This window comes from Crocodylus siamensis, chromosome 1 (genome assembly GCF_052110815.1).
Source record: "Crocodylus siamensis isolate JL-2025a chromosome 1, ASM5211081v1, whole genome shotgun sequence".
Classification (NCBI taxonomy): Eukaryota; Metazoa; Chordata; order Crocodylia; family Crocodylidae; genus Crocodylus; species Crocodylus siamensis.
Window position 1 is genome coordinate 157,886,368 of NC_143395.1, and position 72,089 is coordinate 157,958,456.

At 45.5% G+C, this 72,089-nt stretch overlaps 1 long non-coding RNA gene and 1 pseudogene across 1 annotated transcript; one reads left to right on the top strand and one right to left on the bottom strand.

The window, feature by feature from the left end:
* Nucleotides 1-27,378: 27,378 nt before the first annotated feature.
* On the bottom strand, nucleotides 27,379-41,817 carry LOC149873546 (uncharacterized). Its single transcript, XR_016442292.1, has 4 exons — nucleotides 41,710-41,817; nucleotides 39,358-39,653; nucleotides 30,395-30,527; nucleotides 27,379-30,140 (listed from the first exon to the last, which is right to left on the bottom strand). It is a non-coding gene; the product is annotated as an uncharacterized LOC149873546 (long non-coding RNA).
* Nucleotides 41,818-59,993: 18,176 nt separating this feature from the next.
* On the top strand, nucleotides 59,994-61,105 carry LOC149873547 (uncharacterized; annotated as a pseudogene).
* The last annotated feature ends 10,984 nt before the right edge of the window (nucleotides 61,106-72,089 follow it).

Sequence of the window (72,089 nt, forward strand, 5' to 3'; positions counted from 1 at the left end):
TGATATCCCACCACACCTCTTTGGATCCTTGTTTGGTGGAGCAGCTGATGTTCCTTTTGGGGTTCCCTAAGCTCCAGGTGCAGATGGAGTGAATGCCTCCCTCCTCACTCTGTCTGCAGTCCTGGCTGGGGAAATCCCAGATCTATCACATCTTTGATGGGTCTGAGGCTTGCTGGTTGCAGTGGAGTTGTGAGGCTCCAGGTGAGCTCAGCTTAGCTGCCTGGGATGCCAGCTTTCAGGTTGAAAAACCCTTTGTCAGACTGAGGAAGCACCTGCAGTTACTGTGTGGGCTGTTCCTGTGTGGAAGGAATAGTGAAGAAGCCAAAGGCTGGCATGCAATACATGCAAGAAAGCCAGGCAGTGAAAATGGAAATGGAGGCATCAGGGGGTGAGGGACAGGCTGGGTTGGGGGAGGGAGGGGGGAAGGGGATGTAGGAGCATAGCCAAAATTGGAGAGGTACCTGGGGAGTCAGATGTCCAGCAAGTTGTAGTGTGTCATAATTCCAGTGTCTATATTAAGTCCGTGAGTTTCTGCATCCAGGAGGTTGATGAAGTAAAGTTCATAGTCTCATCTGTGAAAAGTGTTTTGTAAATTCCCTTTGAGGATCAGGCCTGAGAGCTTGGAGACAGGTGGTGTTCTGCTCTTGTCTTTGCTAGATTTTCAGTGTGCACTCGCTCTGGTGTTCAGTTGCTTAGTGTCTTCTACATATTTTCCATTAGGGCACTTGGTACCCTGATGAAGGTATGTATTGTATTGTGAAGATATCTCCATACTGGAGATATTGTTGGCAGGTTTTGCATGTCTTGTCATGGCATGGCCTAGATCCATTCATTGTGTTTTGGGCTGTAGGAAGTAGGCTTCTGGTGATGAGGTTAGTGAGGTTCAGTGCTTGTTTGAATTTACAAACCACTTTTTATAGATGAGCCTATGAACTGCACTTCATTAACCTCCTAGGTACAGAAACTCATGGTCTCAATATAGATATTAGAATTATGACACACTACAACCTGCCAGATGTCTGACTCCCAAGGTACCTCTCCACTTTTACCTGCTACATCCCTTTTCCTCACCCCCTCATGCTTCAATTTTTATTTTCACAGACTGGCTTTATTGCATGCATTCCAGCCTCTGGGTTCTTCATTATTTCTTCCCCAGGAAGAGTACACACACCAACTGCAGGTGCTTCCACAGCCTGACAAAGGGTTTTCAACCCAAAAGTTTGCTATGATATATTTCTCCAACTATTCAGTTGGTCTACTAAAAGATATAAGATTGACCCAAAGAACCTTGTCTGCAAATGCCATGTCCTTAGATCAATATGGTTACAACCTACACCTCTAGCACCTGTCCCCAGTCAGCTGACCTGAAGAACTCAGGGCCCTGGGCACATCTAAGCCCCAGGGCTGGGGCTGGCAGAGAGAGTTCTCTGATAGCTTCTGGAGAAGAAGCTCCTGCAGGAAAGGAAAGCAAGGCTTTGTGACAGTTTGGTTGCATGAGATGCTAGTGCTACTGTGCTGCTTATCTGTTGCTAATTAAAGTGGTGGACTGGACTGAGGCTGTAGGGGAGGAGGAGTCCTCATTGGAGCACAATACCTTTTTGTGTAGAGGCCCCAGTGCCAGTGAGGGTGCACCAACAGGGGCATAGAGAGCCCAAAGATAACAGAAGGTAGAGTGAGACCAAGACCTCATTACAGGGTTGATATCAATATACTATCTGTGAGGCATGGGGTGTGGTAAGGGATGGTAGGAGCCATGCATCTAACCCCTAAGGGATGTTCTTGAGGCACCTACTTTAAGTGGGTCCCAGCAAGGGGTCCAAGAACCTACAGGGTTTAGTGGGGCCTATAAGGACAATGATTGAGCTGAAGCTTGAGGTCAGCCTCCCTGTCTATTATCTTTTCCAACAAGATGTAGTGGCAGGTGAGAAAAGAAGGTGCCCGCATGACAGAGCTGGTATGGTCACAGGGTCCTAGGGCCATCTCTATGGACCCTACTCTGTGACAAAATGCAGTTTTCCAGAAACCCCTGCACCTATCTCCTTGAAACCTGGCAGGCTTCATGGCCTCCGCATGGGCTACCATGGCTGCTGTTTTCACCCTGCTCCAGCTTAAAACACACACATAACATGAGTTTTGCTTGTCAGCAACTTGAGGTGCACTTTTCCAGAAAACACTGCATCTATCTCCTTGAAGCTTGGCAGGCTTGTGGCCTCAGCAGGGTCTACCATCCCTGCTGTTTTCATTCAAATCTGGAAAGAAATGTCAAAGTTATAGGGATTTTTGTTATTCCCAGTTATAACCTATGGGCGAAACATTGAAACGCGTGGAAACAGAATTGAAACAGCGAAAAAGTTTTGATGAAACAAAATGGAACAGTGCTTCTAAACAGTTAAATGAAACACTGTCCCTTCAATATGGCAAAATGGAAGTTGAAATGAAACAGTGCTGTTTCAAACAGCCCTACTGAGAAGCACTTTGGGCCCTGTTAGACCTTACACTGTAAGCCAAACAAATATTAAATGGGTTAGTGGAGGCGACACATGGTAAGGAGAAGAACCTCCTCTGACTGTCCTTCACATGCACAGTTGTGACTTGCTGTAGAGGTTTGGTGTGCAGAGACAGGACTAGAAGCAGGACCCACTTCTTCCTGCCAGGCAGAGATTGGGCCCACTTCCATGCCAGTTGCAATGAGACTAGAGAAACCTGGGGAAACAGCTTAAGCCCTGGCAGCCCTGCTCTCAGGGCAGAGCTGCTGCAGCTCTACAATACCGAACTCCTTTTTCAGGGCTCTCTGGTCTTGTTGAGCTGCAGCAGCTCCACACTGAGATCAGGGCTGTCACTTATCTCCCAGGTGACTCTCAGAAGTTTTCTGGAGATTTATATCAAATTCCTGGAGACTCCAGGGCAGGCCTGGGGTGTTGGAAACCCTAGATCTCCCCCAGATTCACAATGCAGTCCTTTGATATAACAAGAATACAAACACAAGCCTCTTGGTTATATAACCAAAACTCTCCCCACACTGGGTATGTCTACACATGCCCCTACAGTGCCATTATTACTGCACTGTCTTTTAGTACTTCTTTTAGGAGGTACTAAATGACGGTGCAGTAACAGCCATTGCTGTGCTGTGCTGGCAGCATGTGGTTTATTTTTAGCTGGTATGTTGCTGCAGTGACTCATTATAGCAAGGGAGCATGTCATGGTTTGTGCTGTGTTGTAGCTGTAGCATCATGATTTGTGCCACGGATGCTATGGTGCAGTAGCACGTTGCTATGGCAAATGTAGATGCAACCACGGGGTTTTATAATTCACCCTGAAGGCAGTAAGTGATCCTGGGTCCTTTACTTGCATCTCTGAGGAATAGTCTGAGTGCTGATCAGTCCCTCTGTGCAGCTTTCCTACCTAGGAACTCCTCTCCCTGTCATTTGCAGGGTCAGACTGTCTGCTCTGGATCAGACTCTGAGCTTATATGTGTCTCAAACCCTGCCCACTTCCAATAAGGTGGCTTGCTAGCCCTGGCATAGCTAGCTTTATTTCATCTAATGGGCTGTTGGTCTAGTTGCTGCAGCAGTGTCCCTGCTGCTCAAGCAGGTTTCTGGGCCCTGGCTGCCTATTTCCTTGCAGCCAGTTCATCAAGGTAGTATGTCATGCCTGTGGTTTCCATGATTAATAGATCACTAGTACCCGGTCTGGGGTCCTCCCCTGCTTTCCTGCCATGTCTTGGTCATATTGAAGAAGGGAGGGTTCTCTGCTATATTTGATGGGCCCCACAGGGGTTCTCGCATTACTGCAGTGGCTGACTTGGGGCTCTGCCTCCCATACACCCCTTCCACCTACCAACCATAGGTGCCAAAGTTCTCTAGCCTTTGCTGCTCCAGGTCCCCAACCAGGCTTGCTCAAAGATAGATGAAGGTGCTTGGTCTGGTTCCATGTTTGGCTGCGTACTGTCGTGGCACTGGTAGATCCAGAGCTTTTTCTGCCATTAGCCTGCAGGCCCTTTCTCCAGGCCTGTTTCTTTGAGCCTTTCCCTGCTGGGGTACAGGCCCTCCATCTGAGACCCAGAGGGTCAAGAATAATAACCACACTGGAAAAGGGAAAATAAAAAACAAAATAAAAAACAAGTAAGGTGCCTCTCTTCCCTGCTTTTCCCTAAGGGCTATGAAGGGAGAAATTGCAGGGAGGAGCCCTGGTTCTCTATCTCTGCCTCAGCAGGGAAACTGGTTTGTGGGTGCTGCGCTGCTCTGGCACCCTTCAGTTCTCTCTGCTGCTGCACTCCACCTGCCTGGAGCAAGCTCCCCAGCTCTCCCCCTCCAGCACTTCCCCAGTGCCTTTTAAACCCTTTGTGGTGGTGTGCAGGGCTGATGTCATTGGCTTTGCACCACCCAGCTGTATGGCCAGTGTGCTTATCAAGTAGCGTTGCTGCACCTCACATCATGTTGGCCCAAGCTTTTTCCCTTTTGTGTGAAATTTCTTGGGTTCTTTGCTGGTCCTTGTCTGTCTTCCTTCACTTCAGGTCTTTTGGAGTGGTGGGTGATCGTGCCCAGTCCTCGTCACCACATAGTGGTTCTTTCCTCCTGGGGAACTCTCTGTGGCTGCTTTCTCCTTAAAGTAATGGGGAACCTCCCTGTTACACAGGGCTTAAGCTTTGTGGCCCTGCTCTCAGTGTGAAGCTGCTGTGTCAATTTCAGCAAGACCAGAGAGCTCCGGGTCTGCAGCCCTGGACCTCACTTGCTTTGAGAGGCCCAGTCCTTTTTTCTCCAGGGCTTAGGCAGCATCTGCTATCTGAGCCATCACTGGCAGCAGCAGAGGTGGTTTGGGTGGTTACGGGGGTCACTGTGGCTACCAGATACCCTGGGGCTGTGGAACTTGCTTTGTCCAATGGCCCCTGGGGGCAAGGTACCCTACACAGGCCCACTGCACCATGGTGTCTCTGCTCATCCTGAGTCAGGAGGGGCCACTGCATTTTGGGATACTGGAGAACTTTAATTTGGGTGGAATAGCTGTGGGAAGTGCCACATGGTAATGGAATGGGAAAAATTTGGGTGCTTTGGAGATAGTCCTGCCCTAGAATAGTGTAACTTTAAGATGAATAACAAGTGCTTTAAGCCACTAAAGAGATGTTAATGTGTGCCAGTCCAGTGGTTAAGAGGTCCAGAAACCACCTGTAACAAGGTCCTTACTTGCTTAAGAAGCCAATGAGAATGTATAAGTGAGTGCTGCTAAGTATGCATGTGACTGTTAGAATCTGAAATATATTTACTTTGCAAAATGCTATCAGACACATCTTGCATATTTATGCAGTGCTGCATCATGCATACAGTGGCATGAGGCTTGACTCTTCAGAGAAGTGAGAAAGGATGATGCCCCTGCCAGTAAGAGCTTATAATTGATTTTAGAACAACAGTACCTATTGCCATGGAAACCAAGTGCTTCAGTAACACTAATGAAAATGCTAAACAAAACAGGTTAATGAAAGGCTAAAACAAAATAGCATAGCTGGTAAAAAAAAAAAACAAATTCCAAAGAAACATTTTTCTACTGGAAAATGATGTTTTGCCTAAATGAAAACTTTCTGTAGGAACAGGGTGATTTCATCAACATTTAATTTAAACAAAAATTGAACCAGAGTTCTTTGCCAATGTTGTGATGTTTTGACATTATCAGAATGGAACCTTTAGTTTCAACAGGTCTTTTCATTTCTCAATTTATTCATACATTATAAGTGGTAATATAAGAATCTAAAAGTTAGAATCAAAGTGAAATATTTCAGCTTTTTTCATAACAAAATGCATTAATTGACTCAAAACTTTTTTTAAATACTAAATTATTTTATGGGACATTTTGGAAGTGTTTGTTTTCATTTTGACTAAGAAGGAAGATACTCCATATAACAGAAATTCTAGTTCCTATACAGTTCTACTTTGCAGATGAATGTAGAATTATGATCAATAATTTGCTAGAGCTTGGGGCTAGATCTTGTAACTGTGTTGACATCAGTGGAGTCTGATATTGATGAAACTATGGTGATTTACACCAGCTGAGAATTTTGCCCTCAAGTTTGTAAAAGGTCTATCAAAGGGAATGCATTCCAAAGCAGGGTCCTTGACTGATAATGGTCTGCTGCCATAGATTAAATTATATCAGGGATGGGCCTGATTTAAGTGGTTCAAACATAGATATTAGCAAGTGCTTTTCAGCAAAGGTAAAATATGAGAGAAGATGCAGTTTTTCAGATAATCTGCAAAGTATTCAGGGTATTGAGGAACATCACCAGCATCTTGAAATTAACCTAGAAGTGAACAAGAAGCTATTCAGCAGTAGTGTTCATGTAATTGAATATGGAAGAGCCCAAGAGCCCACGTGCACGAGTGAGGTCAGTCATTACTGAAGATGTGTTCACTGTAAAATGGCCAGGCAAAAGAAGTGAATTTCAGGCAGGAATTTTTGGAGGACAGTGAGTTCTAGGGAATTTAGACCTGTAGGTCTTCCAGAATTTAGACCTGTAGCTAGTGAGTAGTTGAGGGGAATAAGATCAGACTTGTAGGCAGAGCTGATGTTGGAACACAATAACAATCTATTTTGACAGGTAGCTAGCCATATTAGTCTGAAGTCTGGGCAGATTTACACCTTACAGACTAACTAAAAATCAGAGATGTATAGGACAAGTCCTCTGTTATATAAATAGAGGATTTCATCAGCAATCTGTTTTCACAATAAATACATTTAAAGAAGAAAGAGGCAGGAAGATTCCAAGCCAATACAAATTGATGGGCTTTTTTCCCCCCTTACTCATAGAATATCATTAGGGTCATGTGTGCCTTGGTGAAAACAGTGAAATCCAGCACTCCAGCAACTGCTGCAGCACCTTTAACTGGAAAAAAAAAAAGTGTTAGATTTTTAGTAGGGAAAACAGTTTTGGCCAGCAGATGAACAGTCTCACCAGAATAGAATCCAATGCCCTGTCTAGTTTAGAGTCCTAACTAGGGCTGTGCAAAGCTTCGGGTCATGATTCAGATTCAGAGATGATTCAGATGATTTGGAGGCTGAATCTACAAATCTGAATTGAATCACTGGAAGATTTAGGCTTTCCAAATTGATTTGGAGCTTCTGAATTGATTTGGAAAATATTCTGAGGTACGGCAATCCGGCCACAGGGTATAATTAATGAAATATCTATAACTTTGTTGTCTTGTCTTATTCAGATGAAACTTGCAGAGATCGTAGCCTCTGTTGAGAGCATAATGTGTGCCAAGTTTCAAGGTGATAGGCCTCTAGCTGCTGACAGGCAAAGCTCGTGTCATGGGTGCTTGTGTAACTGTGTCTGTCTTGGGGCACGTGGGGGAGGGAGGGAGGAAACTGCTGCAGGCCTGGCTGCTAAGCTACTGTGTTACCAATCAATCATGATTCACTCAGGGACCAGCTCAATACACACTAGCTAGTAAGGATAACGAGTTAATGATCAAGGGTTAAAACCTACAAAAACACAAACTAAGGAGAGGAAAGAATCAATATAGAGCCAGGAACTGCTTCTGCCCCAAGACAGAGACAGTCAGTTGCACAAGCACCCATGTCACAAGTTTTTCCTGTTAGCAGCTAGGGGATCAGGGCCCCAGAACCCCCCTGCACCTATCTCCTTAACTGCTGGCAGGCTTTGTGGCTGAAGCAGGGCCTAGCAGTCAGGCCTGCAGTAGTTTCCCCTCCCTCTGTGCCCCAAGACAGCCACAGTTGCACAAGCACCCATGTCACGATTTTTGCCTGTCAGCTGCCAGAGGTGCAGGGCCCCAGAACCCAGTAGCCCCTGCACCGATCCCCTCGACAGCTGGCAGGCTTTGTGGCCTCAGCAGGGGCTAGCAGGCCTGCAGCTTTCACCCTGCTGCGCCTTAACACACACAGTGTCACCCATGGCATGAGTTTTGCTTGTCTGCAGCTTAAGGTACAGTTTTCCCCCAATCCCCTGCACCTATCTCCTTGAAACTTGGCAAGCTTTTTGGCCTCAGCAGGGGCTAGCATGCCTGCAGTTTTGACTCCACTGTGGCTTGACACATACAAGCAACACGAGTTTTACTTTCATGAATTTGGGGTGCAATTCCCCGCAAACCCCTGCATCGACCTTCTTGAAACTTGGCAGGCTTTGTGGCCCCAGCAGGGGCTACCATCACCGCAGTTTTCACCTCCCTGTGCTGTAACACACAGTGTCACCTATGTCATGAGTTTTGCTTGCCAGCCGTTTGAGGTACAGTTTCCCAGAAACCTCTGCACCTATCTCCTTGAAACTTGTCAGAATTTGTGGCTAACACCCCTGCAGTTTTCACCCCACTGTGGCTTAACATAAACACGTGATGTGAGTTTTGCATTCAGGACTTTGAGGTGTAGTTTCCCAGAAACCCCTGCACTTATCAACTTGAAGTGTGGCACGTGTCATGCTCTCTGCAGAGGCTGCCATCCTTGCAAATTTTGTCTGAATCAACCAAAAGACAACAAAGTTATAGTTATTTCATTGATTCCCCATTATACTCTATGGCCAAATTTCCAAATTGGCTCCAAATCTTCCGAAGTGATTTGGCTGCATTGAATCGGAAAAATGATTCGGATCTCTGAATTGAATCTCTGGCACCCGAATTGGCCAAATCAGAATTCAAATCGAAGAGTTCCCTATTCACACAGGCCTAGTCCTAACTTAACATAGTCCAGAGACTATGGAGGAAGGCATGAAAGCTGTGTTTGATGTTGCACCTAATTGGGGATTGTGGTTGCCAGACCCAGAATCAACCAATTAATATGTCCTTATTATTCACCTGTTTTGCAGAGTCAGAAGAGGATGGCTTTGTGATAAGGCACCACAGTAGGAACTCTGGGTCCAGCTTGCTGCTCTAAATCAACTTTACTTCTTTATGTCTCAGCTTCCTCTCAGTAAATTGGGAATGAAAATATTGCCTTTATCTCATGTATTTCCTATCTTACATATTTGGATTGCAAGATCTTTGGAACATGGCTTATCACTGTTGCAGAGTGACTAGTTAAACAGGCCCTAAATCTTAGCTGGAATCCCTGGGCACCCAGCCGCATCCCTGCACTTCTGCTCTGGATTGCCAAATGCATCTAATAAATAATACTACACATTGCTTCTACCATGGCAGGCTATTGATTGGTTTCTAGGATAAGCTTAATTTTGAACCAGTCACTAGAAACATGTTCATCTACTCCTGAGTAAAGAAGTTTGTTTGGGCTTTTTGTTTTTCTTCCTTCCCTCGCCATGGTCATCATATGAATGGTTGACCTAAATTCTTCAGGTTGCTCACATTTACATGGGGCTGTCTTCTTCAGATTGGTGGGGAAAGGGCAGAGCCTTTTGCTAAGAATTAATAAATGGATTCAGGCATATACAGAAGAAATTGTATTATGCTATAGGAAGAAATGCCATTCATTGATTCACCAGGAGCTCATGTTCTGCCCCAAACCATAAAGATCCTGGAAGCAGGGAGGTTAAAAATAATGGAGAGTATATTGCATGGAAAATTCTGTTGAAAGATAGGCTAAATGACCTACAAAATGAGTGGTTTGTATCTCTAAAGTCGTTAAATCTATGATTGATAGTCTTTATAATCTTATCCTGGCTAGTGTCACTACATATGCAAATCTTATTCAGATGAGTGTCTAATCCTCTCTTTAAACTTACTAAAGCAATTTGCCTCAATCTGTTAAATTACATCAAAACAAAACTGCATAGAGGATTTTAAAAAATCCACAATAAAACTATTTTATGTACATCAGGGCCCCCTGTTGCTACAATATCTGAATGCTTCGAAACTCCTGTTGGAGGAAGAGTATCCTCACTTTATCCACTAGAATGGAAACAGGGAGGATCAGTGCCTAATCAACCTAAACATGGATTGAATTTTTAGGCACCTGTGTTACAAAAAGCAATACAAGTTAGCTCTGTTGTGTGGCCACAAGAATGCTTGGGTGACCATATGCCTTAAGCACCCCCACTTTCTTCTCAGAATATCCCAAGATACCCAAATTTTGGCTACTGTGCATGTTCAGAGGCAATCCAGAACAGCCAGCTCTGTGCTTTCTCCTGCTAACCCCAGTGCTGGTGCAAATAGTAATGATGTCCAGCTTTTGCCTGATAAGCAAAATGTAAGACCACTGTCATAAAAAGTCATTCTTGGTTTCTAGGCCTTTTTAACACTTAGGGAACCCAAGCCCACATCTCCCACCTCTTACAGGGGACTTTAGGCCACACCAGATGGGACCCTCTCCAGCTGAAGGTGGTTCACCAGGCAGCCAAGAGTGCAAAATATATGGTGCCAGAAGAAAAGCAAGCAAAAGGGAGTGTGATTCTATAGCTTAGTGGTTTGGATACTCCAGTGGGAGAAGGAGTCCTTGGCTCTAGCCACTGCTACCAGAATGTCTTTTTCTAAATCAGTGTTAGTCAAATATAAAATACATAAACAGTCCTGGAGACAGGGAACTAGAACTCAGGACTCCATCCCTGCAGGAGATGGCCTTCTCACTGGCTTACAGAGTTGCATTCTCTCTTGCTTCTTCCCTGCATTTTACCTGGGACAGCCATTGGTTAAAAACAAAAATAACTGGATACCAGGGGCTAAACCCACACCCCACAAAGGGAATTCAGCCATGATTTGCAGACAGTGGCCCATGTGACCCTTTCTGTTTTTGAGTTGTTTGCTGGTATTACTCATCTGTTACATTATGACTGATGTCTTGAGTTGTTACCTAGCCACGTGTTAACGCAAGGGCTTAAAGCATGTTCTAGACTTGAGAGAAGTTGTTTCTCACTGCTGTTGATACTGTGGAGTTATTTTTGGCTTGGTTGTGTGTTTGAGGATTCTCCATTCCTCACCAGATAGTATCCTAAAGCAGGTGCAAAGGAGAACACTGACATGTAATACACCACCTGAAAGCCAGCTCCTACACTGTATTAACAAACGTTTAAAAAAAATAATTGTGCCTATTGCTCCCATGATCTTATGAATTTACATGTCCACTATAGATTCACTACAGTGATTCATTAAAGTGAATCTATACACATCCACCATAGAATCTTTACTAACAGCAACGAAGTGTTATAGTCCAGCTTCTTAGCTGGCAGGAAGCAATATATCTGCAAATTCCAAAAAGCTATGACTTTTTTGCCAGGCAAAGATGTGGCCCTATATATCTGTGCCAAATGTATTCTGAAAGTTCTTGTACTACTTAAAAAATTATTACAAAATTACCAGTGACTGAAATAGAGCCAACTCGGAGACACAGGATGGTAGCTGTTCAGCATGTCGCAGCAGCACAGGGAAACTCTTTTGGACAGGAAATGTACTGTATCAGTTGAAATTGCAGGGTGACTGTTGAGAAGTAGACCTGAGCTAGGGGGCTAATGTCCCTACTCCTGTAAAAACTGCCATGAGCAGCAAAAATCATTATTTAATGTTTACATTATAATAGTTATGGGACCGGGGCTGCCCCGCTGTGTCTGACATGGTGAAAACACACAGTAAGAAATAATCTCTGACCTCAGAAACTTTCATTCTAAATAGGCAAGACATGTGAAGTGTGTGTGTGTGTGTGTGTGTGTGTGTGTGTGTGTGTGTGTGTGTGTGTGTGTGTGTGTGTGTGTGGTGGGCACGGGGGGGAACGTGTCTTGTTTTTTATAAGAAGATTCACAGGAGTGCAGCCAGAGCAGGTAGGTATACCAGTACGCTTACTTCCTTGACAGTTAATATCACAGGTGCTAAAACACAGCATCTTATAGGGGCCCATAGCAGCTACTCCCTTGTCCTAATACATTTCATCTAGATATTCTTCTTGAATTAATTTGTCTTCAGAAGCAGTCTCTTCTGCATAAAGTGAATTCTGCCCACAATGAAAATAAACTTTACAAATTAAAATTCACTCAGAAAAAAGACAGACATTCTCTGCAGAAATAAGTGACAGCAAAATTGTCCAGGCATGAATTACAACCTCACTTGGCAGAAAAACTAAGGGAGCAGGGCATCAATCAAAACTAGAGGAGTCATGCCCCTTGGATTTGAGCCTTCTGACATGACTGCCTAGTGCCAGACAGCGCTAGGCAGCCAGCCATTCTTCTAGTAATTCATTCCTGTTGAATAAAGCTTGTATCTGTGGGCTAATGGCTTGAAATTGCTCACAGATTTAATAAATGCTCTGAGGAAAAAGGGAAAATAATAGTCATTTAGATAAATGATAGGACTTTGAGCAGAACAAAGGCATTTTAATATGGATGTGTTGCCATCAATGGTGGTGTGTGTTCTCTGCTGTAATTAGACATTGCTATGAAGGCAATACAAAGCCAGCTGTTTGGCCTGTTGTGCATACCTCAATTCTCTGAGTCCTAGTTGCTAGCCCTCATTGTAAAACAGACAACAATGCTCCAAAGAAATGGTTTTATATTATAAATATGAAAACATGCAGGCATACACACACCAAAATGTACTGGCAGGGCATTAGACTGGCAATTACACAATAAGCTGATTATGTAGCATTAGCAGTAAAGGACTTAACTGGCAGATCATTGCCAGTTGGACAGTGTACAGTCACGTATGATGCACCTGTTGCACAGTTGAATGAAGTGGGTACATCCAGGAAAAACACACCTGCAGCATTGCTGAGTCCATGTACACTTTGAGAGAACTGATGTTTATGGAAGTTCAGGTTCCAGATGTGCTTGTGCACAACAACGTCTGCTGTGTTAAACTTGCAACTCTGGCCCTTTAACACTCTTCCAGGCTTGCAGATTTACTGCACTACAAAGCCAATTTGACTTCCACTGACTCCCTGCACAGGGATGCCCCTCCAGGGCAGGTGCAATTTTCAAGTGTAGCCACTGAATCAGTTCTCTATAGGTTAGATACAACTCAGGCCAGCTTCTTAGCTGGTGTTAATTGGCAGAGATGCACTACTTTGTCCCGAGAGGGAATTGGTCTACTCATCTACTCCTGAATGTCCTAGATTAGAGGTGCTTAGCCTCTGGCTTGGAGGCCAGATCTGGAAAGCCATATCAAATGGCCAGCAGGATCTGCAGGGCTCCCTATGGGTCTAAAAATTCAGCAGTGGGGGAAAGACAACAGCAATGAATGCCCCTCCCCTGCTACCAAATTTCAGCCCACATGCAAGACCCAGGTTGAGGTGGTACGAGGCTTGATATGGGTGCATGGGGTAAGGTTGAGGCAGTATGGGACCCAGTACTGTCCTAAGCCACTCATCTGGCCCATGGAGCCAAAAGCCTGAGAACCTCTGTCCTATATACATTGTGCACATATGTATCAGGTTATGTCCAGGTAAAAGGGATTTAGGTTCTTTCCTGGTTATCCTAACTATATGCAGCAGTATAGCTATCTGCTGTCCCACTATGTATACTCTGCATCCTTCAGAGAGGAAGGTACTTGAGCACACTCAGCTCAGCTGTTCCTTCTGGCACATGCCAAACCCACAAAAGGAAGGAATGGAGTTTCTCCAGGGGTGCCCCCTGTGGCCATTGTCAAACCCACTGGAGAAAATCTGGATCACAGCCATATTTGGTACTCCCTACCAGAGGCATAACAAGTCTTTTGTGCTCTGGCCAGCAGTGGTGACTGGAACAGTGGTAGCAGCCACCATTCTTGCACTCCTACATTGGCACATGGAGCTGGTACCCTACTTGCTCACCCTTAGTTATGCTGCTGCTCCCTGGCTGTGTGCCTCATCATGACATTTGCAGATTTGGTGTGCACAAGTGGGAGCAGGTGGGCAGGATGTACTAGAGAGTTTATCTCTGAGTGCTAGGGACACAGTACAGACATGCCACGTACCACCAGGCAGATGGTGCCTATTGTGCTGCTGATTGTGCCAGGACTGTCTCTGTAGAGTCCACTTGCTGCACTGTTGAATATACCAGGTTTATAGTGGGAGAAAGCACCTATGGAACATGTCAAGTTCTTCCTACAACTACACTGATTTCATTGCAACATTGGTAGCAAGAGAAGTACTACAGATTTGGTACAAGCTTTCTTTCTGACAAGGAATGTGTTAAATACTTTCAGCAAATTCTTGTTATAAGAAAATATTTGCTTGTCTCCAAATACAGGCACCAAATTAAAGTCATTCTTTTTGAAATGCCTTGTAATATGTCAATTGTCAGGCTCTCATCTCATGCTGTTTTTTTACATTGGTGTAACTGTTATCATCAGTGGAGCAGCTCTGGATTGTCAATGGTGAAAGAGAGATCAGAATCAGGTTCTCTATCTTTTTGTTTTTGTTAGTGTTGAATACTAAAGGAAGCATGCAATTAGTATCACAGTATGTAATTAGTAATGCTGTGTATGTGTCACCCCTGCAATTATCTTTAGTGAGGACCAGAGGGAAACAAGAGGATTTGGCAGAAGAGGAAGGTGATTTATGCTCTTCCCCTTAAGATACAAGGCATGTTCTTTGAAAGGAGCATATAATGACAGCCATGACCTATTCTTGGTAGGTTGCATGAATGGATGGGTGAACATCATGTATGCAGTATCAGAATGAGCATGGGACTTTTTTTTTCCTATAGCTTCATTTTGAAGCATTCTTAAAAAGGAAGCACTTAGTTTATCATCACTAAGGAAGGGAGTCATAGGATATAGTAGTATTTATGCTATAGAAAACCCACCCTTCCCATGTGAACATCACCTTATCTCAATACATCAACACCAAGTCACTACCCACTGATTTGATGTCAGGCTACAAGGACCTCTGATGAAACACAGCAAGGTCATGGCTACATAGGGTCCTTCAAGAATTCATGGCAAGATTTAAAGTAGTGAAGAGCTGAATCTCAATTTCTGAACCAAATTGCATCCTTCTTCTCCAAAGATTTTCACCAATTTAGTGGAAGGTATACCCTGGGTTTATTTGGCTAGTCACTCAGGGTTTTATTGGGATATGTAACTGGTAATTAAAATAGAGGAAAAAGGTGGTGTTTGCAGAGTTTACTGTGAATAATTGGGTCCTGTAGAGTATATGAGTTAAAAAGAATGGAGTTCACTGATGTGTCAGGATAGCACCTGGAGATTTAAATACATTATTTGGATGAAGTCCTGAATTTCCATGCACATTTTATGTTCGCTATGTTTTGAAAGTGCATGCACACATGCAGTGACATAGGTTACAGTGAACAACTGGCTGCAGGTGAAATTATGTAGTCAAGAGTGAAAGGCCTCAGCTACAGCCTCAGAAATGCCTGCTTAGGGTGTGTTCTTTCTCCTAGCACCTGTACTCATAGTCAAGTAGCCAGGCACAGACACATCTGTAGTTCTCTTTCTGCCTTTCATAGTGCTTCTTGCTTCATTCACTTTTGCTCCTGCTTTTTTCAAGGAGATCAGAAGAGAGATGACTCCAGCCCATACCCTTGTAGTCTGAAGACCAACTACCCTTTCTTTTTCTTTAAAACAAGAATGGAAAAAACCCCCACACATGAACACTCCATATAATACTTCATGTTCTGAAACATTTTTGTTCTACTGACAGAAAGGGAAGAGGAGAAAAGTGGAGTGGGGAATACTAACTTGAATAAGCATAGGACTGCCCCTTAGGGCTTTGTTACACATTAATTTTAAGGGGCTCAAGGGGTGCCTGTACATGAGCATGGAGGCTTCTCCAATGCATTGTAATTACAGTAGGTTGGAGCACACTCAGTTAATTGAATCTGCTGCAGCATGGCAATTACCATGCTCCAGATGCCTCCCACTGTTGGCACTGGATTTATGACCCAGATACCGTGTTCCAGGCAGACTCAAATCCTCAAACCGACTATGACCTCTCCATTTGATAAAAGACAAATTTTATTGATACACAGTAATAGCAGATAAGAATAATGCAAAAAAATTCTATATCTACCAGTCCTAGAGCTGTCACAGAGAGAAAGTACATCTGGCCAGTATACCAGCTTCACTCTGAGGTTCTCTCTTGAATGTCAGATGTCAGCAGCCTGGAGGTCAGAGGCCAAGGACCCCCTTACAGTGGGGTGGGTGAGATGGGCTGGTAGGATGTCCTCTCTCCATGGTGGCCTCGGGTTCCTCTCCTGAGGACCCTTTTTTGCTCTAAAATCCCTCCTTTCATATTCTTTTCTCCTGATGTGATGACTCTTCATCTTTGGCCATCACTGATTGGTCTCTTTTGTCATCATGTTGTCCACAGTTTGTCATGTCAGTGTATTCCTTTGTTTTACAAACCCATCACATGCACACATCCAAATTTGGACTTTACCGGTCTTCTCCTAATTTGGTCTGCTCCTCCAAAACCAGAAAACCCAAGGGCCCTGCAGTTGGGCACTATGGCATGGTGCCACCTTATCTTATGTTATGGAACAGTGTAGTAGATAGCTTTAATGCTCAGCCTGTGTGTCTACTCACTGTTTGCCCATATCACACTCAGCAGACCTTGAAGAAACTTTATCACAGACAGGCTTTTTGGAAATCAATTAAACCTTGTTGCTTTGGATCATTATTCTAATGCATATCTACTTTACCTATAAACCATTGCCAAAAGCAAACTGCTTAATACCATTTTCTAGCCATCAAGTGGTAGATCACCAGGTGAATGAACTGGGTAGCAGGTTACTGGTTGGAAGGAACAAACTGCTATGCTCTCTATCAGGATTCTAGAGCCCCCTGGCACTATGATACAAAATGCTCCTTGCATCCTCCACTCTTAGACACTTGCTGCCCAAAATCTCACTCACAGAGCTATATCCTGCACAGGAGTCTGCACAGGCATATCAAAATTTAGTCCAACTGAATCCTGCAGAGATGGTATAGAATATCAGCTGGCATCTGTGTAAAGAAGGAAAAGGAGAAGGAGAAAGTTGTACTCATTAATTTCCATCCTGCCTCTCTACGTGAAGGATCACAGATGTTTGAGCCATTCCATCAAGTGTTCTGGCTCCCCAGCCACTCATTGATCTAACTAGCTTCCAGACCCTGTCCTGGCCAGAGGAGCAGCAGCTCAGCTTGAGGAGCTAAGAACATGAAAAGCATGAGATAATGATAGTAGAGGCATGGCACTGAAAGCAGGAACTCCCAGGTGTTGCCAAGGCCATCAGAGTTCAATTTGTCTCTGCTCACCAGATGCAGCCTTCATCAAAGATGATTCAGATGTCTTTATCTGGACAAAGAAGCTTTTCCCCCCTTATGAAAAAAGCAATATCTGCCTCAGCATATCTTATTAAGGGCACAGCTTCCAGTCCAAGTGGACATACATTTGTGAACAGAAGTTGTCATGGTGCTGTATGCACTACCTAGAAATCAGAATTTCTGATGATTTATTGGAGCTAAAATGTATAAGAACTCACGCATTTCCTCATTCCTTTATTCAGTAAGGCAACCTGAAGGTGCAAGTTGGATGCAGCATAGCTGTAGACTCAGAAAACTAGTGCTGCTTATAACTAATTGTTGTCTACCTTGTGACTCTGATACATACACAGTTGAAACACTTGTTTTTTCAAAAACACAGGTTTGTTTGTATGGTCTTTTGTGATTCACATTGCAGCCATGTTCAGAACTGACAGCATTTAGTTGAGGACAAGCAAATGAATCTATCATCTAACAGATGAGACAGTTTATCCTGAAAAAGTCATTTAGCTAATTTTGTTTGCTCCACAAAACATTCTATCCGTATGCTATTAGGGCAAATAGCATAAGTCTTATGTACACATGCATGCACGTGCATAATGCCCTGCCTGTGTTACTAAAACAGATTGATTAATAGAACATGCTTTAATATAAAATGACAAATTTGACACTTCTTTGACTATTCATAGGCTCTGCTCAGTATTTGCAAAGTTATCCTGTCATTGCCAGTCTGTTTTTGAGTATCCAGAGTTCATCACGGATAGATTTGGATAGAATTTTTCCCTGTGACAAATGACTGTTTTCCTTGAAAAATGTCTGTCCTTAGGAACCAAAGCCATTTACAGGAAGGTATTGGTTGAAACAGCCCTTTTTATAAAAAACAGTTTCTGAACTCCAGGATGACGGTTCTGGGCAGAGATATACCTTAGAATAGCCTGATTGTCAGGACTTTCCTCCTGACATGGAGGAATTCAGATTCAGATGAGGGACTTGCACTCGAGTCTCTCACTTCCATAATAAATAGGCTATTATAGGGTAGGTTTCAATCCCTTCCATTAGATATGTTCAACTTTCTATAAATAATTAAATATTCATTAGACCAGAGAAAGAGACAGACTCTATAGCCCAGTGATTAGAGCACTCAAGTGGAAAACTCAATTCCAAATGTCTGCTCTGAATTAGGCAAAGCAGGGACTTAAACCTGGTCTCCTACCTCCCAGATGAGTACCCTAATCACTGGACTGAAAAGTCTGTGCGTGTGTGTGTGTGTGTGTGTGTGTGTGTGAGTGTGTGCGCGCGCGCACGTTTCCCCATCCTCTCCATGGAATACTTTGAAAGAAGTTGATTTTATTCTGATCCAGAATGGGAATATTTTTGAAATCTCAAAGTTTTGCAGGATGGGAAAATTGTTTCCTGCTGATGATGAAGCAAGTGTCACCTCACTTATATGTCAGAAGCATGAGACTCAGAAAGCCAGAAACAGGTAGAATGGTCAATGTCAATAAGACCTTGGGCTCCCAAAAGAGGGCCATAAGGACATTCGTATATGATGTAGTCAGCCATCTAAGCTTGAGCATCACAACTGCGGTGACATCGCTGGAGAGGCCCCAGGAGTTTTCCTGTTCAGTTTCAGCTACAAGTGAAGGAATGGAGCCATTTTATCCTCTTTGTGGAATTAGAAAAAATTCTTCACAAATTCTTCCTACTTGTCCGTAATACTTTTTTCTGTCACAGTGCCTAAAAACATAGCTGTTGGCTGACAATCATGAGGTGAGCAATGGGATGCAACTATTGCTTATTCTAGCAGAGCTAGAGCTTAATTGCTTTATCATTATCCTCTCCTCAGTGTGTACAACCCACCTGTTGCACCCTGATATACCTGATACATGAGATCCTTAGGGCAATGACTATCCTTTCAGTGTTTCTTTATGCAGCACCTGGACCAGTAGAGCTTGGCTTGGTGCCATTAGACACAATAGAAATACGTATAAGAATAACAATTTGTTATTCACAAGTTATCCATTCCTGGTCTCAAAGTTTCAAACTGGGCACCCAAGTTTTCCTGGATGGCATTATAAGTTCCACATCAAATACCTGAATTTGTGATCATACTAACCAGATTCACCCCATCAATGAATGTTAAAGGCTAACCAACTCTCATAACTAATTACATGTGTTATTGAAATTTTAACAACTTTAAGCCTCTGATTTACTTGTGTTGTTAATAGTATTTACTTGTCAAATTCATGGTCCTGAACAAGTTGTAAGAACCTGAATAGAAAAGAATAAAACAAAACACTCAGGAAGGACAACAAAACTAGGCTGTTAAGTTTCACTGGCCATGTCTACACAAGACACTTTACTGAGGAGTAGACTAATCTACTGCAGAGTAAAGCATCACTGTCTACATGTGCAGGCTCTTACTGTGCAGTAAATTAGTCCACCGAGCAGTACATTTAACAGTATTAAATTTACTGCACAGTAAAGCCAAATACCATTAATTGCATGTGTAGACATGCTCACTTTCTGGCCAGGTACAGATATACACTTTTACTGGTATAAATGATCAGGAACCAGTCTACATCCATAACAGATCAGAAGTTCAGTGCATGCAGACTGGTTTAAAAATGGTGAAACCCAGTTGAAGATTTGCACCCCGCCTACCAAAGGTCAAACGTGTGTTCTGTTTGCTACTGATCTAAACTATGCTGATTACAGAAAACCGCATAACTTAGATTGATTCTGCCTTGGTCTCTTTGAATGTCTGTACCTAGCCTGTGGGTCTGTGCTGATCAATTTTGCTTCATGGGTCAAGATAATTTTGCTTTCTTGCTCTCAGGGATCAAAAAAAATCTGTGGTTAGGAACCCAGGAGTGTGGCACCATGTCTAATTTAAAAAAAAAAAATTCAGAGGAATAAAAGGAATTAAAAATAAAACAAACCTGGAATGCATTTCTCTTCCTAACAGCTTTTGTCAAACCTTTTTTTTTACATCAAACCTAAATGTGAAGCCTACATTTCTCAGCAGTCTGTCCTCTTGTCAGAAAGGATTTTTCTGGCTGAAGCCAGCTCCATGGTCTTGCTGTAATGACAGTGAATGATTTGGAAAGAGTGAATTGCCACCCTTCAGCTGTCACAATCTGGAAAATTTTAGCAGGCAGTTCATTGAAGAGTGAATGTGAATTGAGCAAGGCAGCATTGTTTGGCTGGGAGGAAAACAGCCTGCCAATTCTGCTTTCTGCTGAGCAGGACTAAAAAGAAATTCCCCTGATACCACTGGAATTGGGGCTGGCTGAGCAGAGCTGGCTTAAATCTGGGATGCAATGCTGGGAAGAAGCCAGGTAGATCATATGTGTTTTGTGTGGCCTTTCTTCTCTGTGGCCATCTGCTTTGGCTTTTTCTTCTTCTGTGTAAACTCTGCCCTTCTTCTAGCTTAAAGTGGAAGGTTTAGTAGCCTCAGACATTCCCTTTTACCATCCCTCACCCTCACAGCCTTCCAAATCTGCTCTTTGACACATGATGATACCAAACTGTGTAGCTGTTATCCAAGCCAGAAAAATAATAATAATAAGATTTTAAATGAAATAGTTGGGACTCAAGTGGCTTTACAGAGAGAATCCAGCTTTCTCATTTTTCTCCAACCTATTCAGTATCATTTTCATGGTCTGTGACCAGTCTGTTTTGTAGTATGGCCAAAAGTCCTTGGAGACTGAAAAATCCCTCTCAGAACCTATATTTAGACAAGTATCCTTGCTCATTCTCTAAGACTCATCAGGGCATCAAACAGACTAAACAGAAATGTTGCAGGAGCAGGAGGGGTGTTAGAGTAGAGCAACGAGAAAGAGCAGATGCATTTGGTTGATATGGGAATCAGACAAACCCCAGTATCACCTTGGTTGGTACAAAGGCTTAGTAGCAAGTGGCACAGCTCCAACTACAGGGTTCTGCACTGCTTCTAAGCAGAAAAGATTGTTCCAGCACTGGCAATGACAGGGCCTGTAAGTTCCACCCACCAACACTGGCTAGAGGCAGTTTCTGGAAATGAGTTCAGCATGTCTTTTGAGGAGCACATGTTCACAGATGTTCAGCTGGTTTCCAAGACTCTTTCCTGATAGGGAGCTATTGTGAGTCAAACAATAGTGCATCTGCCAGACATGAACCTCTTCCAGCACTACTACAATGGACAGCTATGTGCACTGCAAGCCTGTGAGGACCAGCAAGAGAAAAAGAGATGGTGAAATATCTCTAGAGAAGGTTACGGTGATGAATGCCTTGTCTGCTAGTATTAGTGTCGCTAGTATTAGATAAGATGAAGGAACTGAGAAAGCTGTCTCTGATGGTTGCCAGGAAAATCCAGTCAGACCTGAGCACTTGGAAACTGTGGGAGGTGGAACTGCAGAAAGCCTCCAAGGTCCATGAGTGGGCAGAAGATAAGAACAATAAAAATCCTAGTCTCAGTATCCTGTATCAAGGGCAGGAAGATATCCCAAGAGCTTTACTAAGTCAGGGGGCTGGTATAAAGGAGAGGCTTCCCAAAGGAAGAAATCCTGCTACTCTAGGCCCTTTAGCACTCTCATTGACAGAGTAGAACAATTTCCCTTTACCTGATACAGCAGTGCTGAAAGCTGCACAGTTATTGACCATACAGTAGCAGGTTCCTGGTTATACTGGTATTATGTGCCATAGAGTTGCGTGTTGGCAGGAATGAGACCTTGGGTGAAGGAAGTTGCCATGGTACTACAGAAGGGTTCCTGTTGCAGAAAGCAAGGTGAGGTCTGGAGAAGATAGCACATGTTGCTGCAGTGACTCAGCAGGGCTGGGAGCAAGCTCAGGGGAGTGATCAATGTGTGGGGTCCTACTGATCTGGCACTGCAGGATCAGATCAGCCACTGCCCAGGGGGACTAATGATGGGAGGTCACCTGAGATAATTTTGACTAAGTTACTTTGCAGCATCTGGGATTTCTGCTGAACTCCCACCAGCTGACTGCTCTTTGCAGTGTCACTGGGATTCTGCCTGTAATTATAAAAGCAATGGGATAGATCTGTGTACTAGTGAATCCCTGCTGTACCAAAAGTTGTAAGAATTTGAACCTCACATGACAGGGGGAGAAGCCCTCCAACAAACACAAACCAGTCCTTAAAGATCATATGATCTAGATCTCACCAGAACAGACAAGCAGAAAAGAAAGAATTATGCAATCATTTCTGTTGCTTTGTTCAGCTTTGACCTGCAACCCCAGGACTAAGAAGGCATATCTACATGGCTAAGTGCAAACAGTCAAAAAGCCCAAGGTTGAATTGATTCAGTCTTCACTGGTTAGTCTAAGCTGCATAGATTGAACCCATAAGCAAGTGAACAGACATTCACTTTTGATTCTAGAAATGCAGCCACATGCTTTCAGTGGTCCAGGCCAGAAGCTGGAAGGCACTAGAGCACACCTCCTTGCTGGGCTGGAGCAGACAGCTTAGGCCACAGCTTGCCCATGTACCCTGCAGGGGGAGGTTTGTGGGGGAGCTGCAAAGCATCCTGGGATGCTGGGTGATTGTGAGTTAAGTTGAATCTGGAGGGGATCTGGGAGAGAAGGAAATACACCAATTTAACCTAAATCAATTACGCCTGACACTACATCCATTCAGGTTTATCTTAAGCCGGCTTCAGCCATTGATCATATAGAGTGAACCATCATGGCAGGTGGAGGTAAGGCACCTGTCACCTTCTGCCTCCTCACGGGGTGCTTAGTGCAGGCTGCCATGGGCCAGTTGCTGCCCACATCCCTGGGCTGCAGGGCTGGGCCAGACTGGGCTGCAGCAGTTCATTGCCTCCCCCTGCTGCTGCCCAATGCCACCACTGGGAGAGGAAGAGGGACAGAAAGCCATGCTCCAGCTGCAGCCTGCCTGCAAATCACAGCCCCCACATGGGGCTGGAGGCAGGAGGTGGTGGGCACTGACCCCCACCTCCTAGGGCCACCCCAGCCTAGGCTGTACTGCTGCACTAGGAGGCAGTGATGAGTCAGGATCTGTGATTAGCCCTGCCTCCCCTCCATCTCCCCCTCTGCACCTGCAGCCAGGTCACATCCCCCCTCCCTTCCCCCTACCTATGGCTGGACCTGCATCCACATTGGATGCTGCTTGCTGCTTCTCCAAGGGACTCAGCCTAGCCACTGCAGCATGGGTCCTGCCTGAGGGGATCTTTAGCGTGGGATGGAGCCAGCACTGTGTCAATGCCTGTGCTAATGCTGCCTGCAATGGGTGGATTAAACCCCACTTCCCTTCCCCTCAGGCTACTGGCATCTGACCACTGTGGCCCTGAGTGGAGTGGAGCCTATCAGTGCCCACAACTTGCCCCCCCTCCACAATGGGGGGATTAAACCCCTCCTTCTTCTCAAGTTACCAGCATCTGGCCACGCTACTACTCCTGCTACTGGATCAGTGAGCATTGGTGGTGGGGGGCTGAGGATGCCTGACAAAGTCTGCTGCTCCCCTGCCAGGCAGACCCGGCTGAACTCAAGAGCAGGGTTTCACACTTCCACCCCTTGTCAGCCAGTCAGAGCAGTGATAGTGCTCTGGCTAGGGAGGAGCAGAGTGGAGCCAACTCTGCCTGGCCGGAACAGACAGCTGAGCCCAGCCCAGGGCTGCAGAGCATGCTGGGATGCTGGGGGACTCTGATTTAATTTAAACCAGAAAAGGGTCTGGGACAGAAGTTCCATAAACTGGTTTGACCTCAATTAGTTGTCTGATACTATATTCAACTAGGTTTATCTCAAACTGGTTTCGGCCATCTTGAAACTGGTTTATGAGCACTGAACTTCTGCTTTATTACAGGTTTAAACCAGTTGCTGATCACTTAAACTGGTTTATGTGTAACTTCTGTCCCTAACCCTGTTGCTTACAGATTTGAACTGGTTTCTGATCACTTATACCCATTTATGTGTAATTTCAGTTCCTAGCCCATGAGACATTTACTGCAGTTTCCTAATTAGCTACACAGTAAAGTCTCAGCATCTACACATGCGGCCCTATTAGGCTACAGTAAACTAACAAATGGCACTGTAGGTTATTGTAAACACAAGTAGTATCCTGTAGCAGCATTATTTAGCATGCTGCAGTGCACATGTAGACATTGATGAGGCTAGATGGGGCACGAGGGTGCTTCAGTGTAGGGGCTGCCTGCTGGCTAGCCCTGCACTGGAGCACACTCATGCCCCAGCCAGCCTCCCTACAGCATGTTGAGCTGGGCCAGAGCAGGCCCAGGCTGGCAGGCTGACTTCTTGGGCCCCCTGGCAGTCAGGCCTTCTCCATTCTGGCTCAATGTGCTGTGGTCCCAGGAGCACATTTAAAAGTACACCTGGGAGCAATAAACTCCAGTGCAAACAGTGCCAGAGTTTATTCAGTCAAATAAATTGCATATGTAGATGCTCCCAGAGAGGACTAGAACTGTCTCCCAAATGGAAAACTGAAAGAAGAGTTTGGGGATAGGAATTTGGAGTTTAAAGAACGTTGATTTCATTATGAACGATAGAAATTGTGTTAGTGTTCTGGTTAGTTCATGAGTTTTGGTCAGAGCATGATTTAGGGTCTATTATATGCTGAGACAGAGCCCTTGTTGCTCTGGAATTTGATCCAGCTTTTTTCATTCCTGGACTGCATTAATTCCCATGTTCCAGCAGACTCGAGTCTGCTCTGATGTGCTGGATTTCCAGCGTGTTGAAGCAGGTTCCCTGCAAGTGTATAGGAGTCCTAAATGCAGTACCGGAGTGAGAAGAGGCAGGACTTGTGCTGCTTTAGATGGTTTGGCTTTTTATCTCCTATGCAACTGAGTTGGTAAGTATATATAGACATTAGGGCTGGAAGGGACCTCGGAAGATCATCGAGTCCAGTCCCCTACCCAAGAGGCAGGAAGTCAGCTGGAGTCATAGGATCCCAGCAAGATAAGCATCCAATTTGCTCTTGAAAGTGTTCAATGTAGGTGCCTGCACCACCTCCGATGGCAGGCTGTTCCAGACCTTGGGGGCTCGGACAGTAAAGAAATTCTTCCTTATGTCCAGCCTGAAACGGTCTTGCAGGAGTTTGTGACCACTCGACCTCGTCATCCCTTGGGGCGCTCTGGTGAACAAACGTTCCCCCAGATCCTGGTGAACACCCCTGATAAACTTATAGGTGGCCATCAGATCACCCCTGAGCCTACGCTTTTCCAGGCTAAAGAGCCCCATGGTTCTCAGCCTGTCATTGTAAGTTCTGTTTTCCTGACCTCTGATTATGCGCGTGGCTCTCCTCTGGACTCTCTCAAGCTTTTCCACATCCTTTTTGAATTGTGGAGCCCAAAACTGGACACAGTACTCCAGCTGCGGCCTCACCAAGGCTGAGTACAAGGGGAGAATGACATCCCAGGATTTGCTTGAGAAGCATCTATGGATGCAATCCAGCGTTTTTGTCACTTTACTAGCCACAGCATTGCATTGGAGGCTCATGTTCATCTTGTGGTCAATGATGACCCCCAAGTCTCTTTTTTCCGTAGTGCTATCCAACGTAGTGCTGCCGAGCCTATAAGGATGCTACAGGTTTTTCTTCCCAGGGTGGAGAACCTTGAATTTTTCAGTGTTAAACACCATCAGGTTCTCGTCCACCCATTTGCTGAGCCTGTCTAGGTCAGCCTGGATCACCCGCCTGTCTTCTGGCATGGATGCTTTGCCCCAGAATTTGGTGTCATTGGTAAACTTGGCTGGTCCGCTTCTGACTCCAGTGTCCACATCATTAATGAAGATGTTGAACAATATGGGTGCAAGGACAGAGCCCTGGAGGACCCCACTGGTCACAGGGCACCACGATGAGTGACTGCCATCAATTACTACCCTCTGGGTCCAACCACGGAGGCAATTTCCCAGCCAGCAGATCGTGGCGGACCCAAAGCCACAACTGGCCAGTTTGGCCAAGAGGTGATCATGGGATACCAGATCAAAGGCTTTTTTGAAGTCAAGATATATGACATCAATCTCTTCTCCTTTGTCCAGGTGATAGATCAGCTGGTCATAGAAGGAAATGAGATTGGTCAAGCAAGACCTACCCACAACAAACCCCTTTCCTCCCTTTCTTGAAGATAGGCACCACATTGGCCTTCTTCCAGTCTTCTGGCACTACACTAGAGCGCCAGGAGTTTTCAAAGATCTGTGCCAGAGGCTGGGCTATGATGCTAGCCAGCTCCTTGAGTATCCTGGATTGTAGATTGTCAGCGCCGGCTGGCTTGAAGGTATCCAGCTTCTCAAGGTGTTCCTTCACGAGGTCAGCACTGATGGAGGGCAGGGGATCTCCCTCACCCAGACCTCCCTTTCCTGTAGCGGGCATGGGCATCCCATGGGACTGATGAAAGACCGACACACAGTACCCATTTAATAGGTTGGCCTTTTCCTGGGCGCCAGTTGTCAGTTACCCCATGTGGTTCAGCAGGGGTCGAATGTTGCCCTTGCTTTTCCTCCAGCTCCCCACATATCTGAAAAAGGACTTTTTGTTGTCCTTTTTACTTGAAGCTAGTTGGAGTTCCGTTTCAGCCTTGGCTTTCTTAGTTTGCTCCCTGCAGGACCAGAACAGTGCAGAATAACCCTCCTTGGAGGTGAATCCCATTCTTCATCCTTTGTAGGCCTTTCTTTTTAGCTTCAGGAGGTCTTCTAGGTCCCTGGAGAGCCAGGGGGGCTGCTGTGCCCTCTTGCTGCCTTTTCTTTGAGATGGAATCAAATTAGCTTGTGCACTGAGGATCGCTCCCTTGAGGAGCAACCACTCTTCTTGAACTCCCCTCTCCCTGGGGTCACAGTTCCTTAGGGCCTCACTGACAAATCTCCTGAGCTTGTCAAAGTTGGCTTTCCTGAAGTCAAGGACTTCCATGTTGCTGACTGACTTGCCAGCTTTACAGCAGATGGTGAAGGTGATCAGCTCATGGTCTCTGTCACCCAGCTTCTCATCGATCACTAGGTCGCCAGTTAGTTCATCCCCAGTAGCCAATACCAGGTCGAGCAGCGCTTTACCTCTCGTTGGCCCGTAGACTTCTTGAGTCATATAGAGGTCATCCACGCATGAGAGGAAGCTTTGTGACCACTCGGATTTTGCTGAGTGATCCCCCCACGAGATGTTCGGGTAATTGAAGTCACCCGTGACAACCATGGTCCTGGAGCATGCAGCCTCAGCCAGTTCCTGGGTGAACTCCAGGTAAAGCTCTTGATTTTGCGTGGGAGGTCTGTAGTAGACTCCCACTGCTGTGTCCCCTGTGCCATGTTTCCCACAGATTTTAACCCAGAGGATCTCCAGTCTTGTGCTCTAACCTTGTGCTCTACTTGATCCCCTGGATCTCCAACTCATTTCCCTGGACAGATCTCCGAGCTTCTGCCTTCCTAGCTTCTCTGGACCTTGAGGTAACCTCCAGACCTGGCCACCCATAGCCCAGTATAGCAAGTTGCCTAGACCACCACATGTGGCAAAGGGGGCTTGGCATGGAGGGTAGAACATATCAGAAGGGTAGAACAGTATCCGTCAGTCTGGAGGTTGTATAAGATTGAAATATAAGCAAATAAAAGTAGAGACACTTGAAAATATAATTGAAATCCCTGAGGTTCTAAATTAAAGACTTTACATTTATTTTAATCTACAAAACAAGCTTTATAAAAACCTCTAAAATATAGACCCTTTCTCTTATGCATTAAGCTAAGATGACACTGCAAGCATTAACTGGGAGCTCCCAACAAGAAAATTCATGGAACTTAATTTCTTTCTTCTTTCTCAAATACTGTAGAGCTATAACTATTTAAAGTCTCATGGACATGTGATTTATCTTAGTCGTCTGCAGCATTCATTCAGCTGGCAGCTTGCAACATTCCAGCATGCCATGGGCTAAGCTGATTAGAAAATGTGTGTGTGTTCTTCTTCTCTTGTCAAATTTACTGAGGATAAATATTCATTCTGCTTAAGGAGAGAGCCAAAGTTTGGGATGATCCAATATGAATAGCCCCCATAATTCTGAGATCCTTCATGAGGTATTGGGCTGTGTTTACAGCATAATTACTTTGACTTTTAGGTTTAACAGTTCTCAAACACTGATATTGGCAAACAAGGAGGTATAGAATCCTGGTTGTATACCCATTTTAGGATCAATACAAGCATCACATAAGGAATCAAGTGATTTTTGAATGGTAAGCCCTCCCCACAGGCAAAATTCTTAAGAAGCATTGCATTGATTTTGATATAAAAGTAATTATACATATCAAAGATACAGATATGATATATGCCTGCCTAGCAGAAAAGAAAAAATGCTGCAAAGGTAACAGATGTTTTATCCAATATCAAACTGACAGTTTCATTTTGGCTCTACTGATGCAAAGGTGTAACTTTTGAGGAAATAATAATGTCCAGATGTTAAAGAATAAGGAAAAAATAAAACAAACACAGATTAAGAATATTGAGCAATTAAAGTGCAGGATTAAGATTCATGTGATTTTGATTCAACTTCCAGCCCAGCTGCTAACACATACTATCATGGGCAAACTGTTCCTGTATTTGTTAGAGGGAGGAAGACAGATCACAGGGTGGTTGTGAGGCTTACATAAAGAATATAGAAGGTATAAAATGAGAATGAGAATCAAAATGCAGAGTCTTATTGTTAGTAGTGAAATTAAGTAGTGAAGTAGAATGCTAATTTTCATAATCAATAATCTGATCATCAGCTCTAATCATAGCATATAGACAAATGATCAACAAAACAGTAAAAAAAGTGTAAGGCAGTAGTCATTATATACACTCATTGATCTCCCCTGAATTGTAGTATTACAAGTAGCAAATAGCTGGTCAGAAAGAATACCAGGAATTATTAGCGTATAACAGAGACTGCTTATGGGTTTGGGTAGTTATCAATTGCCTCCATATTAGCCAATGATGTATCTCCATGCTTTCATTTCACCTGCCTTCTCTAAGGAGTCCTGGGGTCTAGTTCAAGAGCGTTAAACTCAACTTGTGCCCTGGGGCTTCTTGCAAGCCAAATCCAGTCCAGAGCATGGGGGAGTGAGGGCAGCAGTAGCAGCTGTAGTTCTGACCTGGAGAACTGCAGTGACAGTGGCAGCAGCTCCAGCTCCAACCCAGGGCATGTGGCCTTATTGCTGTTGCTGTGTGCCCTGTGCTATAGAGGCAGCTGCAGTCCTAGCTCCAGCATGGGGCACATGGCAGAGGCTGGTGGCTGGGGAGGTAGAGCCATGGCAGTGGTGACAGATGAAGTAGCTGGAGGGTGACTGAGGCTGTGTCAGCTCTTACTCACCCTTCTGCCATCAATCACCATGTCCATTAGGTCCCAAGGGCCTGGATTCTATGGCAGATCAGCCCCCCCAGCCACATCCCCCTATTTCCAGTGGCCTGCCAATAATCTTGTGAGCCAGAAAGAGCAGCTTCACAGGCCAGATTTGGCCTATGGGCCCTGTGTTTGACATCCCTGTCTAGATGATCCAGCCTTGCAAAATAACTGAATTTCCCTCATTGCAGTCAGGAATCATGGCAGGAAAATAGGTAGTGAATCATTATACTTGCAAGAAAGGCCTTGTCTTAGAGACAGGGGCACAGACAACCATGCAGATATATTCTCCAATTTGATAATCCATCCTAATAAAACATTTTCCATTGGGTCTTTGCTCTATATTGCAGCTGGAAAGGGTCATTAATCTTGTAGGTTCTTTTGGTACAGCCTTAGAATAAATGTATTATGCCACCTGAATTTGAAGTGTACAATGAGCTAAAGATCTGCCTGTCTGAAATCAGTGATCCCTAATGGTAAGAAGGATGGAGCAATTACCAAGTGGTTTTCTGCCTGCAGGCTGATATGCTGGCTATCACTAGTTACTAAGTGAGGGTACTGTTCTTTCTTTATCTTTTTTTTTGTTTTTGTAATTGTAGGACTGGACTGTGACTTCAGAGCTCTAGTACCAATATTCTGCTCTGCTGCAGGCTTCTTGTGTGGTCTCAGGGAAATCACTCAGTCTCTCTGGGCCTTAGTTTCCCATCTGAAAATTGAAGATAACAACGGAGCTGCTCAGATTTTTGTTTTTCATTGTGGAAAACGCCAATGAAAATGAAAAAAAACAAGAGTTCTTATCAAAATTTTGACTTTCTGATTAAAAGTAACATGTCACTTATAAACCCCTCACCTGCAAATGGCCTGCATCACAAAATTTTCATTTGTGAACTTTTGATTTAAATTTAAATTTTGATTTAAAAGTACTGCCACAGCACAGAATGAGAGATGCAGTCTTGATACCTTGTATCTTCATTCTTCTTTATGGGTCGGGCTGCATCATAAAGGCCTGTCTTTTTTCTTGTTGAGATGCCTCCATGCATCATGTGAGTCCTTAGTTTTGGGCCATTATGGGAGATATAGCAGGATGTGGAGCCTGGAAAAGAAAAAGTGAATGGGGACATGAAATGCTAAATGAGATTTTCTCTTTGGCTTTTAGCCAAAAGTTTAAAGATTTTGCCTCATAAAATACAAAGACAACATGATCATCCTTCCTGCATTATGTGCCAGCCTGTTTATGTGCTCCACTTTGTGCCTAGAGTTGGCACCACAACAGTCTCTTGATGGCCCATCATATGGTTAATGACCTTCAAGGTCCTTGTTACATTTGTGGAAATATAAGCATTGGCCCTGTATTCTTCATATGACGCCTGTGCTTCAGGGCATGTTTGAGGTTTTTGTTATGGAGGGATCACAATAAGTTCAGTTGTCCTATTTTAGACATTCCTCTATGGAATTGTTAGTCAACTCAAGTGATATCCTATGAGATCCTGAACAAACTATTTCAAAACCAAACCAAAAGTTTAAAATTTTTAGAACTTAATATGAGTGAAATCCTACTCTCTCTCCCTCCCTGTCTATCCTTCTGTCTCAAAGCATGGGCTGACCTGGACTGCAGAGTTAGATCACAACCTCTAGACTTGGATTTTATGACTGAATAAATCTTTTCATTTCTGCTGGAAGCAACACTGGATCATTTCCTTTCATCTCTATTTCTGATCCTGTTCAATCTTGGATTTCTCAGAAAAGAGTCTTTTATGTTGAGCTTAAGGCTTTTTCCTTTATGTTTATTTTCTGATACTCTCTAAAAGTCTCATCCACTCCTTATCTGTCAAGATTAGCTCCAACTATCTTTTCACTTGATGACTGTTTAACTCTGTCTGAGATGACAACTTCTACTGTTAGATAGCAGCTGTGAGTGACAATTACAGCTCTTGGAGGGCTTTTGTTTCCTGTTGGGGGGGCGGTTTGTGTGGCAATTTTCAATTAAGCTGCAAGTGGTATCCTTTTCACTTTACCACTTGCTGCAATGGCGAAATGGTCTTACTTCCTTTCTAGCAATGCCAGCTCACTTTCCTCTGAGGATCTTTAAATATTTAAGGCATTTCCATCAAACTCTCTGTTCTTTTTGCAGATACATTCAGGGAACAGCAAGATCATTCATAAACTCCCCAATGGAGTCACAAAACAAATAAATCTGTTTGAAGCTGAATAGGTTCACAATGAGCCTGTACAAATGGCACAGATCTTGGTCGCATGTATGGGAGAAGAGACTGGTCCTTCCTACTTTTTATTTACTGCACCATAGGCACTAGGGTCTGATTCTCCAGTTCCTGGCACATTTCTGTTTTTTGTTCACTTTGCTCAAATATGACTGATTGCAGGAGGCTTAACTCAGTAGATTTGTCTTAAGTGCTTAGGTGGCCTGAACACCTCAAAGTTATTAACGGGTCTAATCTTTGCAACATGTTTCAGAGATAAGGAATTGAGACAAGGGATATATTAAAATGACTTGGCCTAGATTTCTCACAGGGCTTGTGCCTGAGGTAGGAACATTATGTAGGTCACCTGAGTCCTAAATACTGCGAGACCCCTTTCTCCTCCAGCTGGCCCCTCAGCAGTTGGGGGAGGTAGATGCAGGTGCATAACTCTACTGATTTGAATCACAGACTTGCCTCAAGATTCTTAATTTTTAGGCACCGCAATGCCTAAGTGTAGATGTTTTGAACACTGGGGGCCAACCTTTTTGGCAGGCATGCCACAAATCAGCTCCACACCCTCCTCAAGTCCCAGTCTAATCTTCTTCCCCTTCCTGATCAGCAGGAATACTGGTTTTCTCTGAAAAAAACCTGCAAATACTCTGATTAAAAAACCCCCCAAATTGCATTTTCCTGTGATTAAAATGAAAAACCACTCTATCTAGGTATCAGTTGAATACAATTTTTAGTGATATATTTACAATTTTAAAGCAATGTGGAAGTGCCTCAGTCACTATAATAAAACAGATTCTGAATACCTACTACGGCTGTGTGAAACGGCACTGTTCCGTTTCGACTTGAGTTTCGAGGTTTGGATGGAGCAGTATTTCATTCCATCCAAAGCCTCACACCCCACCCTGGTTGGGCTGCAGCCCCAGTCCCCGCACTACCCAAATCCCTCCCTCCCTCCCTCACTATGGGGGCCTCAATCCCCTCCCCCCACCAGACCTACTTGTGGGGAGTGGCTCTCCAAGCTGTCTGGTAGCCATGTGCATGTGTATGTGTGCATATGCACAGGGTACCTTTGCCTGTTTGCCCTTCTCCTGCTCCCCCCAGCCCCTTGCAGACTGGAACTCTGCCAGCCTGCAAGAAGAAACCCACTGTTTCCCATATGTTTCTCCTTAAAAGCAAATTATAGTTTCTGTTCTGTATCCACATCAGTCATACAAAAGAAGAAGTCACCCAGCATCCCAGGATGCTTTGCACCTCCTTTACAAACCCCTCCCTAGCAGGGTAGGCAGGCTAGCCTTGGCCAAAGCTGTCTGCTCCAGCCAGGCAGGGAAGCATACTGTAGTGCCCCCAGCTTCTGGCCTGGGCCACTGCAGGCATGTGGCTTCATTTCTGGAATCAAAAGTGAATGTCTGTTCATTTGCTTATTGGTTCCATCTATGTAGCTTAAACTAACCTGGGCAGGTTGAATCAATATAGCTTCAGGCTTTTTTACTGTTTGTGCTTAGGTACAATAGCGGAGTCTGCATAACTGTACCTGGCCATAAGTGACTTATTGCATATGCTCAGTCTGCATGAACATGCTAAAGCATCCACACATTTATGGAAAATAAAATTGCTTAACAGTAGCATAATTAGGGGTGGGCAAGAGATGCACCTACCCCAGGCACCAAGTTAGGAGGGGTGCCAGAACTTCCTCCACCCCCACAGTCTCCATGCCCCAGCAGCATTGTCATGCCAGGAACTCTGAAACAGTTCCCAGCTGCTGTTGCTTTAAGCATACATGGCAAAGCACACACAGCAGAGGCAGCTCAGCCAAAACTGTTTAGGATTTTCTGTGAGGCAACTGCCCTCTAGCTCCTGTTCTCAGAATAGTGCCCCCTCTGCTCCTGCTCTTGGAACCTGAGCCTGCCCTTCTCCCCATCCCACCTCCCAGCCCCACCAGCTCTCCAAAGCTACACCTTCCTTTCTCCTCTCTCTGCTTTCCTGCAGGGATTGTCCAGAGTGCCAGCTCTGCTTGTTACACCACTGTTGCTTAAGGGCCAAAAGCACTATTTATGTGGCTGGAAAACTTCCATTTAGGCACAAAAAGGGTAATAGAATTCCACCCTAAATGTTCATTGCACAAACCCCTTCTGGGCTGGTAGGTTTGAACCAGCATTTTCTAACTTTTTGTTAAGCTGCTTCTGATGATTTTTGGCATTTTGTCATATGTTGTAACCATTCAGAATATCTAAGGCTGGTAAACTAATTATCTCCTGCCCTTCTCTCTCTGACATAAAAGGATTAAATTTATCCCATGCCGTTACAGTTGGCATTAAGCATACAGACATGCTCCCTTTTAAGGAGAAAGATAGAAATCAGTGGCTTTTATTAAAAGGCTCTTTTCCCCCCTTTCACATCAGAATCTTCTCTTTTAATTTTAGAAGTGTTAGGTTAGTAATTCTGCCTATTTCCTATTCATTTACAATGTTTCTGTATTCTTCACCTGAAGACTGGCTTATGTTAAGGACCCAGCTTTATAACCCCCATGACAGCTCTCCCATTGAGTTCTGCAGCACTATTCTTATTATTGAACAACACTACCTGATCCATGTAGTGACAAGATTTCCATTCTGGAAAGGATTTTGATACATCTAAATCTGGCTTTGTTTTGATTAGGAGTGGAAATTGAAACTTTCAGAATTCTTTGGAAAGGGGAAATTGACATGATTTTTGACTCCAAAGAGGTCTGGCTGATTGGCAAACCAGGATGTGTCAGAGATGTATAGTTTGCTTCCCTGGAATTGCCCACATGTTGGCCATGGTTGCTAACATACTGGAGATGCTTGACTCAGGAGCAGTCCTGAAGTTCATTGGTCCCCGGCTCCTCAGATTTGCAGACCCTGGGAGCCCAGGGTGCTGTGGGGGTGCATAGCTTAAGGAACCAGAATGATTTCAAAACCAGGGAGGCTTCTGGAGGCAAATCTGTCTTGCCAGACTTTTCCTGACTGGCTCTATTGGACTGCATGTTCTGAGGACCTTGTAGACATGGGCTAAGTGCAGAAGACTCAGTTGGGTTGGGAGAGGTTAGATTGGGTTTGAAATGGCTAACCAATCTAATTTAGTTCACCCCAGATGTGGACCTTACACTCAGATCCAGTCTCAGTGACCGGAAGTCAATCGAAACCTGTAATTGTACAGACGTTCTACACACACAGACCAGTCTAAAATATGCAGAACCTGGTCTAAGATAGACTTAGATCAATGTAGCATCAGACTTACTCAGTCCAGGTTAAACTGGGGCATGGAACTTCTATACAGTTACCTGTGCAGCCCTGGAGCTGAAAAAGCCCAGTCACTGGCCCTAGCTCTGGGTCTGTGCTTCTCACAACCCCCCTGCCCAGCACCAAACTCTATACCCCCCACTGCCTGGCAGCATCCCCCTTCCTGAACGCTGCTTCAGGTGCCGCCAGTTTGATCAGTTTTCACTGCTGCCAGAGCCAAACAAGTAAGTATTGGTGGGGGGAAGGGCCAGAAGGATGGGGATGTAGGTTTGCAGGGGTGGGGTCAGGGGGATAAAAATAGCCCCTTATCCCCCTCAAGCCCCACCACAGGCCCCGTGAGTCCCCCTGATTGCACCAGACCCTCCTGGACCCCAGAAACCTCTCACAAATTGTGCCTGCCCCCCACCCCCTTGTGAATCCTATCTGCTACCCCACCCCCTGCAGATCCCGCCTGCCCCCCCATTCCCCTTCAGACAGTGTCTGCCCCCCATTCCCCCCAATCTCCCCTAGGAAAACTGCTTGCCCCCCAAACCCCCCCTGCAGACCCCATATCCCACCCCAAGCTTGTTTGTCCTTCTGATCCCATCAGTATCCTCACCACTCTCCCCATTCCAACTTAACTTGGGTCACTTGGCCTTTTTGAAACTGATCTAACCTCCCCTAATCCCCCAAATGTCTACACTTAAAGCGCAGTCTCACAAATTCTTATGACCTAAAATATAGTGCCTCTGAGTAGTGTTGCTAGCTTTGAACTCTCTTCTCTAAATGAAGTCATGATAGGTGCCAGCTCTGAATTGTAACCACACATGTATCTAAGGATCTGATCCTTCAGCATTTAATTCTCATGTCATCACAGCTGAAATCATTCTAAAGTTGACATTGCTTAGTAGATATGGTCATGTATTGCTGCCTGCTACCTACAGATGAGCCAAGACTGCAACATTTACCACCAGAGTTGGATTTTCATATATCAAAGGTTAAAAGGTGTTCACATCTAGCTTTTGTGGTTTGGGCCCTTTAGTGAAATTTAAAAGCAATCAGGTTCTCAGTCTTGAATCTCATCTAAAAATGGCACATCAAACAGCATGGTGTCCCCTAACTCCATGCTGGTGTACTAGCTTGGTACTTATTCAAGTGGAAGAATTCCACCCACTGGATCAAAACAGTCATCCCCATGTCCTGCAGCCCCTTGTTTTCTCTTGGAGGTCTTGCAACTCTTCTTAGTTTATGAGATTTGAAGAGATCACAGCTGGGGATAGGGCTGCGGGATGATGACAAAATAACCATCATACAAAATATACCTGAGGCAAATCAGCAAGTTATCAACATCTACCCAGGAACCCTTTCCCGCAGTGGGTAAATATTTGTATCTGTGAAGCTGTCAGTGTTCTGTTGCCATTTGGATGCTGTGTGCATATTGCAGTGAGTGACATTTGATTTAGAAACAGCTTGAGCGGGAAACCAGAGTGATTCACCTGCCGGGACTGTGTACCACTTTTACATAATGAAACCAGTATGGAATCACAGTAGCGAAGGGCTCCTTTCCTTTCAAAACTCTTTGTGCCCATTGACAGCAATAATGATGCCCACTCCAGCTAACATTTGTGCTTCATGAAAAGAAACCCTGACAGAGGCATGGCTAAGCCATCAGTCACAGTTCCAAAGGCATTGCCTTGGTTTCTAAGCAAAAGATTGCTTTGATTTAGAATTTGTAGCAACTGATAAGCTAATGCTCCATCCAAAATTATTGATTGTAGTTCTATAACAGAGTCATTTGCAGTATAATTGTTTATCTGTTAACTATTACAGTGTTGCCAACTTCCACAATTTTATTACAAGTCTTCCAAAATCTGGGGCTTACCTTCAAGCACTAATTACTACATCCATTTGACTAGAAAAGACTTTTCACTTCCATTAAAAAAAAGAAAGAGTATTTTGGCAGTGTGGATGCAGGGAAAAGCTTGAAAAAGTGAATTCAGATAAATGCCCCAGAAATCTAAAAGCAATAAAAAGAACCCCAAATCTTATTGTTGTTTTAATTTGTGATATCTAAACTCATTGAAACACTGACTTTTGCCACTACAGTAGTGACCACTGTGTTTCAGTTTCTGAACTCTCCTGCCAGGGGACACACTAATTCGAAGTTCACCTTCCTTGGCTCCCTTACAAATTCCCAGCTTTGTGTAGAAATGCAAGACCAGTCTCATGATTTCTCTACACCTTTCTGATAATTTTTAAAGAATTAAAACATTTCTTAAATGTTAGCTTTAGAAGTTCTGGTATCACCTAAGGCCCAAATACTATTTTGCCTAAAGGTGTCTATAGGATAATGTAGCTAATTTTCAAGACCCAGCTAGACAGCTTTGAGCAGTAGTTGGACTAGATGATCTCCTGAGGTCCCTTCCAGCTCTCATTTTCAATGATCCTATAATGTACCGGCACAAATTCAAATGCAAGAGCAGGCTAGTGTGTTCTTATTTCACTTTGCCTGCCACTCAACCTATCCTCTCCCCTGCCCCCCGCCAATTATACTTACAGGGACTTCCACACAGTGACACGCCTATCCTGGTAGAGCAGGTTTGCCCCAGAGCACCCACACTTTTGTCCATGTAAGCAACAAAAATGCTTTCTGTCCAGCTACATTTAGATTCATATGTTGCACTTCCTTACCTTTAGACAAATGATGATTTGGGCCTAAGGCCCCAAACCTATTTCAGCTCTAAGTTGTTTGAGTGAAATCACTTCCCACTTGACTCAAATCCCTGAAAAAATGCTAACAGATCTATTTTCATAACATACCTTTCATTGATGCCTTAAGGCTAAACCTGCCAAAAGCAAAAATAACAATGAAGGGTGCTTGTACACATGATGGGGGTTTAGTTCTCAAGGTTTTATTCTATGCCCCCTGAATTAAAATCATGGGGGATAGAATAAAACCATGAGGAAGAAACCATTTCAATGTTTCTGTCATGTTACAGCAAGGAGCCCGATCCTTTTTATTTATTTATTTATTTTTTGGGAGCTGGAGCCTGCCTGCAGCCCTGAGCTGTGGGGGACCCCAATCCTAGCCTCCGTGGCAGTAGTGCCCCCAGGGCAGCCTGGGTGGGCTGCTAGGTGGCCAGGTGCTGCCCCAGCTCAGAAGGACCCAATCCAATGCTTTCCCAAGCCTGCCCATGCTTCTAGCACCCATGCACCATTCCCACCACCTTCTCCAGCTGCCAGCAAACCCAGCCTACTCCTGCCACCTTCCCACACTGCCCCAGGGGCAAACCAGCCCATTCCCAGTGGGCCCCAGGTGTCCTTCCATGTGCAGGAGTTTGCTGAAGGCAGAAGTGGCAAGGCACCCTGTGATAATGAGAGCTGGGTGCATCTGCCCAGCCACCCAATGGCCACATTGGGCCCCAAGGGAAGGAGGTGGGGAAGGATGAGGGACCCAAGAAACTTACCCAGAGGAGAGGGAGAGCCCAGACCAGCACAACATATGGCACCACAGCTCCACTCTTTAAACACACTGTCTGTCTGGCTGGGAGGCAGCTGGCCAATGACATCAGCCCCGTGTGCCACCATGCAGGGTTTAAAAGCACTAGAGAAGAGCTGAAAACAGGCAGGAAGGAAGCACATGCTCGGCAAAGTGAACCTTGCAGCATTAGATGCTGCAAGGTGTTGGAGCAGTAAGGGACCCACAGGAGCTGGGTCCCCACCAGGGCAGTGACAGGGGGCAACTGGAGTTCCCTGATCAGCTCCCATCTCTGTTGCTCCTCAGCCTGGAGGGGAGGACAGGAAGAGAGGCAGCTCATATCTTTTATTTTGGTTTTTGTTTTGCTCTCTTTTTTTTTTTTCATTATTGTTTTGAGACCCTCCAGGTTAAGTAGCCAGAACCATCTCCCTGGCAAGGAAAGACTTGACGAGATGAGCCCCTAGAAAGAGCTCGAAGGCCAGTGGCGAAGAAGATGCCAGATGTGCTCATGCTATAGCTGTAGGTGAGCCAATGCAGGAGCAAGCTGCACATCTTCAGCTGACATAGAACAAGCCTGGGCAGTGAGACAAGGCAGTGACAGAGGTTGGAAAAGTGCTGACACCACAGTTGGTCAGTGGATGGCAAGTAAGGGAGGGCCCAGCCCAGGGACTCGCGTGGTTATTCATCAGCAGAACTGTGGGCATGACAGGCATTATCCTTTTTTTTTTCGTTTTTCAGTGGAGCCTGCCTGCCTCTCCTATGGCTGGGGGATGAGTTGACAACTGTATCATTGCAATTTTCAACGTTGCAAACTGAACTACATAGAGATGTAGTTTAGTTTCAACGATGCAAACTCATTTATAACCTCCAAAACTCTTCCATATATACAATGTGATGCCATTAAGCCACACCAAGTAACATTTTCGTCACGTGCACGGTAATGGTGTCATGTACAAGTGCTCAAAATCCTCAAAAGGAGGAGAAGGACCCACTCACCTTTTGCATTAAGCCATTCAACTTCCACATTGATGCTTTTTCAGGATACAAACAGGATGGAATTAAGTTGCATTTAAGTGTCTAAGTATCATGTATATGCCTCAGAGGTGAAATCAGATTGGAGCGTAAATGCTCAGTGCTGTGAAATGCTAAATGAAAATGCAGACATCAAGAGGGTCCCTGTTCTGAGGAGATTACAATTTGCAGCTGAATATCTGGATCAAAGGAATTAGAAAAGAAAGAAACCTTTGGCTGCTTATCGAAATCATTGTGTGATCTTTTGTGAAGTTGTAGCTCTGAAAATGAAAGACAAGAAACATAGAAGAAACGAAGATAAGAGTTAACCTCTTCCTGAATAGCCTACCATAGTACAATCTTTTATATTTTGAAACTAGCTTATATTACTTTTATTTCAGGTATCAAAATATTAAATGTTTTATATGGGAAAGTCTATTTGAGAGAGATCCTAAACACAGTGACTAATTTTGTAACATTCTGCCTCAACTGGAACAAAAAATTACCAGGTTTTACCCCGCAGATGAGTGGAAAGACTCCTCTTTATTTAAAGACACAGTATCCAGATAAGAGAATAGAAATGTTTTCTTTCATTTTTTCATCTAACTCACCAAAATACAGCAGTGCTATCTGGATAAAGTTTGATATTTTTCTAAAAATTCTTTGATCTGTATATTCAAAGGCAAACTTATCTCAAGACTTCTACTTTTCCTGGTATTACCATGCCTGGAAGTACTCCCAAATAGCTTTCCTCCTTGCATTATTATAGTTAAAGTTACAGACTGCATAGGCAAAAAGACAACTAAAGGTAAAAACATAATCAAAGACCTAGTCCACACTACAAGGCTTTACTAGTAAAATTTAAGTTTTTCTCAGCATAGCCTCGTATTCATCTTTACTCACTTTTGAATTCTGTCAACCAAAACCTCAATTTGTGTTCCACCTGAAACCACCTCCCTGACTCTTTTGCACCCACATGATGCTTGTGAAGACACCACTGGAACAAGCAGTTCTTGGATAACAGTTACAAAATACCTGTCCTCACAGCACTGACCACTCTGGCCAAATTAGTGAACTTTTCTGTCCGGGGTCACGGTGACTGGAAACCCATTTGAAATTCTTTGACCTCTTTGAAATTCCCAGTGTATTCTAGAAGCAAGGATTTCTTAGGGTGATATTTTTTATTGGACCAACTGGGCCAATTTCTGAACCATGACAGGTACAACATCATGCCTATACACTATCAGACTATTCTAGAAATACTTTTCTTTTTGCAAGCCCACCTTTGTAAGCCTCATTTTTAACATGCAGTTATGGCTTCAGGGCAAGTCACTGCTAGAAAATATTCAGGTAATCCTCACGCTGTTTCCTGGTCGAGGAAAAAAATCCTAGTTCTACTTGGCTTGAAGGGTGAAGGGGTAGGATAAACATAGCTACAGCATTGCCACAAGAATAACAATGCTTATTTGTGTAACCCACTGGCATGCTAGGCCAGGTGATATGCCAGATTCTGGATCCTCAGGGTGCCAGTTGTCCTGGGAACCCCGTCAGGCAGGTCTGCTGACTGAGGTATCCCTTGGAGTGGTGTGTCCCTCAACCTCACTGCCCAAGAATTTAAGTCCAATAAACAAATGGGTTTCTTTATTATACACAACTATATTCTTTTATATATAAAAGAAATTATTAATCAAGAGAAATTATATATATATAAAATATATAAATAGTTAATAATAAAACCAAAAATTTGAATTTACAATTCCAACAAGAGAGGAATAATTCCACCACACAGGGTGGTCCCACTTACATCAAACAACCTCAGTGATTACATTCACCTGGTTATAACACTTTAAATCAGTTCCCAACCCCCATAACCCAGGTTGATTTCCCTCTGGTCACACTCCCCTTCTCATAACAATAAATGGCAACACAGCTTTAGCTATGATCCAGCACTAGGTGGCAGAGGTGAGGTTTTTGCTGCTCCTGGGAAAGTGGACTCTTTGCTCTTTCTTGGTAACTCAGCAAAAAAAAAGTCTCCAATTAGCCACTGCAGGAAATAGTCTTCTTTTCTTTAGTTTCCTTCTGAAAAATACACCTCCTGCAAACATTTGGGGTTAAGTGTCCCCTCATACCCATGCAGATCTGGTATTCTCACAACCCACTCCTTTGGGCTCTCTCCTCCAGCACCTGTACATGCAGACAGGGGATTCCCTCTGCAGGCCTCTGTCCCTGCAGTACAAGTATTTCCAGTCCAAACAGAGGACTTCCCTTTGCAGATCCCTGACCAGGCAGCTTCTCCCAGCTAGCTTACCAACCCCTCCCCACTCTTTCCCTGGGTACCTGTGTCCCTGATTGCACAGCTCCAACCTTGGTGGGGAATCAGCTTCTCTGGGATGACTCAGGCTCTCCTGTGTCCTGAAGTCTGCTCCCCAACAAGCCTCAGCTCTGTTCCCTCTGCCTGGGGAGAAGGAGGGGCTGTTTCTGGCCCCCTCTCCAGGCTTGTGTAGCTCTTCTACACTTTCTCTCTCCAGCTGCTTTTCCCTCCCCTAGTTTGCAATGGGGGCTCTGGTTACAGTTCAAATCCTCTAATAAAAAGAGTGCATTGTGCACAGCATACCCTCCATTTGGAAAAGCTATTCTGCAAACTTTTTGCTGCCTTTCTTGCAAAGTTCTTAGGCACAGCTCACCCACTCAGCTTGTAGCTAAGCAAGCCTTTGCAGCTGTTACATTTGGATATTTCAAAAGAAATACTGCGGCTGGAATGCGAACCAGAGTCAAACAAAGGGAAGTGAACTCTGACAGTACTCCCAGAGACAAAGGAGTCCAACAAAACATAAAATGTGTCTTCCTTGAGCTGCTGCTACTACGTGGAGTTTGATACAATACAGGCAACCCCTGCTTAAGGCTGTTTCACTTAGCGCTATTTCGTTATAATGCTCACGGTCACCATCTTGGGTCATTAAAAACGGTTGTGGTCGCCATCTTGAGTCATCAAATACTTTCAATTAAGAGCACTAAGCGGGGGTTGCCTGTACTGAAAAAGAAGGTACCCCTGATCTACATGGCATCGTAGAACTCATTGAAGGGGAAAACATGGAGGATGCAGGGACAACAGACAGCTAGGAGCTATTTGAGATGCAGGTGTACTTGACCTGGAGAGTATTTGTTAGAGAAAAGGGTTCTGAAGACCAGACTGAATTTAATTAGTTTATTGATTATGACAATTAAACAACAGCAACATAGATGATATATTACCCATTACCGGGTTCGCGCAGTGCTGGCATTTTATGGAGCAAGCTCAGCATATCTGCCTAATATTCCAATATTTATAGCCTCATTTACAAAAAAAAAAAAAAAAAGACCAATAGGGTATTTCATAAACCATTAGAGTTTTACAGAAGTTCCATCATGCAAACTAGATTTTGAAGGAAGCACTTCAGTGACCATACAAGCCTGCAGATGTCATGTCCCATTCAGCTGCTGGTGAGGAGGGTGTGCTTTCAGGACATCAACAGAATTATCTGCCTAACCCTGTTTTTTTAATATGATACCTCCTGTCTTTGAGGAGCATATGGTTTGGTACCAACTTAGTACCAGTAAGAGCATAGTGGGAGTTTTATGTACAACTTAGCATAAATACATGGTCTGAATATAGGAAAGTTGATCATCAATACTTCAGTAATATGTGAGTGCTTCTGTAATCCATTGCTTACAGCCTTCTCTACTGAGGGGTAAGTGTGTAGTAAAGGGAGGGAATCCTAGGTTCCAGTCCCTACTATCAGAGTTATTGCTGTTTTGTATCACTGTTTTTTTAATGGATGACTTTCTAATATAATGCCATATTTTGTTGCATATAACATGCCCTTTCCCCACAGCTGCTGGAAACTTTAGTGCTCATTATATGCAAGACATATAGTAACAGCCATTTTTGCCAGTTACCTGAAAAAGTATCAGTGAAATCTGCATGTGCCAGCAGCATGATGGCAATAGGAGGTTGCTGCTGCCCCTGTGCACCAGCAGCTTAGCTGTGTCACTATGCTGCTGCCTGTGTTAATTATGAATTGTGAATAATTTCCATGCTTATTAACAAAAACCATCAATATGTAACTTAGACAACTTTTGTTTTTTCCAGTCATCTTGACTTTTGCACCTGAGAGAGGCCACTATTCTATTCAGCAGTCACTGCCACAGCCTCTATTAAAATTCTACAATACTATGCAACAGCACAAGTCAATCTAATGCCTAATACCGTGTGACTGGCATAACATTTTCCAGGTATCTGACATAGATCACCTCTTCTTACAACACTTTCATCAGTAGAGCTGTCAAATGGTACAGCAAACAGTTTCTGACTACTAAACAGGGGAAATAAGGCCATCTGGATGGGTTATCCCATTTTATGTGCACCTTTAAACATCCTGGTTTACTTGTCATTGTGGAACGTAATATTTACCAGAACATCATGAGACCTCAGTTAAGTTAAACTTCTCTTTGAAGTCAGTAAAATAAATGGGTCTTTTCGCAAGGTACAGTGCTGTTCTGAAAAACTTTCTTCTGGTCAGAACAGTTTCCTTCCATTTCTTTGACAAATTTTTGCCTCAGAGAGGAAGTGAGAGGCCTCAGTTCTAAAATTATTTGTGGAAACTGGTACTATGCTGCTACTTTGTGACATTCATTATTCAGGTTTCTGAAATGCAGCAAAATCACCCTCCCAACTTCCATGCTTAGGGCTGAAATTTGCCCCAAAGCAGATGGCCATCACATGGAACACCCTAGGTTCCAGTCCTAGATGCCTATAAAAGGGCTCATAAGTTTAAATTCTATGCTTGCATTTATGCACCTTTATGCCAAGAGATAATTTGGCTCATAATGTCCCCTATTTGTAAGTGCTTGCTTTCCTAAAACTGGAAGTTTAGAAACCTGACCTGATCATCACTGAAATAAATGGAAAGATACCCATTGACCTCATTAAGAGTTAGATCCAGGCCCTGGTTGTCTTACAATTCTCTCACCAATTTGGTAACTTATTTTAGGCATTTAGGTTTGAATATTTTCAACACAAAGGCACTGTCACATATTAAAGCAGAGGTTTTCAAGGACATCTCCGAGTTAGGAACCCAACTTAAATTATATTAATTCATTTTGTGTAGAAATACACGGAAAAGGCTGCTAAAATAATTCTTTATGTAAAGTTTTCAATTCTTGTTGTTTTAAACACTACAGCTTTTCACCAATCCCCCTTGCCAGTTCTTCACCATTCTTCATCTAAGTTTCGATCTTGGGTGGTTATTTCTCCAAGTGAAACTATTATGGAAATTAGCCAGAAATTATTTGTAATGATAATCAATACTATACTTGAAACATCATATAGAGCAGAGAAGTGTGCACAAAAAGCATACTTCTTCCTACTCAATGCCTTCCTGTCCTCCTGGAATTGAGGTAATAGGCAGCATCACTCGCTGGGTGACTAGAGGAGCACAGGTAAATTGCACTCTTGTGCAGCAGACCTAAAATAATGTCTGGAAGCACTGGGTAAAAGTTGTTAGTGAAACTAAATTCTGTGGTAAAAGATCTGTTTCAAGTTAGGTTTTCAATTTTCTTTCCCCCCTATAGAGCTCACTATTTAGATAACAATTCACTTGGCTGTTGTGCATCCAAAGAAATAAGCAGCTCAAGAATCAAAAAGATGATGAGGCTGCAGGCTCTGTCACTCCAGTGGTTGGGAGATATTAATCTCTCAACTTCATTTTACAAGTAAAAATAGGCACGTCTGTCATCTGCTCATTAAAATAAAAGCATCATCTTTGTTCTTGTCTAAAAGATGAAGCTAACATTTCAATCATTTGCTTTCCTTTTTTTCTCTGGTTTTTGTTTAAAAACTCTTTGGTGGATCATCTCCTCTGATAAGGAGTCTGGGTTCTAACAATCAACAAATGATCATTTCCTGTGATTTACTAATACCATAGTGATTGATTTCTTTGTAAGTGAGATTAGATTTTAAGAAGAGTGCAGGGCCTTCACCTCTTCACCTGCAGGTGGCAAATATAGAAACAAACAATGGAGGAACTGAACAAAACTTAAGGAGTTAAAGGGGGAAATCCAGTTTTCAAGACTAAGTAAATTACTGTGGATGAATAAACTCTAACTAGCAAAAATAATAAATATGAGAATCATAGGAAATTATGGTTGGAAGGGAGCTCTGAAGAACAGCTTGTCCAACCACCTGCTCAAGGCAGGATGGTCCATGACTAACCCATCCCAGTCAATTGTCTGTCTAAACGTCTCTTAAAAACTTCCAACTGTTCTCAAAAACCTCCATTCTTTATCTACCTTTCAGATTCATAGATGCTTGGGTTGGAAGGGACCTCAACAGATCATCGAGTCCAACCCCCTGCCTAGGCAGGAAAGAGCGCTGGGGTGAGATAGTTTCATAGTTTCTAGGGTTGGAAGGTGTGAAGGGTCCAGAGCTGGCGAGCCACGCTCATGGTCTTGGTCACAGTGGTGCGGCCGGGTGGTGGCAATTGGACACGGAACAGGTGGGATTAGCGGCGGTAGAGTTCTGAGCGACACGGAAGCTGGGGGTTCTTTTAACAAAATGGGTTTATTGACTTACGCTTGGAAGAGCGCAGGTACGGAGCTTCTTCAGTTACAGTAGCAATGTCAACGCACAACAGAGGGACCTGTTGTCCCACGGGGTTCACCGACAAGCCCTTGCTTTCTACTCCCGGTGCCAAAGCCTGGGAATAGGTGCGGCTGCCTGTCGGATAAGTCCCAGGGATGGTCAACAGTTTATTAGCGGAGGAACAAATAATGAAACACAACTGTAACTCATTGAGGTTCACCGGTCCACGGAGCGGTCAGGTAGCCGAGGTGATTGCCAAGGTCTGAAGCCAGGTAAGTCGAGCCGAGGTCGTAGCCAAAGTCCAAAGGGGTGATCTGGAATCGTGGTCGAAGGTCCAGGCGAAGGTAGGTAAGCCAACAGGTCAATACAGTAACCGAGTGAATAATGCAAAACACCAGACGAGGGAGGAGACCGATAGGCCCGAGGGCCTAACTGGAAGACAGGCCCTGAAAAAGATCAGCCTCTATCTCCAGCTATGTGGGTCTCCCCCCGAGGGAGGGGCTCGCTAAACTTTTATGAGAATTTGGTGGCCAATCAGAACGCTCTCCGCAGAGAAATTTCTAGCCTGATTACCTCATGTCAGGTTCTGACTGAGCATGCTCTCAGTCAGAAGCTGACACAGTCTGAGCATGCGTCTGTGGGGAAAGTAGGTCAAAAATGATTGACAGGCCCTCAGGTCACCCAGGGGGCAAAAGCTGGGTGAGCCTTGGAACTTTCCACTTACAGAGTCCAATATACATGTCAGTCTCAATCTTCTGTGTTGGCAGCATTTAATCAAAATTTTGCTCTGACAGAAGGGACCTGAGTAGATCATCTAGTCCGACCCCCTGCCATGGCAGGAAAGAGTACTGGGGTCAAACGACCCCAGCAAGGTGTTCATCTAACCTCCTCTTAAAGACCCCCAGGGTAGGAGCCTGCACTACTTCTCTTGGAAGTTGGTTCCAGATCCTAGCCGCCCTGACTGTGAAGTAACGCCTCCTGATATCTAACCTAAATCTACCCTCTGCCAGCTTGTGACTGTTATTCCTGGTCACTCCTGGCGGTGCTCAGGGGAACAGGGACTCCCCCAATGCCCGCTGATCCCCCCTGACTAGTTTATAACAGGCCACTAGATCCCCCCTCCGCCTTCTCTTGTGGAGGCTGAACAGGTTCAGGTCCCGTAGCCTCTCCTCATAGGGCCTGCCCTGCTGCCCCCTGATCATGCGAGTGGCCCTCCTCTGGACCCTCCTCATGTTGCCCACATCCCTCTTGAAGTGCGGCGCCCAGAACTGGACGCAGTACTCCAACTGCGGCCTGACCAGTGCCGCATAGAGGGGGAGGATCACCTCCTTGGACCTGCTCGAGATGCATCTGTGGATGCATGACAAGGTGTGGTTGGCCTTCCTGACTGTGTCCCCACACTGCCGGCCCATGTTCATCTTGGAGTCAATGATGACTCCAAGAATCTTTTCCGCCTCTGTGCTGACAAGAGGGGAGTTCCCCAACCTGTAAGTATGCTGACGGTCGTTCCTCCCCAGGTGCATCACTTTGCACTTGTCTGTGTTGCATCCCATCCTGTTCTCGTCTGCCCACCCTTGTAACCTGTCTAGGTCCAATTGTAGTCTGTTGCTTCCTTCTAGCGTGCCCACCTCCCCCCACATCTTAGTGTCATCAGCAAATTTGAACAGGGTGCTTTTCACCCCCTTGTGCAAGTCACTGTTGAAGATGTTAAACAGTGCAGGCCCAAGGACCGAGCCCTGCGGAGCCCCACTGCCAATGTCCTTCCAGGTTGAGAAGGACCCTTCCACTACCACCCTCTGGGTGTGGCCCTCCAGCCAGTTGGCGACCCATTTGACTGTGTGGGTGTCAACACCGCAGTCCCCCATTTTCTTGATGAGAACGGGGTGAGAGAGAGTGTCGAAAGCCTTCCAGAAGTCCAGGAAGACTATGTCCATTGCTACCCCTGAATCTAATGATTTGGTGATCTGATCTTAAAAGGCCACCAGGTTGGTCTGACAGGACCTGCCACTGATGAACCTGTGTTGGTTGCCCCTAAGCATGCAGTCCCCAGCTGGCCCCTTGTGGATGTGTGCCAGAATAATTTTCTCAAACAGCTTGCCTAGGATCGAGGTAAGATTAACTGACCTATAATTTCCCAGGTCTTCCTTCTTCCCCTTTTTGAAGATGGGAAGCATGTTGGCCCTCTTCCAGTCTTCTGGCACCACACTAGAGCAACACGAGTGCTTGTAAAGCCATGCCAGGGGTCCTGCAATGACCTCGGCCAATTCCTTTAGAACTCTAGGGTAGAGATGGCCCCAGCCAGATGTCTATCCAGCTTTCTCTTAAAGACCTCCAAGGTAGGGGAGAGCACCACCTCCCTTGGAAGCCCATTCCAAATTTGGCCACCCTTACCGTGAAGAAGTTTTTCCTGCTATCTAGCCTAAATCTGCTGTCTGTCAGTTTGTGATCATTGGTCCTTGTTATCCCAAGAAGAGCCCCGGTAAACAGAGCATCTCCAATCCTTTGCTGTGCCCCCCTAATGAATTTGTAGGTAGCCACAAGATCACCTCTCAGCCTTCTCTTGCGGAGGCTGAAGAGGTCCTGGTCCCTCAGTCTCTCCTCATAGGGCTGATCCTGTATGCCCTTAACCGTATGAGTGGCTCTCCTCTGGACCCTCTTGAGTCTATCAACATCCTTCTTGAAGTATGGCCCCAAAGCTGGATGCAGTACTCAACTGTGGTCTGACCAATGCCGCATAGAGGGAAAGTATCTCTTCTTTGGTTCTATTTGTCATGCATGTGCATGATGCATGTTGAAGTGTGGTTAGCTTTGCTGATGATTTCGTCACACTGATGACTCATGTTCATCTGGGAGTCCATTATGAATCAGAGATCCCTTTCTGCTTCTGTGTAGATGCGAGGGTCACTTCCCAGCCAGCAGGTGTGCTGGATATTTTTACATCCTGGTACAGCACTCTGCGCTTGTCCCTGTTGTACTGCATCCTATTGTGTACTGCCCACTTTTCTAACCTGTCTAGGTCTGCCTGCAATTGTTACCTACCCTCTGGAGTGTACACTTCACCCCACAGTTTAGTATCATCCACAGACTTGGAAACAGTACACTTCACACCCACATCCAAGTCACACATGAAGATATTGAAGAGTACAGGTCCAAGGACCGAACCCTGCGGGACCCCACTACCCACATCCTTCCAGGTCAATACCGACCCATCTACTACCACTCTATGGGTGTGACCGCTAAGCCAATTTGCCACCCACTGGACCATGTAAATGTCTATGTCACAGCCTCTTAATTTATTTATGAGAATGGGATGAGATACTGTAACTAAGACCTTGCTAAAATCTAAGAAGACGACATCCGCAGGTTATGGGGAACCTGGTGCTAGATATTTGATAACTCATCAGAAAATCTCACTCTCTCAGCTTTTCTTAGGCCACTAGTCATCGTTGCACTCTGTTGGACTCTTTTTAATTTGTCCACATCTTTCTAGATGTGTAGGGCCCAAAACTGGTCACAGCTCTGACAGGTAAGGCCTCACAAGTGCTGAATAGAGTGGAAGAATCACTTCCCTTGATTTTTAAATGACATTATGGTTAATACAGCCCAATATGCCATATGCCTTTTTTGCAACAGGAGCACACTGTTTTCTCATATTCAGTTTATGGTGCACTGTGAGGTCCTTTCCATAGTACTGCAGCCTAGCTAGTCATTCCCCAGTTTATATGTGTGCGTGCATTTGTTTCATTCTAAGTGCACTTATCCTTGCTGAATTTCATTTGATTAAATTTCAGACCAGTTTTCCAGTTACCAAGGTCATTTTGAATCCTAGGCCTATCCTCCACATAGCATCCTCCAGTAGCTCCATCCAACTTGGGGTCATCTACAAATTTGCTTAGTATGCACTCAATCCCATTCTCTGAATCATTAATAAAGACGTTAAATAATACCAGGTCCTGGAGAGACCTCTGGGGAACTCTACTTGGTGCCTCCTCCCAGTAGACATTGCACAGTCTTCTCCCTGTAAAGGAAGGAACCTATTATCTTGTCCTTGGGTTAGATGTGCTACTTTCTTCCTTGCACTGCTACTTTACTTAGGTATAATATCAGGCTTCTTGCCATCCCAATTCCTGGTTCTACAGGCTGTGCAAGAAATATTAATATGCTGAAATTCACTCCTTATCTACAAAAGGGACAATGGGAGGTTGGTTCTGAGGAACAGATGATTTGATAACTTGGTTAATGATGCAAAAATGCTTTGCTGTCTGTAGCAGGCTACAATTAAAATAATCTGAATAGAAGAGGAAGACAAAGTGGAATTTACTTACTTATCTGCTGCCAGGATGTGGTGTATCTAAGCTTGTCAGCTCTCACAAACTAAATGTGATCATGTTGGTCAGCATTTGGATGACACCTTCAAGGAAATTCCAGTGTCAGGCAGAAAGTAGTGATAATGATCTATTGGGGGAATGGTGCTTTTCTTCTGATTCAGTACTGAAATCACTGCTCTTGAACAATGGTAGGGGACACCAGAGTTGTGGTGTTTTGGAAATGTTGTAGATGCAGAGTCGTAATCCCTTATAGCAATTAAAATACATATGTGATTTTTGGCCTTATATTATAACTGTGGTCTTCTCCGTATTTGGAAATTTCACCTCTCTACTGTATTCTGTTTCCCTTATTTCCCCCTTAGTTTTCAACGGGACAGAATATTTTTAGTCTTTCTATCCTGCAGTGTTGTACTATGAGTCTGGAGACAGAGAATATTTGCCCCAGTCTGTTTTACATAGGTTCCATACACTGGTTCTATACATCTGTCCGCTCTAATTTATGTTGGAATCTAGAGTGGACAGATGAGCAGCTATCAGTTTGGAAAGGGTAGACCCATAGTCATGTCTCTCCTCAAAGGATCCTGTATTGCTCCCTCTAGCTCTTTCTTACACATATTTGGCACTGGTGAGGCCACATTTGGAGTATTGTGTCCAGTTTTGCTGACCCCCTCCCCCTTCACTACAGAAAGGATGTGAACAAATTGAAGAGAGTCCAGTGGAGGGCAATGGAAATGGTTAGAGGGCTGAGGCACATGACTTATGAGAAGAAGCTGAAGGAATTGGGCTTTTTTAATCTGGAAAAGAGAAGACTGAGGGGGTATTTAATATTATCAGCCTTCAACTACCTGAAGCGTGGTTGCAGAGAGGATGGAGCTAGACTGTTCTCAGTGGCAGTTGATAACAGAACAACGGTCTCAAATTGCAGTAGGGGAAGTTTAGGTTAGATGTTAAGAAAAACTCTCCCATTAGGAGATTAGTGAAACATGGAACAGGCAAGCCAGAAAGGTTGTGGAAATTCCATCCTTAGAGGTTTTTAAGACATGGATACACAAAGTTTTGGCTAGGATGAGATAGCTGGGGATGGTCCTGCTCTGAGCAGGTGGTTGGACTAAATGACCTCCTGAGGTCTCTTCCTACCTCATTTTCTCTGCTTCCATGATATTCAAAAACCCAAGAATACCATATAACAGGCCACAGCTAAAAGAGGGGAGACAAGTACACTGCCAATGCCCTGTCACTGCAGTGAAAGGGAAATGGTTAGTTAAAATATGCTCACACAGTGCATGGACTGTGTCCCATGGTACAGATCATGCTCCCCGGGTCTGTGTCAACAGATTTAGAGGAAAAATTGTTGATCCCAGATTCGGCTATTGTAGGGACCCTGAGCGGAAGAGCATGATGCTCTGGCCAGGAATCTTCAGATTTTCTAAAAATCAGTGTACCCCCTGCCCCAACCCTCCCCCCCACCTTAGATGTGACCAAAATCCCAGTGCCTCTGGAGTGAACACCTCCTACACCTGTAATGTAACACAGTGTGGGCACATGCCCCAAGTGCTGGCTAAGGGGAGGGCATCAGAATGATGGATAGGGAGCACCCTACTCCCTCCTAACCCACTTTCTGGCTGCAGAATGCAGCTGGCATGGGCAGTGTGTGTCATGGAGAACAAGGTCTTCTAGGAACTGCAGTGTTGTAGAATGGCAGTGGAGGAGAGGGAGAGAGATTACCCAATTTTTGTCAGTTTTTTTGCCTTCTCGATGCAGGCTTCAGAGGCAAAAACATGGGTCAAAGTTTTCCCCTAGCAGCAGCAGTGAACTTTATCGCCATGCTAGAGAACTACAATTCCCAGAATAGCTTGTAATCCATGCCACACACTGCAGAAGCCTGTTGCTTGCTGCTGCTCCAGTCTATCCTCTCATGCTGAAGTCCAAGGGGGGGGAGGTAGGGTGAGAGAGGGCTTCCCCATGTATTCCGCCCATACATTCTTCACATGTTACATCTCTGCCCTCCACTTTGCTGCTCTCCCAAAGCCAATGCCATTTACAAAAGCAAACCAAAAAAACCAAAGTTCTTTAATCTTTTTTCATAAGAACCTTCACCATATTAGTGGATTTTATTTGAACTTATTCCAGTTAAAGTTCATTTTTCTTGAACTTTGGTGACCACATTTGCACATCATATTTTAAATGATATATCACTTAATGTGTTATACAATGGTACTAGAATCTCCTTGTCTTTACTGAATATACCCCACCAAACATATCTTAACATTGTATTTGCCTTTCTCACTCCGCATCAGCTGGTGGTTCATGGTCATCCTATGAACAATCTATATGCCTAAGTCCTGCTTTTCCTCAAAAGTCTCTAGTTTATGTGGCCCCATTTTATAATGAAAGTTTTTGGTTTTGTCCCTTTTACAAGCTACAGAACTATAACCCAAGGATAAATCTACAGCAGGAGTGTAGTTCATCAACTGCTAATTGGGTAGCAGCTGAACATACACAGGAAGCACAGAGTAGATTTTGTTTATAAAGCTCTGACAGAGAAAATTGAAGAATGCCTCTTGGATGCCCTCTTTGTTATGTGTGAAAGACAGGAAATAAAGCCAGGATGTCATTTGGGATTGGACATATGGTGACACACAAAGAATGATGAAAGAAGAAATATAGAAATGTAATATTATCTTGGTGGAATGATGCAAAACCTGTTCACAAACAATTAACTGAATTACCAGTTGGTCTGTTTAGTATATGCTTGTCACAGTGATGTGCAAGTATAGTGCAAAGATTTATTTATACTATACAGATATGAACAAACAAGATTTTTTGGACCCATAGCCAATATTTTTCCATCAAAAAACATAACTCTTTTTAAATTTGAATACAGTTGTTTGTGGGTGTAGCTTTGCAATAGTGAGTGTAGAGTTGTGAACTTTTACAATCAGTTTTCAAGGTAGCCACTAGGGGGTCACAAAGAAGAAGACAGGAACTGGTGTAAGAAGGCAAGAAAGGCAGTCTGATGCACACCTTCACTGTAATGACCTGGGTCTTTGTATTCTTAATAGGGGAGTCATCCTAACAGGGAATAGGATGACTAGGTGACATAGGTGACCAGATATAAACCTTAAATTAAGGGGATGATCCAGAAAGAATGTGGAGGCTGAGGCTGGGGGAAGGGAAGAACAAACAGCAGAAGGCTCCTGATCTGAAAGCAGGGATTGTGGGAAGACCCAGCACCAGTAAACTCATAGAGCTCACAGCACATGTGGAGCTCTGGCAGGAGTTGTGTTGACATATCATGTAAGGCCATGGATGACCAGGTTTGGGGGTCACCTCAGGGTCAGGAGAAACCAGGAAGTCAAAAGCTAGAAGATCTATTTGGGGAACCAAGTCAGAGATCTGGAGCATGAGGCAGAGTGATAGGTATGCAGAGAATCCACCAGTCAGTAGCAGCACAAGCCAATGGTGCAACAGCCTAGGTACAAGGTTGCGACTTGTTGCCCAGACACTTTCCCTCCTGCGTCAGGGGTTTATATGGAAAAGGGTAAGAGGTCAGTTGAACTTGGCTGGCCACTGGTGGCAGGGAGTGGGTGTGTGTGCAGGCCCAGATGCAGGGTCCTGGCCACCTGCGTGTGACTCTGGCTCTAGTGTTACATTAGGGAGGTGGTAAACCATGGTGAACCACAATGATAGGCAGGCCAACGCCACAGTCTGACAACATTATGGTGGGTTTTGAGAGCTCACTGGCATACAAGAGTACAGTGAGAAACTACGACCATATGATCTTTAGTGATGTAGCACATGCACAATATGTTACCTTAACTGCACATGCACAACACAGCCAAAGAGGGTGTGACAGGACCCCTGTTGCCATTATCCTGGATCCAGCCATGCTTAAATTAATAGATGATAGAACAGCTAAATAATTGTAATGGATGCAATTCACCTCTGTGCAAAGGGTCAATACAAGGCCTGTGCATCAAGTATGGTCTATTTAAGCTTTTAGAGATAATCACATACTTGCATATGATAAATACCATGCATATGTACAGTGACTAGGGCAACTGGGCTCTGATCTTGGTTGGGGCCACTGGGCATAGCTGTGATATAATACATGTATAATAAAATATAGCAATCACCAACATGCTCATAAAAACAATTCATCTATCAATGTCAGATTTCAGAATCAAGCAAGACAGCATGAAAAAGACTACATTTTCTAAATCAATTAACGGCTTGGCAAGCTCTAGCTCTAATGATCACTTGTAGAATTAGTATGAAATAAAAACACTGGGTACTTTTATATGGCTGTTTTCAATAAATGTGAAACATTGAAAATAGAACCCTTACCATTCTTCTAAAACATGACAATGATTGTCAGGTTGCACAGAGCATGGAGTTTGGTGCTGTACCCAGAGTTTAAGTGTAGGCCCTGGCACAAGCCCATATATGGAGGGAAAACAAGGATGTTTCTGGATGCTTCAATTATCCCTTGACCTAGTTGCCTGTTTGTGTTAGGGATGTGAAAGAGTGGCCCAGCCTGAAATGGCAGGGGGAGGTGAGGAATGGCCCAGGCCCTGGCCTGAAGGGAAGGGGGGAAATGGCCCTGGCCCCAGCCCCAGCCTGGAGCAGTGCGGGGGAGGTGGGGAGCGACTCTGGCCCGAAGTCGTGTGGGGAGGTGAGGATCAGCCCTGGCCTCAGCCTGAAATGATGGAGGGGATGCAGAGAGTGACCCTGGCCCCAGCTCGAAGGGGAAGGGGAAAACAGCCCAGGCCCAGGTCCTGGCATGAAGCAACGGGGAGGAGGTAGGGAGCGGCTCCATTCCCGGCCCAAAACAGTGGGGGAAAATGGCCCAGGCCTCAGCCCCATCCCGAAGCAGCCCGGGGAGCGGCCCCATCCCAATGCAGGGGGCTGCAGATGCAGGCCTCTGTCCCATCCCACCACCCCCCATCATTCTTGACGGGCAATTTACTAGTATATTTATAAATATGCAAAACTGCCTGTACTTTCCATGTGGCAAAGCTGAGTATCCATGTTAAGTTCATGTAATGTTTTGAACGTTCCCTGCAAAATAAAAAAGGGCTTAAACTCTCAGAAAGCTGAGGAATTACAAACACTGTTAGTTATGTCAGCAGTGATCTCTTTTGAAGGGCTGTGGGAAAGGTTACACGTTTTTAACATTCACACAAAAAAATTATACTTACCCCAAAACTCATCTATCTATTCATAGGGTGCAAACACACAGCATGATTAGCATGGAATAATTTAGCTCACATCTTCTTCTACAGCAATTTGGTCCAAAGTGGACAAGCTTACATGACCAGCTCTCCCAGGCTGTCTGCCTGAAGTAGGCACTTGTACAGCATCTAGCCACTGAACAAACTATTACCTTTGGGTTAAATTTTCTAGGAGAGTGGACACATGACATGTTCCACATAGCATCTCTCCATGCAGTGAAATTACTATATGTGTATTTCAGGGGTAACTGTACTTGGAATTGAGTGATTTACTACAGAGCAGAGATGTGTATTGTGTGCCCACTCCACTTTTATGGTGTAGTAAAGTCAATTTACTATGCAATAAACATGCTGTAGATTCACACCTACACAAACCTTTTTTTAAATCTGTGCCTAAATTCCTGCTCTCTCAATGAGAAAGCAGAGCAGAAGTGAGTGAATCCCAAATAAGCAAGATCATTTTTTGTTCCTTTTTTAGTATGATCATCTAGCAATGCGCTACAGTTATGACAGTGCTAATGCCAGCATAAAAAGGTGCGAGTATAGGCGGGGATTGAGACGTGGAGAAATAATGGAGGGTTGGTGATAGTGAAAGCTAGAAGCAGCAACTGGTTAACATCAGGTAACAGAGAAATGGAGGGTTCAAAGCATTGTTTTAATAATTGGTAAGTTAGTCTATGAAGCAAGAAAAAGTGTGCTAAGTCTTTCAAAAAACTGGGGGGGTAGCAGCTGTCAGCTATTCCAGGACAAACTGACCAGGAGACTCAGCAAAGATTACTCTGTAAAATTGACTTAATTAATGTCAGGAAATAATAAAAAGTTTTCACTTTTGAAGGAGCCTTTTGTCATCTCTGTATGGCTGAAAAGGTCTGCGGGTAGCACTGAGCTTGTGAAATCTCCAGTGAAAATAAAGTGGCACACTGTTAAACATGGCTATTAAACTGTTTTCTTGGGAGTTGTTTTTGATTCATGTGGAATAGATTAAAAGTCTGTTTCTAATCCCAGAAGATTTCCCATGGAGTATAATTATACATGAAACAGAATAAGAAATGCGGGCCAACAATTACTTTAATTAGACTGTGGTTACTGAAGCTGTCAGCATGCCTAGTCCCACAAAGAACTAAGAAAGAAGACTTGGTAATGGAGTTGTTGATAAATGTTTGTGCTGCAGAGGAATTAATTATCTGTGTAAATAAATAATGGGCTGGAAAAACGGCAATCAGCTGACAGGGCTTTGCCCTTCATCATCATGCATGACATAATACCTACTTGATGGACCAGTTTGCAGCTTTAGCTCCTTAAAAGCTAGTTTGAACTTTTTGCTTTTCTGCTGCTTTTTAAGGTCTTAAGCTCAGAGAAACAAAGGGAAGTCTAGCTGCCAAAATTAACTCCATGTTAGTATCACGTGGCACCTTCTTTTCTTTGACTGGTATTTCCCTTTGGTAAGTTGAATATGGATAGTTCAGGGTCCAAGAAGATGGGGCTAAGTTATGAATTCTCCCTCATTGGCCAATTGTATAGAATTGCACAAATAAGTGTATTGTAGAGACTTTGTAGGTATTAGCATAGGCAAAGATGGGGTACCAGGGCAGCATCCCTGGGTTATGATGAGGGGAATGGGAGGGGAAGGTTCAGAAAAATAACATCTGCCACTTCAGCCATGTGTTGGTGCTGATGGCTTCAGCAGCTAGAAGTCACCACTGCCCCCATGTATCACCACTGCCACAAGTGCTGTTCTGTTGTACCTCTGTTGTGAAGTCTTTTTCTGAGGCAGTTGGCATTCACCTTTGTCAGAGAAAGAAGACCAGAATCAAGACACCATATTCTGGGTCTGGCCTAGATGTTCCTATATTCTTCTTATCACATGTGCTATGATAGAGTGGCTAAAGAAATAGAGAATAGAACTTGTGTAGTTAGGAAGCTTTTAAGTGACTGTAACTGGGTGGTTCAGATGACTGGCAGCAGCCTGTGGAGTCTCTAACCTATTGATCACTGACTCAGACCCATTGTAGGCCAACAGAGACTGAAACTCACCATTATCCACCCTGACAATAGAGTGTATCAGCCTTGTGAAATGAGCTTGGTAGCCTTAGCACAATTTCTTGTGGAAGGCTGTGACAACAAAGTAGCACTATGTTGGACATGTTAGTTTCAGGGGAAAGGCCAAAACTGAGTGAGTTGTGAATGAATTATGACCTCTGTAACTCAAGCAGTTGCCCCACCAGGTCAGGGATGAGGTGTAGTGGTGACAGAAAGGACAACAAAAGTTTGTTCTGCCGCCATCACATAGTACAGCCACCATACATCACATAAATAAAGTATTGGGCTTCTCTGCCTCATTAATAGGATGGCAAGTGAGAATAGATAAAAGAAAGGGAAGGGTAGTGGTTGGTGGTACTGCTGGCTTCCAGCTCTAGGAAGGGGAAATTGCTGTGTGAGGGCTCTGGAACCTTGCAGTTAGGATTTTTAAACAATATGGTCTTGCCTCATTCTTCATATAGAATCACAGAAAAAGTTGGTCGGGAAGGGACCTCTGGAGGTCATCCAACCCAACCCCCTGCCAGAAGCAGGATCATCTCTATCCAAACCACCCCACTATAGAAGAAGGAAAAACTCCCCAGTCTGTACAATTCTGACCCCAAATGTGATCAGTCTGACCCAAAGCAGAAGGGCAAGACCCTTTAGTCAGTTGGGACTGAAAAACTGAAGTAAGCACACATATGCACCAGTGCACGTGTGCCCTTGGCTCCCCCAACCCTCACCAAGCGGAGCAGTGAGGAGCCAGCAATAAGGTAAGCTGGACAGAGAGGGGAGAAGAGAGAGATGAGCTGGGCCAGCTGTAGGGAATTGGGAAGGGGTCTTCCTTCCCTCCCACACCTACTTAACTGTGCTGGGTGGGAGCCGTGCTCCCAAGCCGGGCAAACAGCTGCATTCTTCAAGGGCACGCTGGATGTTGCACGGGAGTTTCATAGTTTCTAGTGTTGGAAGGGACCTGAGCAGATCATTTAGTCCGACCCCCTGCCATGGCAGGAAAGAGTACTGGGGTCAAACGACCCCAGCAAGGTGTTCATCTAACCTCCTCTTAAAGACCCCCAGGGTGAAGCACCACTTCTCTTGGAAGTTGGTTCCAGATCCTAGCCGCACTGACAGTGAAGTAGCGCCTCCTGATATGTAGCCTAAATCTACCCTCTGCCAGCTTGTGACCGTTATTCCTAGTCACTCCTGGTAATGCTCAGGGGAACAGGGACTCCCCCAGTGCCTGTTGGTCCCCTCTGACTAGTTTGTAACAGGCCACTAGATCCCCCCTCAGCCTTCTCTTGCAGAGGCTGAACATGTTCAGGTCCTGTAGCCTCTCCTCATAAGGCCTGCCCTGCTGCCCCCTAATCATGCGAGTGGCCCACCTCTGGACCCTCTCCATGTTGTCCATATCCCTCTTGAAGTGGAGCGCCCAGAACTAGATGCAGTACTCCAGCTGCGGCCTGACCAGTGCCGCATAGAGGGGGAGGATCACCTCCTTGGACCTGCTTGAGATGCATCTGTGGGTGCATGACAAGGTATGGTTGTCCTTCCTGACTGCTTCCCCACACTGCCGGCCCATGTTCATCTTGGAGTCAATGATGACTCCAAGATCCTTTTCTGCCTCTGTACTGACAAGAAGGGAGTTCCCCAACCTGTAGGTATGGTGCCGGTTGTTCCTCCCCAGGTGCATCACTTTGCACTTATCAATGCTGAATCTCATCCTATTCTCATCCGCCCACCCTTGTAACCTGTCTACGTCTGATTGCAGCCTGCTCCTCCCTTCTAGCATGCCCACATGCCCCCACATCTTAGTGTCATCAGCAAATTTGAACAGGGGGCTTTTTACCCACTCATCCAAATCACTGATGAAGATGTTGAACAGTGTGAGCCTGAGGACCGAGCCCTGAGGGACCCCACATCCCTCCAGGTTGAAAATGACCCATCCACCACCACCCTCTGGGTGCGGCCCTCCAGCCAGCTGGCGACCCAATTGACTGTGTGGGAGTCGACACCACAGTCCCCCAGTTTCTTAATGAGAACAGGGTGAGAGACAGTGTCGAAGGCCTTCCAAAAGTCCAGGAAGACTATGTCCACTGCTACCCCTGCATCTAACGATTTGGTGATCTGATCATAAAAGGCCACCAGGTTGGTCTGACAGGACCTGCCGCTAATGAACCTGTGTTGGTTGCCCCTAAACATAATCTCCCCTGCTGGCCTCTAGTGGATATGCACCGGAATAATTTTTTCACAAAGCTTGCCCAGGATCAAGGTAAGACTAACTGGCCTATAGTTTCCCGGGTCCTTCTTCTTCCCCTTTTTGAAGATGGGAACCACATTGGCCCTTTTCCAGTCCTCTGGCATGACACCAGAGCACCATGAGCTCATAAAGCTGGGGGGAGAGCAGGAGGGGCCTGAGACTACATGTTGGTGCCAGCAGATTTGGACAGTCTTCAGAATCTCCAGGTGAGTGCACGTGAGGGAGTTTTAATGGGATTGGTGACTTGGAGCACAGCCAGGAGCCATGCCCTGATGCTGCCTGCCACCTGGGGCTCCTCTGAGACCTCTGCTGAGATGCAGTCTTTGGGTGGGTGAGCAGCACCTAGGCTCCCTGCCTGCAGGGGTTGCCTGGTGGGTCCTCAGAAGCCTGGGGGTAGTGGGAAGCTGGGAGTCCCTTCACCTGTTCTACATGTGCCCGAATTGAGGTGAGGGAAATCTAGGCAGAGGTGAGCAGGCTGTGGGGGATCAGGGTGATTGAGGAAGAGATTGATGGCTATTTTTATTCTCTGCAGGACAAGATGCCTGGTGGAGAAGCAGCAAGGGAATGCCCTGAAGCAGATGCTGGTGAGTGCAGGATGGTCACCTCCAGGGCCAGACCTTTCACTGCAGAGACAGCTCCCTTGGTGCAGTTGGGGAACAAATATGAGGCCCTGGCTGAACTGGAGGAGTGTGTGGTGGAGGAAAGTGCACTGGAGGAGCCTGCTGCCATCACTGACAAAACTGAGGGCCAACCAGGTAAGCAGAAGAAGAGATGCTACGTTATCACAGTGGGCAACTCCCTGCTGAGAGGAATGGAGGGACCCATCTGTTGTCTGGATCCCATGGTGTTTGAGGTCTGCTGCCTGCCCAGAGCCAGGATCAGGGGTATCATGGTGGGAATTCCTGACCTCATCTGGCCCTCCAACAACTATCCCATGGTCCTCATCCATGTAGGAACAAATGATGTGGCCAGGAGTAGTCCAGACTATATCATGAGTGACTACAGAGTTCTGGGGGCCAGGTTTAGGAAAATGGGGGCACAGGTGGTCTTCTCATTGATCCTCCCGGTCAGCAGTTGCAGTAGGCATCACATCAACTGTGTCAGAGAAGTCAACCTGTGGCTCTGGAGTTGATGCCGTCGTGCGGGTTTTGGCTTCCTGGACCACGATCCACACTTCCATGCAAGGGACCTCTTGGGACACAATGGGTTTCATCTCTCGGCAAAAGGTAAGAGTATCTTTCTTACAGGTTGGTTGATCTCCTACATCAGGCTTTAAGTTTGACAGGGGACAGGGATGCAGGAGTTGGAGAGTGTCTAGAACTTAGAAACTGCACAACATGCAACAGTACATCCCAGGTAAGTACTAAGGAGCCCATTGGGCATCAGGATGGGGCAGGGGGAAGGGCACCAAAGGCACCATTCAGAGGGCTCAAGTGCCTCCATACTAATGCTAGGAGAATGGGGAACAAGCAGGAAGAACTTGCACTTCTGTTTGCAGATAATAACTTTGATTTAGTGGGGCTAACAGAAACCTGGTGAGACCCTACTCATGACTGGGCAGCACACATAGAGGGCTACAGGTTGTATAGAAGGGACAGACTAGGGAGGAAAGGGGGTGGGGTGGCTCACTATGTAAAGGAACATTATACAACTACCCTAATCAAAATGGGATCAGAGGAGGAGAAAGTTGAGGCATTGCGGGTTAGGTTACATGGAGGTTGAGGGGAAAGGGACTTGGTGGTGGGGGTCTGCTACAGACCACCACACCAAGAAGAAAAGCTAGACTTGGAATTCTTGAGGCAGCTCTCAGAGGCCATACAGTGTAGGGATGTAGTTGTCATGGGGAACCTAAACTACCCTGACATCTGCTGGGAGGAGCAATCAGCCAAATCCAACCATTTACATAGATTCTTAACCTGCGTGCAGGACCTTCAGCTAACACAGGAGGTATACGGTCCCACTAGAGGGAATGCCTTACTGGACTTGGTGTTGGCTATGGGGGATGACCTGATAGGGGAGTTACAGATTTGTGGGCACCTTGTGAATAGTGACCACCAATCAATCAAATTCACCATACAGCATAGGGTGGGTAAACTAACTAGTAGGGTGGAAGTGCTTGACTTTAGGAAGGCTAACTTCACTGTGCTTAGGACAGTGACACACTGCAGGATAGGAGTACTGGTGAGATGGGAGTCCAGGAAGGGTGGTTGTTCCTAAAGGAAGTGATCCTTTGGGTACAGAGGGAGACAATCCCAGTATGAGGGAAAAGGGGGAAAGGAGCCAAAAAACTTTCTCAGCTAAACAGGGAAATCTATGGGAGCCTAAAGGCAAAAAAGAAGGCAGGGGGAAGCTACCAAGAAGGAGTATATCTACTTGGCCCACACTTGCAGGAAGGCAGTTAGAAAGGCCAAAGCAACTACAGAGCTGAGGCTGGCAACAGAAATTAAAGACAACAGAAAGTCTTTTTTAGGTACGTAGGAATTAAAAGGAAGGTGCAGGGCAGCATAGGACCCCTACTGAACAGGAAGGAGCAATTAGTGACAGACAGGGGGGACAAGGCTGAGGTATTCAATGAGTTTTTTTGCCTCAGTGTTCCCGAACAGGGCTCAAGATAAGTCTCCTAATGGGTTCTTAGGTGGGTATCTGATGGACACCAGCCCACCAACTGCTGACGCTGACTTGGTGCAGAGTCACTTGGAAGGACTGGATGTGTTTCAGTCAGCAGGCCCGGATAAGCTGCATCTGAGAGTACTGAAGGAATTATCCAGTGACATACCAGAACCACTGGCACAGCTGTTTGAGTGCTTCTGGCACTTGGGTCAGGTCCCAGAGGACAGGAAAAGGGCCAATGTGGTCCTTATTTTCAGGAAGAGGAGGAAGGAGGAGCTGAGTAATTATAGACCAGTCAGTCTCACCTCCATCCTTGGAAAGGTCTTTGAAAAGATTATGAAGTGTCATATCTGTGGGAGTCCAGTGGGAAAAATAATGCAGCAGGGAAACCAGCATGGATTTGTAGCAGGCAGATCATGCCTGACCAATCTGGTTTTGTTTCACGACAGCCACAAAATGCTTAGATGCAGGAGTAGAGGTACGTGTAATTTTCTTGGATTTTAGTAAGGCCTTCATAGAATCATAGAATCAATGAGTGGGAAGGGACCTAGACAGATCATCTAGTCCGACCCCCGGCCATGGGCAGGAAGGAGCACTGGGGGTGGGAGGGGTCATAAGACCCCAGCCGGGTGCCTACCCAGTCTCCTCTTGAAGATCTCCAGGGAAGGTGAGAGCACCCCCTCTCTGGGAAGCCTATTCCAGGCTCTGGCCACCCTTACAGTGAAGTAGTTCTTCCTAATATCTAACCTAAACCTATCCTCCCTCAGCTTGTGGCCACTGTTCCTCATGATGCCAAGGGGGCCCCTGGTGAACAGACTTTCCCCGAGTCCCTGCTGCTGGCCCCTGATAAGGTTGTAGGCAGCCACAAGATCCCCCCTCAGTCTCCTCTTGCAGAGACTGAAGAGATTCAGGTCCCTCAGCCTCTCCTCATAGGACTGGCCAATGAGGCCCTCAACCATACAATATGGTATCTCATCCCATTCTCATAAATAAATTAAGAGGCTGTGACATAGATGCTTACACGGTCTGGTGACTGGCAAATTGGCTTAGCGGTCACACTCAGAGAGTGATAGTAGATGGGTTGGTATCAACCTGGAGGGATGTGGGTAGTGGGGTCCCACAGGGTTTGGTCTTTGGACCTGTACTCTCCAATATCTTAGTCTGTAACTTGGATGTGGGTGTGAAGTGTACTCTGCCCAGGTTTCTGGACAATAGTAAATTGCGGGGTGAAGTGCACTCTCCATAGGGTAGGGAATAATTGCAGGCAGACCTGGACAGGTTAGAAAAGTGGGCAGTACAAGAAGGACAAGTGCAGAGTGCTGTACTTAGGGCACAAAAATATCCAACACACCTACTGGCTGGGAAGTGACCCTGTCAGCAGTGCAGAAGTGGAAAGGGATCTCAGAATCATAGTGGACTCCAAGATGAATATGAGTTGTCAGTGTGATGAAATCATCAGCAAAGCTAACCACACTTTATCATGCATCAGCAGATGCATGACAAATAGAACCAAGGAAGTGATACTTTCCCTCTATGCGGCATTGGTCAGACCGCAGTTGAGTACTGGATCCAGTTTTGGGTGCCATACTTCAAGAAGGATGTTGATGGACTCAAGAGGGTCCAGAGGAGAGCCACTCGTATTGTTAGGGGCTTACAGGATCAGCTGTATGAGGAGAGACTGAAGGACCTGGACCTCTTCAGCTTTCACCAGAGAAGGCTGAGAGGTGATCTTGTGGCTACCTACAAATTCATTAGGGTAGTGCAGCAAAGGATCGGAGATGCTCTGTTCACCAGGGCTCCTTTTGGGGTAACAAGGAACAATGGTCACAAACTGACAGACAGCAGGTTTAGGCTAGATAGCAGGAAAAACTTCTTCATGGTAACGGTGGCCAACATTTGGAATGAGCTTCCAAGGGAGGCGGTGCTCTCCCCTACCTTGTGGGGCTTTAAGAGAAGGCTGGATAGGCATCTGGCTTGGGTTATCAGACCCGAGCACCCTTTCCTGCCTAGGCAGGGGGTCGGACTCGATGATCTGTTGAGGTCTCTTCCAGCCCTAGTATCTATGAATCTCTGGATTTCAGTCCCAGCAGGAGCACTGCCACAACCCGGTCTGAATACCACACTTTGGCTGCAGCCAACACTCAGTGCTTCTGAAAGAACTGCCTCCCATGAGCATCTCCACCCCACACAAGTGTAGCAACAGGAAGTTCAGGGAAAACAAAAAACCTTTGCAGCTGTATGTGGCAACCAGCAAAGCCCAGATGCATGGAAAATACCCAGAGGAGAACTAGACATAAGTCACATGTAGATAATCCTTGACCTTGTCCAACCTCTTCTTAAACACCTCCAGTAACAGTGATTCCACAAGTTCCCTAGGCAGGTTTTTCACTGCTTCCTTGTCCTTAAAGTGGATGTCAGGAAAAATTTCTTCAATCTAAACCTACTTTGCTGCAACTTCAAGCTATTAGTCCATATCCTGCTCTCTGCAGAGAGAGGAAAAGGTGCTCTCCTCTTCTTTATGACAGCCCTTCAGCTATTTAAAGACTGCTGTCATAGCTCCTCTTCATTGCCTTTTCTGTAAGCTGAACATTATGGCATTGTAAATGGGTCACTCACCCACCTTTCTTATTAAGGCCAGTGAGAGACATGTCTAAGGCTTCCAGATAGTTTATCTTACATGGGACATCTTTGTCCAAATGGTAAAAGAAAAACAACAAACCAAGAAAACATACAAACAGCAAACAAAACTCAAAGACACCTAAAACTTGCAGGCTTTCTTCAGACCATCTTCAGGAGGAGCAGAACAGACTCTATACTTATTCCTAAGGACTACCACCTCCTTTCTCCCTTATACTCTCCTCCTGGAGTTTTTTAATCTTTTGTCTTTTAGCTGCACCCCTACTTATTAATCATCATTTTCACTTGGCTCCAAACCTTCCAGCTAGGCAGACAATTAACTGCTAACTACCTGCAGCTGGCTTTCAGCCCCCTAATAGGGAATAATCCTATGACTTAAAAGAAGTGGGGTATACTGAGCAGCTGCTTCAGTCATTACCAGGATGGTGCAGACCAAGTCCCAGGCACATGGTAAACTGAAAGAAAGGCAGCAAAGACAACAGGAGGTCTGGCTTGGATTGGTAAGCAAAGAAATGATGGGGATCAGCTGCCAGCTGTACGATCTAGGAAAACCACAAAGGAAATAAGTTGGAGATGCAATTTTCTCCTGCCCTGGAAAAGGTGGTGGAAAATGCAGAAACCTAGTCTCACAGCCTCTGGTAGGAAGACAGCCAAATACAAGGCTGGTTGTTTGGAAGATGGCACAAGGCCATTTATCTGCAATGAAACAAAGACTATATATGAAGTTCAGTAGAACAAGTCAGGCATCAGAGAGCTACACAAAATTCATTGTGGACATGTGATGACATAGGGAACCATCTGATGGGCATAGGGCAGAGATGCACCATTTAATGGTAGAATCACCACTGGAACAGGCAGCCATTTATGTTAGCACTCCTGCCAATGCCCGAGAGGGGAAATAGTTCATTCACAGAGATAGAAGTTTTGCCTCTAATGTAGGAGGACAAGAAACTGTACAAGGGACAAATATCTGGGAAAGTGTGTGTAATGGGCTTCCTGCCATCATTAACTGGGTGATGGTGGGAAAGCTTGTAGAGGGAAACTGGAGGAATGGAAAAGGGAAGAAGAATATTCTTCTGGAGGGAGGGTCTTCCTGGCAAGATGCTAGTGTAGCACTGGGTACAAAGTCCCGAAAGACTCCTCTACAAGAAAGTGTAATTGTATTAAAATAATTAGGGTCTTTTGGTTGCAGAAATTTCCAAAAAATTTCTTCTGACTGTCAAATTAAGAATCCACCTCTTCTCAGGCATCTCCTGCTCCCAACCCTTCCTGTTGCCCACAAGCTCCTTTAGAGAGCCAGTGCTCTTACAGTATTTATTCAAGAGCCCTGGGTCACACATTTATATTTTCTTTTGCAAAGAGAATAGGAATTTATTGGCATCTTTAACAGGAAGCCAGAGGGCTTCTGCTACTTTATTACATTATTATTATTTTAAGAGGAAGCTGTAGCAGGCTGAGCTGGAAGGCTGCATGGGGGCTGGCAGCTTAAGAGCAGGAAGCTGGCTGCCAGCAAATGAGCAGAATAGCCATTCAGAAGAGGCTACCCCTGTGAGAAGGGATTCTCTAAGAAAAGAGTTGCAGAGCAGTAGACTGCATCAGGACAGGCATCTGGCCAGCCTAGAGGCAAAAAGCTGCAGACAGCTAAACTGTGGCCAGCTGTGAAATGCCAGGCAGCAAGGAAATGCAGTTGTCTAGGCAATGAGATGCCCAGCAAGGAAAAAGGCACACCTGTGGCCAGCTCAGGGAAGTCACCTGACCATAAGGGAGCTCCTCTTAGGGAGCATTTAAGTCTAGGGCCTGATGGCAGGGTAAGGAGTTCAAGTTAGGGAGGACTGTAGAGGAGTGTCTGGTTGATAGATGAGTTACCTGAAAATGCTAATGTTGACAGCTTACAGGGAAATACAGCCCAGATAGTGGAAAGCCTTGTGATACAGCAATTGAGCAGGGTGGGAGGGGACCCTGAGAGGGTGACAGTGGCTCTTAGGCCAAGTGGGCTAAGTCACAAGCCTGGAAAAGGGCTGCCTCTCCATTTTTTAAAAACTATATCACATTGGTTCCAATTCTTTTAGACTAGCTGTGAGTAGATGGGAAAGGCAACTATTTAGGCCAGTGGTTGGAAACACCTGGTTCAGAGCCACTGGTCAAAGTGTGTGTGTGAGATAAAGTAGTTTATTTTATTATGATAATAGAGGCATTGGTAGGCTTCCAAATTGCTTTAAAATTGTAAATGTACCAATAAAACATTGCCCAACTAATCTTTTTATATATAGCGGTGCTTCATTTTAATTGCAGAAGAACACCGATTTTTAGAAATTTTAATGAGAGAATTTGGGGTTTTTGACCAGAGAATCTGCAATTTTTAAATGGGGTATACCACTGGGGGTGAGGCAAGTGGTGGGACCCAGGCAGAGGAGCATGCCCAGGGCCAGCATTGGGGACCCAGCTTGAGGGCAGACAAGGTGGATGACCTCCTAACCACTTGGGGCCAGGAGGATACACGTCAACAGTTCAAAGTGGACCACTGTAAGGAACACAACTTCTCAGTGATAGCTGCCCTGATGGCAGAGTGGCAGCATCAGAAGACATGACAGCAGTTCCACCCAAATGCCAGCTGGGTAGCCATGGCCCACTGGCAGCTGGCCTAGTGGTGCAGATGACTCTGCTGCAGTGTCCATACCAGAGCCTATGTGGCTGTGCAGTCCCTCTCTGTGACCTGCTGGCATTTGAAACAACCTCTGCCCCCTTGGACCCATGGATACCAACTGGCTGAGCCTCAGAAGCTTCTGACAGTAGGTAGCCCCAATCTGCTTGCAGGGCAAGTTTTTATACTGCTGGAGCCAGCCCAGGTGCTGGCCCCAGCCTCTAACTCCTGCTGGCTGAAGGTCTGGGAGAAGATGGGTGGAGTCAGTTTGCCCCAAGTGGCACAATTTGCCCCACAACAAAGTGCATGTTTAGGCACGTATGCTAAGGCATAAATCTCTGGCACAAATTTGTGCCACTGCTGTTTGAGCTGCTGCAAGTGCATATGCCTGGATGTGTGAATACACCCACTGGCTATGTCCACATGAGCATGGGTGTTTTGTTCTCTGGGGACAAGTAACAGAGGTGCACCTTGCACCACCACTACTCGTTCCTTGGGAACGCCCGTGCCATGAGAGCTTTGGTGCTACAAAAGAGAGAGAGAGATATGAAGTTATGTAGATCTACACTCTGAGTATCACTCCACAAATAAAACCATAACTTATTACAAAAAACAGCACCTGCACAGCTCATGCACCCGTACAAAGGCCTGCTGGCCACCCAGACCCATTATACTATCCGTACCGCATGCTATACACACTAAAAACTCTGGTTTCTCAGACCAGGCAACCCCTTCCTTTCATCCCCACCCCACTCAGTTCACTTGTTGTCTATGTCACTGTCACTCCAGCTCCCTCTGGAGGACCCACTGCTGCTGTCGTTGCCTCTGTCCTCAGTTCCATTTGTCTCTTCCTCTTCCTTGCTGTCACCAACCCCTTCTCCACTAAGGGAAGCTGGAAGATCCTGTGCCACGTGGCTTTGTGCCAGATGGCTTTGGCCAAGTCCTCTCCATCCTCCACTACCAATTTCTGGGAGTAGGTCTGGAGTTCACTTGGTGCCATTTTCACACAGCCTACTGCCTCTACATCCACGTGCCTGTACAACAGGAGGTTCCTGGCCTTCCATAGGGTGCTTCTGACACAGGATGCAAACTGGTCCAAATGGACTGATGATTCTCTTGGTGTTTGTCGAGGTGCCTGTATAGCGCTGCTTCTCTGGTTAGTTGGTTGACACCAGTCACTGCCTTGCAGAGCTGCCTCACTCTTTTCTGTACCTCTTTGGCGCAGGTGCAGAGCCAGAGGAGGTGTTTGATCATCTCAGTGGCTGTCACAGTTGGGTCTCCCCAGCTGACCCTCTTTATGCCTCTGGGCCCTCACTGGCAGGGCTCAGTGGCCTATTAGCCAGTTCAGGTCCTTGTGGTCAATGTACTCCCACATAGCCTGACACATGTCACCCGGGAGCAGGTCCACAGGCAATGTGGTGTCCCTCAGCCTCACTGTCTCCTGGATCTCCTTGTGGTTGCTTATGGTCATGGGGCCTGCACTCTGCAGGCTGCATAAGCTGCAGCACTGGTTTAGGATCTCATAGAACCACAGAGAACCCATGATCCAGAGTCTGTGGTTGGTCAGGGTGAACACCCCCAGTGTCTCAGGATGTGCCCTGCAAAATATCTTACCAGGTAAGCGCTTTTGGATTCTGTGCCTGTCACCAGCTTACATATCTGGCTTGTATACTTGGCTCACATGTATGCTCTGGCTTGTATACTTGTGAGTCAAGTATACAAGCCAGATCTGCAAGCTAGCCTACAAATATTCAAGCCAGATCTGGCCCACAAGTATACATGTCCCTACCGTTGGCCCTCTTGTCTTTGTACAAGGTCTTCCTGGCAAACTTTTCCCATCTGGAGCCCCAGAAGAAAATGCAAATGGCCCTCTGGATACTGTGGGTGACATGCTTGGAAGGTGAGAAGACCAGTGCAGTGTACAGAAGCACTTCACAACCGCGATGCATCCCACCCATGGAAAGGGAGCGCATGTACCAGAGCTCCAGTCTCCAGTGCAGTGTACAGAAGCACTTCACAACTGCGATGCGCCCCACCTATGGAAAGGGAGTGCATGTACCAGAGCTCTAGTCTCTGCCTCTGTGTTCTTCCATGCTAGGCCCTTGCTCACATTTAGCTTGGCTGCTGCCGTCACCTCATATACCTATGGGTGCCCCAGGGTTCTCTCTACCGACCACTTTTTCCAGCACAGGATGTTCAAGTCGTCCATGTAGGTCAGCAACTGAGAGGCCAAGGTCCTGCTACCTGGAATGTGGACTCTGTGGATCCCTGGGTCCTGCCTCAGGTGCTGGGCAAGGGGCTTGATGGTATAGACTAACAGGATCAGGCAGAGCAGGCAGCCCTGCTGGACCCCTGACTCCACCGCGATCCCGGCATTCAGGAAGCCATTGATCTGTACGTTGCTGCTCACTTCCATGTAGAGGATCCTTATCCAGCCAATGAAGGTCAGGGGGACTCCCATCTGCTCCAGCATCTGGAATGGGAACCAGTGGGACACTCTGTTGTAAGCTGTCTTCAGGTCCAGGTTTAAGATGGTGACACTGTCTCTCCCTCTCCAGCTGGAGAGCATCTTTCAGTCGTACCAGGGCTCTGTGGATCTGACATCCTGGCACCTCACACTAATGGTCCTCATGGATGACTGCACCTAGGGCAGACATAAATTGCTTGGCTAAGACTTTGGCCAGCAGTTTGTAATCGAAGTTCAGGAGGGTGATTGGCCTCCAGTTCTTCAACTCCCCCCTTGGACCCTTCTTGTACAGAAGGGTCATAAGGCCCCACCCCTAGCCGGCCCTCCTGCAGGCCCTCTCAGAAGAGCTCCAGCAGGTCCGGGCTCCCCATATCCCAGAAGGTCAGGTAAAACTCCTTGGGCAGGCTGTCCAACCCAGGAGCCTTATTGACACTCTGGAGGGTCCCCTTGAACTCCTGGCATCCAGTCCTCCTCCAGCTGCTTCTGGTCATTCTCCCCGAGGGTTCGGGTGAGGCTTCACAGGCACAGCTGCATGGCCTCTGGATCCACCAGCTTCTCAGCATACAGCTCCCAGTAGAAGGCAAGAGCTATGGCCAGCATACTGCCCTTCGACTGGTGCTCTGCTCACCCCTCCAACTCTCAGGCATGTCATGGCCTCCTCCTTGCTCTTCTTCAGGCTGGAGAAGTAAGCAGACCACTCCTCCACCTAGGGGGCCCTGACCTAGAAAATCTTTTTCCTGGTCTTCTCCTGGTACCAGGCGCTGAGTTGGGCCTTCACTTCCTTCATGGCCTCCCTCACATCCCAGTCCACCACTGCCTTCCTGTGGGGGTCCTGTAACTTACAGATCAGGTGCTCATGCTGCTTCCAGTGGAGGAGGGCCTACTTCTTGCCCACTTACTGGAAAAAGCCCCGATCCTGTCTTTTATGCTGGCCCACCACTTGGTCTGGTTCTGGTACAGGCCCCGGAGAGTCCTCTAGCCCATGTAGTGCTCTCTGTAGCTGCGCCTGGTCCACTCATCTTCCAGGAGGCTGACGTTCAGCTTCCACACTCCTCTGCCTCTTTCCAGCTATACCCACAGGTCAGCCAGAGGCTGAGAAGGTGGTCTGAGAAACACATGGGTGTACAGCAGGCCTCCTCCGCCTTCCACCCCATGGGGAGGAAGACAAAGTCAGTTCTGAACTTGATGCTGCCTGCAGCGTCCACTTAGGTGAAGTGTCCCCCAGGTCCCTGGGAGCCTTTGGCTGTATCCACCAGGCTGTGATTGCGGACAAGTTGCTTCAGCTGCCTGGAAGATCTGTCCATGCCCGTACCGGCTGGCTCTGCTAACCCTATCTTCCTCACTGATGACACAGTTGAAGTCCCCCACAAGGATCACTAAGTGGCCAGTGAGCATCATGATGGCTACTCTTTCCAGGAACTGGCTCCTAGCCTCTTTATTGGCTGGTGCATACACTGCCAGTAGCTCAGAAGCAGTTCTTTGAGTCTCCAGGGTGGCTTGTAGCAGCTTTTAAATGCAACAAAGAAAGAAGTAGAAAAAGGCCCTCTTTTGTGGAAGAGGCTTACAGGTTCTCAGACTGCCAGAGCATTTGACGGTGACAAAAAGCTAAGGGGTTCATGCCAAAAAACAATGGATTTTGGAAGGAAAATAACCTTTAATTTCCAGTTGCAGCCTCAACACCAAGGTAAATAATTTGCTGCTGCTTCCCTTCATTTCTCAGGTACAGTTGTGGAGCTTTAAAATTCCACTCATCATGTAAGAGATTACCTGCCATACAATGAGAATTCCCTTGCATAACAATGAGCTCCTGTAACTAAGACCCTCCCTCCCTGCTTGCCAGGTGGGAATTTTTCAGGCTCCAGGATTGAATTCAGGAGAAGACAAAGGTCATTCTAATTACTCAGG